The sequence below is a fragment of the Toxorhynchites rutilus genome, chromosome 3 (assembly GCF_029784135.1).
Source record: "Toxorhynchites rutilus septentrionalis strain SRP chromosome 3, ASM2978413v1, whole genome shotgun sequence".
Lineage (NCBI taxonomy): Eukaryota > Metazoa > Arthropoda > Insecta > Diptera > Culicidae > Toxorhynchites > Toxorhynchites rutilus.
This window is the reverse complement of record NC_073746.1, coordinates 154,341,627-154,413,715: the sequence shown is the minus strand read 5'-3', so window position 1 is coordinate 154,413,715 and position 72,089 is coordinate 154,341,627. Positions and strand designations below refer to the sequence as shown.

Below are 72,089 nucleotides of genomic sequence, written 5' to 3'. Positions count from 1 at the left end.
TGCTCCTATCCGTATCGACACGACATAATCCTAGTCTCACGCTCAAAGTTTTTTTTTCCCAATGTAAGTCAAGTAATCACCGACCTGAGAAGACCTTTAATTGACTGGGAGTTGAACAATATCTAAAAACGGCTACATGAAACAAAATTTTTGATGCCAAATGTCTTAAAATTGCATGAAACGTCGAGATCTAGTGACGTCTCGAAGATTTTTTTTTTTCAGAAATCGACACTCTGGGACTTTCGGTTATTTTTCGGCATGCGAAACAAAAAGTATTGTTTTGGGTGCCAATTAAAATAGATATCTCGATTTTTCATTCGGAACTTGCTACGAAATGTTGATTTGCACAAAAATATACCCTGTGCAAAATATTAGCTCATTCGGACTTCAATTACTGTTGTCGCAGACGTTAAAATTTGAGTTCTTCGAAAATCGCAATATTTCATGCAATTTTAAGACATTTGGCATAAACTTTTTTTTTTCGAAAACCCCGACTTACTTTACTCCCTCCTTGGGTGATTTTGGCGATTGGAAATTGTTTAAATTTAATATACAAATGAATGTCACATGGTCCACTCTGTCTGCACATGATATAGATCCACTTCGCCATGGTAAATGGTACATGGTCCGATCTGACTGCATACTTCGAGGGATTTTCGTTGATCAATCATAACAATTTCGATCCATTACTCCTGCTGTATGCGTGATTTTCCAAATCTGATAAATTTGGTATGTAGCTTACATAATGCTTAACCAAACGTAACCAATAATTCGAAATTTCCAATTTTGCGATTGGTCCCCTCTGACTTAACACCGACCAATTGACCAAGAAACCACATAAACTGTTTACAAATCAACGCGTTCGAAAGTAGTAGTGAGCTGCTACGATCGCCGCAACTCAACTGGAAACAACAGGCCAGCATTATTTCCTCTAGAGGACTATCTGAGACTAGGCAAAGTCGGGGGATCACTCATTAGAGTATTGCAGGGAATTCCAGCCAAAGAACAGCCGACGGTAAAGGTGACCAGAGCATTGGAACACGGTCATAAAAAAAAACAAGATGGAAAAGCTAGAGAAGCAGAGAAAAAAGAAAGGCAGAAGAAAGCAACAAAAAGTATAAGAAATAGAATGTGTTGAAGAGAGGGAGAAAAGAAAGAAAAAAAGAAGAAAAACATCGATAGAACCTGAGGAACCTTAACCTGTTCACCACTGAGAAGGTCCTGCGTCAGAAGCTGGAGGCGAAAAAAATCGTAGGTAAAGTTCCGCTGAAAATCCGATTAAAGAAGCAAAAAAGTTTGCTAAAGCTAGAGAGCATAAATGTCTGCTGGGCTGTGATTCGCTTCAGAATCATTCCTCCTATTCCCAAGCAACTGGAGAGACGTTTCAGGTGTCAAACATCTGGCGAAGGACTGGTTGGTAAAATGATAAATCCAAACTGTGCGGAATATGCGAAGCAGAGGGACACATTGCCAGTGAATGTAAAGGACAACCAAGGTACATGCCTTGCTAAAAAGAGGATGGGAACGACCATACAACGGGAGGAGACGGGTCAACTACCCTGTGAACAAACAGACAAAGGTATGCCAACAGTGATGGAAGTAGCCCAAATTAACCGCAACCACAACGACACCGCACAGCAATTATTTCGGCTGTCAACAACAAAACACAAAGTGTGAATTTTCAGTTATCGCTGACCACCATTATAGTGATGGGCCAATTTCCACTCAAGAGGTACCTTAAAGTCACACAAGGGTACGTGATCACATAGAACAATTAAATTTCCATATGCAATTGCTACACTCCCCCAGGTGGACAATGGAACCGTTTCACTACATGCTGGATGTCCCCACCAAGTCCTCACCAGCTGTTATAGAAGGTGAGTTCAATGCTTGGGCAGTAGAGTGGGAAATCAAACCCACCAACACGTGAGAAATTAGTTTACTAGATGCTTTGACCGTTTTGGATGTGATGCTGTGAAACGAGAACAACACTGGTGACCACCAAACCATCCAAGCCGTGTCCGCGCAAGTGGAAGACCTTTTCGTCGAAGCACTACTCGTGGACATCGACGACTTATATGAACGAAAGAAAAACGAAGCGTAGGTACAAGCTACCTCCAGGTGCAGCGAGGTACTTAGCGTGTGCCAGAAGACGCTTTCAACGGGCAAGCAGAGACACCAAAGTAGAGCGGAAAGAAGAAACGTCAATCACTGAGCTAACAGCAGCTGTGAGAACACTCAAAATGGAGGAAGCATTTTCCTCAGATAGAATCCCTCATGTGTCTCTATAAGCGACAGACCTGGCATTCCTTGATATGTCCAGGACAGCAATGCAGAATTGTATGACCAAATGCTACTACCCGGATCGATGAATGATACAAAATCTAATGCTGTTTCCTAAACCATCGAAGACGCCTGTTGATACAGTATCATATAGATCAATACACCTGTTAGACTACATTGGGAAACTTCTGGAGAGAATCGTCAAGTTGATGAAATGTATAGAGGGAGCCCACGGACCCCCAAATGGTAAGTTTGATTTTCGGAAAGGAAGATACCATTTGATACCAGTGGTCAAAAAAGGCATCCAAACAAAAGTGTAGAGGAAACTCTCGAGAAGCTACTATGAGAACAGGGTGCTGGTCTATGAGACAAACACAGATCAGACGCGGATTACAACTACGGCATGAGTTTCACAGGGTTCTATTTCGGGGCCCACCACTTTAGAACGGAATGTACGGCATGGTGTACTAAAGCTGAATCTGCCTAGGCATGGAGATAATTGGTTTCGCGGATGACATTGTTAACCTAGTGACAGAAACGTCAAAATGCGGGCGACCGAGTGAATAGGGTCCAGCAGACGCAGAGATAGCGACGGGCCCTGATACAATACCAAATACTCCTGTGAGCACTGTAATACCCAATAGGAGCTAGGAAAGTAAATCAGAATGGCCAAATAAACGCCGTCTTGTTATGTAACTTATAAGAGTTTGTTTTCCAATACTAGCTAATCGAGAAAGGCGAAAATTGAGCCAATCTTGGGAGGAAATAGAAATAGTCCATGCGGGCAGCTGGACGTAACAGAAGGCTTAGTCTCAGATTGGAAGGTAATTTTCCACTCTGTGAATGTTATCAGACTTGAATATAGGATTAATTGACGCTAGCTCCAGGTCTCAGGAATGATGCCGTCTAGAAGTCCACTGTTCTCTGGGAAATTCTTGATAAAAAAGGTGGAATTCGATTCGGGCCTGGACGTTTCGACGTGACAATTTAACAGAAAGCATTGAGAATATCGTCATGGCTGGAAGTGACTAGCCGCAGATGAATATCGAGACTCGACAATATGTGACGCCCACTGGAATAACTCAAAAAAAATTGTCAAAAAATGACTTTCCGGCACTTGGTCGTTTTTGTCTGAAAAGATTTTTGATGAAATTTTTTTCGAGATAACAGTAGATCTCGACGTTTCATGCGATTTTAAAGACATTTGGCATAATTTTTTTTTCTTTAAAAACCCCGATTTCCTTTACTTTTTGGGTGATTCATCGATTTTCAAAAAACTAAAATTTTGACCGCTGTGCGACACTAGAAGTCGGATTGAGCTGATATTTTGCAGAGGGTATTTTATCGTGCAAATCAACATTTCACAGGGAGTTCGGTATGAAAAATCGATATGACGATTTTCATTGGCACCCTAAACCATTCGTTTTGCTTCGTATTCCGAAAAAGTCCCAAAGTGTCGATTTATTACAAAAAAAATTTCGAGATGACAGTAGATCTCGACGTTTCATGCAATTTGAAGACATTTGGCATCAAAATTATTTTTTCGAAAACCCCGATTTCCTTTACTTCCCTCTTGGGTGATTTTTCGGTTTTAAAAAAAAATTAAAACATTGACCGCTGTGCGACACTAGAAAATTAAATCCGATTAAGCTCATATTTTGCACAGGGTAGTTTTTCGTGGGAATCAACATTTTTGATCAAGTTCGTTTTGAGAATTCGAGATGGCCATTTTCATTCGCACTCTAGAGTACACCTTGTTAACGAATGCCTAATAACAATGAGATTTATATTCTGCAAAGGTGTTGCAGATCAATAGCTTTTTCATAAAACGATGTTTTATGCGTAATCTTTCTGAAAAACACAAAAAAAAATTGTTTGTTCTTAGAATTTAGAAATTCGGAAAACAACATCAAGTTCAACTGTCTCATGTTGATATTCTAGGCATAACTATCCTCTCTAATAAGTGATTACGACTTGTTCCAATAATTCAGGTAGTGAAAAAAAAGCCCCAAAAGCCGCTTGTGGCAATTGACTTTCCAGCTTTTCACCAACTGGACGAGGGTTTTTACGAAAACCGTAACTCAATGACCAGAACATTCAGATAACCAAAAATACCAAAGATGAGAAGAAAATTGCTGACTACTTATAATGTAAAATGTTATACATAGAAGAAAAAAATAATGTAAATAGAAAAAACAATTATTGAGAAAAAAAAATTGAAACATGGACAGAAGAAGTGCTTGGGTAACTTGGACATACGATTGATTTGTATAGCTACGTTTTGAATTTCATATTTATGTTAATGAGAACATCTCCTACATATGATTCTATAATTTTTGAGCCACCCTATAACAATAACGACTTATGATTTTTCGATTTTTACAATATTAAGCACCACAAGTGAATTCAATTTCGAAATCAAACCACGCTAGATTTCAAAATTGAATTCACTTGTGCTTATATTCCGGCATAAAAGTTAGCCTCAAAATGGTAACTGTGTAATATACAACAAAAATCATCTTAAGATAAAAAAAAATGTACACGAATGAATTCGGCTCTGTTACAGCTGAATTACTAAATGAGCCTAATAAAATAAACTGTTGAGATAGAAAAAAATTCTATAATTCTACTTGTGAGCTGAAGTGGACAATTACAGGAGTAAGTCGGACAGTGAAAAATCTGTGTACTATATATCTAAGGAATACCTCCCGTCTATAAGTGGAAATCTAATCGCCAAATGTGGACTACTGAGCAGCTGACTGCAGCCAGAAGTGCAATAGTTGAGGATATGCCCGTTTATATTGTTGAAAAGTACTTCTATGAGGTTTAATTCGATTTCTTCAACATTTAATGGACATTCGAATTAAATTCATATCTTAGTTGAATAAGATTATACCCCTCGTCAGCGGCAAACTTTTACGCTTGGCATATTACAAACCTTCCGTTTCACCCCCATTATATGTCCGTTTTACCCACACAAGAAAAAATTTCTACTTTTCGATCTGTTTTAATTTCAGTAGAAACACTATATTGAACTGCAAAAAACTGCATGTCTGTTTCCTTAAATTTAACATGAGTTTCCAATAATACAATCGAAACTATTTCTAACATGTCGGTCGTAATCGAAATTCAGCTTTTTTGAATTATGTTATGAAAACCATTGCATTGCATTTTCTTAATAGACAGAAAGCAAAAAAAATAAACGAATTTAATTTGTAATTGTACACAATCCAACATAAAAGATGCTTAAGATATGCTTAACTGAAACAACAGAAGAACCAGCAGTAGCCAAATGAAATACCTTCAGAAATATTGGCCGAGACAACGTTTTTTGATAAAACTACCCATAATTTTTTTTTTTGCATCCAAGGATATAAAAATAAATCCACTAATAGGCGCAACGAGAAATAATTCTTCGCGATGACAAAGGTAACAAAAGGACCATTATCAATCATCAGCAGTTATGCCGGGTGGTTTTCTGAATTGATTTGATTCAGCACGCGGAAATAAATTTATGTGTTTCCACAGTCATGTTTAAATAACAATATAATATAGTAATTTCATTTACAAGCATATAATAATGTTTATTATTTTGTTTGGCGAAGTAAGAAAAATTTAATGAAGTAACGAACGATTGAATATCTTCAAAACAAAAAACCTTTTTCCTATCTGGCATCTCTGCTAAATCTAAAGAACGAAAAGGGACACACGAAAACAAACTGACGTCATATCATAGCGCGGGAGACGAAGAATTCTTCCACGTCTCACAATTCACACTCTCTGCAGCTTTTGCGCTCCACAGTTATGCAGCTCTGCAACTCAACAGCTCAGCAGCTCAGCAGCTCAGCTGCTCATCAGCTCAACAGCTCAGCAGCAGTCTTCCGAAAAACACTTACACATGTCCACGCGATGTTTTTGTTTGAATTCGAACATGATTCTCGCTAGTGTTGAGTGTCTATCCTCAACACGAACAATGATACACAAACATAGACATGTGAAAACAAACACGATGTTTATAATTCAAGAACATCATGTACAAACCAAAATGTATATTTTTATTAAGGCTCATATGGCGTCAGCCTAACGGGGCCGGGAGTTCAATATTTTGACAATGTTTGCTTACAACTATGTTAGTAATATGTAACCGATTACTCGCGGTTGGCTCGAGGTTAGTATTACAAGTGTTCTCATAATTGGGATGTTGCATTCTTCAGTGCTCTGTACGTGTGCCCGACATGGGATACTTCCTATTGGGATGCAGCTGACCGTTAATCAGCAACGACCCCCTAGTCTGCACCCCATATCTAGCGTGGTGCGTCTTTTTCGACTCGAGGAATCCAGGATAGAATGATCAATAGCCGGCGCAATCATCAGCTCGTGTAGAGTTGTCATGAGCGGTACAACCTTTGGCTCTTGTTGAATCATCAGTGGACTGCACAACCTTCGGCCCGTGCATCTGTAAAGAGTGTGTGTATGTATTGCCACGACTAAGTAAAAGTTTATAGATCGTTCATGCACATTTTGCAAGTTTGATTAAATAATACTTTCGTTCAAAGAAAACATTCTCTGAATAGAAAGAAGCTTTCTCTTTTTTTGCGTGCATGTTGGCAATTAAAGTCTGGGGAGCCGACTGCATAGCGGGCCGACGTCGTACAAATGCTGACCAAAAAAATAAATACCCAAAAATTAGTTTTAGATGCAACCTTCAGCGGCACACAGCAGAACCAGCAGAGAAATTTCAGTGGCTAAAACACACCATTAATTTCTCGATGTTATCACAAACTGAATGAAGGAAAAAACTAAAAGCTACACTTACACTGCACTACATATGCTATGTGTGCATGCGATTGCATCATCCTTTCTTCTCCTCTTATCCGCTCGTTTTATAGCTCGGGTCGCGATCGTCGCGAACAAGCAGTATTGGCCATTTGTATTCAAAGATCCAGCCAAAATTGTTGCTCCCGTGGTCGAGTGGTTAGCGTCACACCTAACATGTCACTGCTGAATAATTCAATTTTAGTACTTGTTCAAATAGCTAATAATAGCGAATGTTACATGAATTCAATATATAAATTGATGCGTGCACTAAATAATGATATCAAATGTGAAAAACTCTCATATCAATCGATGTTTATTTTGTTCAGAACAGAAAAAGAGGTTTATTTTATTTGCCCAATATTCTTGATGAAGCACCCATTGTCATGAAAGGAAAGCATTTTTTCCATGTCAACATACCAACACACCACGCGTTGAGTGGTGGTGGTGTGGTGTCCGATTCGCTTCTTCTACTCTACGCACTGCCGGTGCTTGGGGTGAAAATGCAAGAGAAACTGTACATCATGTTCGAACATCATGTGAAACATTGGGATTAAACATCGTATGTCCAAACATACCACGAATACAAACATGTCACATTTTCTAACATAGGTACGAAAAAATCATGTTTGTACTCAAACACAAAACTGTGAACAGCAGCGTGGACATGTTTATTCCGGACGCAGTGTTTTTTGTGAAACATGGAAGACTGCTCAGCAGCTCATCAGCTTAATGAAACTTTGTCCTTTTATGGTAAGAATTTCCACATTTCTCATCATCGATTTCTTCCTCTGGGGGTACGTGAAGGATGTTAATAAGCCACAACATTTGGAGGAACTTAAAGAAGAAATAACTCATATTTTCAACAGCATCGAAGTCGTAATGTTAGAGTTGTGCATGAAGAATTTTGTTCACCGTTTAAAACGCGTTATCGAAAAAAAGGGTGGTCACATCGAAAACGTCCTAAAATAAGCTATATTTTCGTTTTTTAAAAATAAAAATCGGTTCACTTTTGTAGAAGTTATTAAAATTTGTTGCGTGAGCGTTTAATCTGAAAGACCCTGTACAAAATGTGTCGCATTTCTCAATTGATTATTTATTTGTGGGAGATTTCACTTCAATTTCAGCAGTGAGGTTCCTTAAATGAAATATTCTGAAGTTAAAACAAACCGAAGGTCACGTTCTGGTAAATCCTCCTGAAATCTTCCAGCCAATTTTGCACCCGCAAATCAAATCTGTGCGCCGCCATAATCAAGAGTGTTCTAAAGACCTTCCCCGACAGATTCATGCATGTGATGATCGTCTCCGCAAGACTACCATTTTCCCCTTCCCTGGGACGACACTCCCGGTAAGTTCCCTCAACCTATTCACCATCCTCCGTCTATCTTCCTTGATGGCTTCTAACGTGTCTGGAGCCGCGCTGCACGTTTGTACATTCCACTGTGCGGTGGCGTACAGAATTTCGGTAACCTTTAATTAGTGATAATTTTTTGGGTCATTTTTAGAGAATCGAAAATTATGAAAAATCTTTCCTACCCCTGTTCCTCTCTCACTCTGTCTCACTGGCCGAACACTGTCATACTCCGCTCACTTATGATCTAAATGATATAGACTTGTATGAAAAATGTTTCGGCGTCTTGCCTCTTCAAATTGTGGGCTGCGGATCGCCTCCCGAAACTGCGCTTTGTCTGGAGGGCGTGAGTAGCCAGGGATCTCGGGGCGTAATCAAGCAGGAGCAGTAAGAGAAACCGCGCGTAGTGCCAGCGTCTCGGGGCAGGAGAAAATGTTACGCTTTCGGTGATTTTTTGCTCGTTTCGGACGATATTGTTGTTGATGTTTTTTTTTGTCGTTCCTCTGGGCCATCTCTTGGTCAGGTTGGTATTTTGGGTACGTACGATAATGATATGGTTAGATGTTCACTCTTTTTCGTTGTTGATGAATATGGAAATAATTTTTTCCGGCGTGGGAAAATTTGGTTTTTACACTGGAGAATCCCGTTCGCCCCGGGTTTTGTGGGAACTTTGGGCCTTAGGATTGGTAGTTAATGTTAAATTACTTTTTACATTTCAGAGCAATCAGATGTGAATTGGTGTCGTTATTTGCATAGCTTGTTTACTGTATAGTTACTAGCTCTACACCATTTTGCTGTTTACTGTAAAACCCGTCAATAAATGAAAATCATATCACGTACAGATCATGTGCTACCAGTTTTACTCGCACTTTCCAAATTACACCCAAATTACCAAATTAGCAGCTATAAACCATTCAGCTTTAGGCAAGAATGTAACATGCACGTGAAATGAATTGGACCAACAGACATTGGTTGCCGAGAAGTGCGCTGAAACGCGAACGTAAACAAAACCGCAGTAAGACAACCAGCTAATCTAACCAGCGAAGTGAAACATTGAACAGCTGGAAGCTACCGGTGGAGCACCGCTTGTATGTAGATCAATGCCGTTTCGAGTGCTGCTCGAAAGAAGCAAAAATTTGTAACATATAATTGTGTGCCGCGCTGCACTGCCCCAAAGGGTAAGATTAATGCAAATTAGAAGCCACTTTGTTTCAAGCAGTCAGGAACGTGCGCCTAACTGCGGGCACGTGAGTCTTTTTTTCACTTGCGGTAGCACGGAACGTGTTACGTGACTTGAAGGAATATGCAAATTAGGATCAGGTATTTTTCAGTATGAGCACTAAAATGATCACAGTGGAAGAAAGTATTGGTTAGTTGGAGTACATACTATGTATAAGAGGGCACTTTTTTCATCGTAGAAAACTGAATTTCTTATTTTTTTTCAGAATTTTTTAGTATTATATTAGGTTGTGCAAAAAATAATCCTTTACCATCTAATTGTCCGACTTGCGTCAAATATACACCGTTTTGTTGTAAAATTTGCTGCCATTCTAAAGGTAGCTTCATAATGCCTCTCTCATAGAAGTCTTGGTCCTGATTGACGATAAATTCTAGCAATAGATTTTTACAATATTCTCTTGATCCAAATGTTCTATCGCTTTTTAAGTTTTGCAATACGAGAAAAGAGTGATAATCGCTTGGTGTCAGGTCCGGACTACAGTAGAACCCCGATTATCCGCGGAGTAGTCGGGCAAGCCCACCGCGGATAACGAAAATCGCGTTTAAAGACTCAAAATAAGGTGCAAACACGAAAACAAAGACGCTCCAGCACGAAAACTATGTTTTATCAATACAGAAAACATTAAACTATCCATCTATAAGGGCGTGTACACCAGTGACCAAATAATGTAAAAGCCATGAACAAAAACAAATAACTTGAGCCTACCATTCACTGATAAATTCCGAAAAGGCCTATAGTTTTACTATGGAACTCGCTGTCGCGAATAATCCGCATCACGGATCTTCCGCTCACGAATAATCGGGGTTCTACTGTATATGATGGTGCATTAAAATATCCCAATCAAGCTCTCGCAGTTGTGTGGCCTTGCGTTGTCTTGATGGAACACAACACCTCTTCTGTTGGCCAATTCTGGACGCGTCTGGTCAATCGCTAGCTTCAAACGGTCCATTTGTTGACAGTAGAGATCTGAATTTCAGCAGTTCTTCATTAGAAAAAATATAAAAAAAAGTCACTAGAGGGTTGTGTCCGAGACACGATCGCATAATTGATGTAGGAGTCGGTTATTCTATCTGGTACATGCTGATTTTGGATATGTTTGAAGAATTATGTCGTTAAACTCTTTGATAAGGATTTGGTGGGTTTTGTTTAGTTGTTGGGTTGGGGCGATTCATGGATTAGGTAAACAAAAAATGTTTCTAGTGGGAAAGCGAAATAGAAAAAATGTTTTTGCGTTGCGTATTATCGTTTGTTATTGTTGATATGATTGATTGTTTGTGAAACATGAAAACCGTTACTGGATTTTCTCTCTAATGGAACAATTATGGAACATCATATTTCATGGAACCTATAGTTAATCCTAACAGAAAATATGAAAAATTGAACATATTTTGTGCGAATCATTTATTATTGTCGGCTGATAAACTTATTTTCATATACAGTTTGAGACTTTTAAAGAAAAAGCACTTTTTCGTTCCCCCGTAATTTCAAAAATATAAATTCGATACAAATTGAAAGAAAGTTCAACGATACCATTGCTACACCCAAAGTAAATTTTTAGCACATGTTATGGCATTCCAATTTATTACATTAAATGAGCTGAAAAATAACAGAAAATGTTCTACTCCCCAATAAATGTATATCTTTTGTATAATGAATATGCTAGAGCCAATATGAGCGAGCGAAACAAGAGACACATTTAAATGAAAACATATGAAAACTTTTTGTATAGTTTGCCAAATACACGGCCCAGACAGAGAAAGATATATTCTCGTTTATGTACTTCTTTATCCTAAGCTTTCAAAACAGCTCATTATTTACACATTTGACCCTCCAGCACACGAAATGGCATCATTTCTGCCAAAGATGAAATGTTTTCTGCCAACACTAGTTTGGGTGTAGTTCAATCCACCAGTGTTTACAACCGAGTGATGATAACAGAAGGATAGTGAGTGCTCGTTGGATAGTGCAACATGGCTTCTTCAAAGGCCGTTCAACTTCAACTAATCTATTGGCTTTTGTGACTTTTATTTTGAATGCAATGGAAAATAGCAAACACGTAAAAGCTCTTCACACTGACTTCAGTAAAGCATTTGACCGCATCGACATTCCATTACTACTCTTCAAATTGCAGAAAATAGGAATGGAACAAAGGCTCTTAAACTGGCTCAATTCTTATCTAACAAGCCGTTGCCAATTTCTCCAGGCACCTTGGTTTTTAAGGTTGTAGTTTCATAAAATTTTTTTTTTGTTTTTCATTTTCACTGTAATGAATTGTTATGGAGTGTCCAAAATGATTTATGCAAAACTCTTGTAAATCTATCAGAAAATGACTGAGAAATAATTGTGAGTACAAGAGAAAGCATGTATCTTAAATTTCGACCAATCAAAAAGTCGTAATTCTACGTCAAAATTTAAAAAAAACTTAAAAATAAATTGTAATAAAAAAATTAAATTGCACGTATTTTACTCTCACAGTATCGGCACCATAAACACCATTCACAATTTCAGTAGCCTGGCTTGCATTTTTGCCTTTATAAAAGTAATATGTTCCGAATTTTCTCTTTGTTGGCCTCCATTGTTAACACCCTATAACTCACAACTGGTAGGAACAAACAAAAAACAGCAAAAGAACTTTTTTTTTTGTGTGAAACGGCACGTTTACAACGAGCCTAAAATTTTAAATTATATGATCGATATTACGCAAACAACTGGTTGTTACCGAGAAAATAATGGATTACTTTTTCCCCAGCCTGATATGAATATGTTTCTATACCAAACCGATAAATTGGTAGTTTTGTTCTTTATTGCAAAACATTGTACCCATTTTTTTTATTTTTTCATTAGTATGACCATTTATGTTTTAAAATGGTCAAAAAAAAATTTTTTTTCTCTTTTTTTTTTTCAAAAAACGACTTTTTTTGAAAATTCATAAATTTCGAACTACTAAGCCGATTCAGCAGATCTACATATCAAACTAAAACTAATTAACTTTTTATTGAAAAAAAATATTACAGTTGCAAAGAACACGGATTATGTTTTCGTAATTATTGATTGTATTTGTTTTTTATTATTTACATGGTTTTAGACGAGAGGGTGCTATTTTTTAAATATTTTTTTTCTTGATGGCTGAGGTTTTTTTACATAATCATCAAAAATCATTTTATTTTTTTTTCAAAAATTCATAACTTTAGAACCACACGATCAATTCAAAACATACCTATAATTGACGAAATTTCTCCAGATCGTAGTGAAATAGATGTAATGAATACTATGAGAAACACCGGGGCAATTTGAAACATCGGATAACTTAAAACGGAAGCCATAACTTCTACTAGGAATGATGGATTGACGTGATATATTTTTTCAGCAGACAATACCTTTCAACCCAACTTATGACAGCCATTACCATGGTATAGGAATATCTTAATGCAATCCGCGCCTTTGTTTACTGTTACTAGTTCGCGAAATCAAAACAAACATTTTTCCGAAAACGAAAACTGTTTTTTTCAAAAATATCGCCAGAGTTGCACAATTTTCGGAAATCGTTTTCGATAGCGATTTCCATTTTTTAAGAATAGAAAAATAAAAAAGGATATATTTTCATATGGGTCATGCGATACAGGAGTGTATGAAGATTTTTTCACTTCAAATCAATGGGATAAATCGATTCAGTATAACTTGAAATTTAGTGTACGTTAGCTTGACTAGTTTCGTATGTTGACTAGAAACTAGTTTCGAGAAAATCGCTTTTGAAGTTTTTAGTGAAGGTTGTACCAGATCAGATACTGCATCACTAAAATGCCTATAACTCAGTAAATAATAGGATTTTCGATATATCTTTCCTAGGGTATATTCTTGTATGTCTAAATTTTAGAAATATGAATTAAAAATCATGCAAACCTTCGGCCCTTTACAGGGTCATCAAAAATTCATCTCTTCATTCCAAAATTAAATCTGAAGTGATGAACAAGCAATTGAATGAAATATTGTCTCAGTCCTACGTCAACAATGCGTTCGCGTCTCGGACTTAAATTTGAGATAGTGCGGCTCCCAAGACGAGTTGGCATGATATTCGTCTAAAATTAGACATACATTTTTGTTAAGGATTTTGTAACTACACACAGAAAACGTGTTATTATACAATGAAGAATTTTTTTTTGAAACAGAAAAGTAAATTTTCGTTCATAATTATCATTCTGAAAATGTGTGTTTTCTCTCGGAAAAGCCATCGTTTCAGCTTCTGAGATGGCAGTTGTATTTTGAAAGTCCGTGGAAAAAGTATGCAAATTATGTAGCCTGCAGGCAATTTGTTCAGTTTTCTTGACACTAGGTTTACGCATCATTTTAACGCATTTCGAATTTCATAAGGAAAATTACATAAATCGGCTGCATTTATATTCCATCTCCACATATTCCACTTTTATACATTGATCGAGGTAAATATACATTGATGTCTGTTTTCTTTTTTTTTTCTTCAAATTGACGCGTGTTCGTAAAGGTAGGTATATAAGAAACGTCCGTAAACCTAGTGTTAATAAGACTGCGAAAAATATATAATTTAAAGCTAACCTTGACATGATACTTTGAATTAACGCGTAATAAATTTTCCTCCTGTGCACTGATTGAACTCTAAAGAGTTACACAACTCATACTAAAATGGATGCATTGCCTAATAGTTCAGATACAAATAATGTCAGGAAACGCATAGAATGTTGTTTTGTTACACTCACTCACTTCAGCATCATGTGGTCAGCTCACTTTATGATGTTTTGATTTATATTACAAAAAGAGATTAGAGATTTAGAGATTAGATTTCGGCTTTTGTTTATGTTTTCCAGATTTCCAAAAGTTTGTGAAAGTCTGCAATTGCAAAGAAGTCTCTAACGAAACACGTTTGAAAATCTTATAACTTAACTTCGAAGAGGTAAAAAATAAACAAAATATATCAATATGATATTGGTATTTTTGGTCATGATATTGGTGCTTCAAAATCAGAAAATCCGGATTTCTCCGTTAATATTGAGTCTCAACTGTTAATATGCTCTCATATTGAGTAATTCCAAATGAAATCGACAAATGACAAAACATGAGTATTTTTGATTCGAATGAAAGTGTGTATTTCGTTTGGGTTAGAGGAAATATGAGTTTTCCACAGCAATTGAGAATTTTTTGACTCAAGCGTAACTTTTAAAAAGAGCGTATCGATTTTAGTAAGAGAAATCTTTGATAATTTATATCTCAAAAAGTATGAGTCGTACCGAAATAGTGTCTTGGAAAGAGTTATAGAGTATTGATGGTTGAGTATGAAAAAAATGTACACTGAGAAAAAAAAATAGTACTCTTTTTTTATTTACAAAATAAAAATTCAATTTGCAATATCCAAAATACATATTTTTAATTTTTTTTTTCATTTTTTCATATAAAATAGAAGTCATGCAGAAAATTTAAAAAATGGGCCCAAGATGGTAACACTATTTTTGAAGAACTTTGTGGAACATCGAATTTTTAGGAATTTTCGAAACTTCGAATTTTTGTATGTTAACAATAATTTTTAGCCACAAATTATGAATCCTAATGCGATTTAAAACAAAAAAGGTTATTATCAATCTCCTTCTAAATGTAGCCATTCTCGAAATATTTAAAAAATATTTCTTTTATATATATAAAAAATATCATTCTTAGCCACAAATTATGAATTCTGATGTGATTTAAAACAAAAAAGGTTATTATCAATCTCCTTCTAAATGCAACCATTCTTGAGATATTTGAAAAAATATATCTAATTTATAATCTTTTTTATAGTATGTTGGAAATTATAAGCGAATTCATAAAATCTCATGAACATGATGGTATAACACGACAAACATATTAAAAGGGATTATTTACTATAAAAAAGACAATAAATTAGAAATATTTTTTTAAATATTTCGAGAATGGCTACATTTAGAAGGAGATTGATAGTAACCTTTTTTGTTTTAAATAACATCAGGATTCATAATTTGTGATTAAAAATGACTGCTAACATACACAAACTCGAAGTTTCGAAAATTCCTAAAAATTTGTTGTTTCACAAAGTTCGTCAAAAATAGTTTTACCATCTTGGGCCCATTTTTCAAATTTTCTACATGATTTCTATTTTATATGAAGAAATTGAAGAAATTATAAAAAATACATATTTTTTGCTATCGCAAATTAAAATTTTATTTTGTAAATAAAAAATTTTTTTCTTCTCAGCGTACTTATATACTTTATAACTCTTTCTAACACACTATTTCGGTACGACTCATATTTTTTCAGATATAAATTATCAAAGATTTCTCTTACTCAAATCGATACGCCCTTTTCAAAAGTTACGCTTGAGTCAAAAAATGAACCATGATGATGTATTTGGAAAAGTTGTTGGAAATTATAAGAAAATTCATAAAATTTCATGAACATGACGGTTTAGCACGACAAACATATTAAAAGGGATTATTTACTATAAAAAAGACAATAAATTAGAAATATTTTTTTAAATATTTCGAGAATGGCTACATTTAGAAGGAGATTGATAATAACCTTTTTTGTATTAAATCACATCAGAATTCATAATTTGTGACTAAAAATGATTGTTAACATACAAAAATTCGAAGTTTCGAAAATTCCTAAAAATTTGATGTTCCACAAAGTTCGTCAAAAATATTTTTACCATCTTGGGCCCATTTTTTAAATTTTCTGCATGACTTCTATTTTGTATGAAAAAATTTAAAAAAAATAATTTTTGTTGAATTTTAATTGTTTAAATAAAAAAAGAGTACTAATTTTTTTCTCAGTGTACATTTTTTTCATATTCAACCATCAATACTCTATAACTCTTTCTAAGACACTATTTCGATACGACTCATAGTTTTTGAGATATAAATTATCAAAGATTTCTCTTACTAAAATCGATACGCCCTTTTGAAAAGTTACGCTTGAGTCAAAAAATTCCCAATTGCTGTGAGAAACCCATATTTCCTCCAATCCAAACGGAATACACACTTTCATTGGAATCAAAAATACAATTTTTTAAAATCTCCATTTTTAGGACGATTTCATTTGGAATTGCTGGATTACGTAATATCGACGAAAATATTGAGCATTTTAAGTCCGCTTAAGGAACACTTCAGTATCATTCTTTTAAATTCTGACACGATTACCCAAAGTTTACTCGTAACTCCTTTTTCGATATTTTTTCGAGCGTTTTTCTCCAGAAACTCTGCAAGGCTATCATTAAAGTCATAAATTTTGACCACATGCCTTCCGTTTGCGAAACGAACTGCGAGTCAAAATAGTGCATCTATCAGAGGGTTTCAGTTTTAATTAAATTTCGATTTCCTAGGAAAAAGGTACCCTCAGACACACAGCTGGAATCCAATCTGCTATAAACGAAGGATTCAACTTTCTCACACTACAACGGAGAAGATTTTCTTCTCGGCTGCGCGCTCGAAAAGTTTCGCAATTTTACCTTGGTTTTGTATTGTTATTTTGGCTCGTTCTGTTTACAGTCAACGAATGCTCTCGCTCGAATGATGGTTTTAGCTGCGGCGCGCTTGTCAGCTAATCACGCAATTAATTCGAAAATCCAAAAAATCGTGCCTTGTTTCCAAACTGTCTGTCAAACCATTGCTCAGAGATTTGGCAGCTTGAACTGTGTTTGGGATCCTCGGGTTCCATCTTTCGATCCACACTTTGACAAGATAATCTATTCCGTTCGCTCTTGATCGACGCAAAGACGGGGAAACGATTTGGAGAAATTACCGCCGAATCACCTCGAATGAATTTGCGCCACGGCAAAAGACACGATATGTTGTTAATTGCAATTAATCGAATTATGCAGACGAAACCTAAAACACGGCGCAGCGAATTCGATGTCTGCAGACTTCAGTTCACGGTGGTGGGAATGCAGCATGGGAACCAAATTGTTGGCATTCTGAAATGATTGTTTAGAAATTTTTGGCGGCCGCAAATCGTGATCAATTTGATTTGGTTTGTTCAGCAATTGTTTGAGGCTGAAATTATATTGACTACATTACCTGAAACAGCATGTTTTCGAAGTAAAGGTTTTCTTCACAAATATTACAGTTGAACATACGCTAAATGGACATTTTGGAATCCCAAAATAAACAAATATGAGATTCTAAATCTCCTTCATTTCACTATGACTCATACCGATGGACTATTTCTTGGGAATCGTAAGACGGCTCCGCACTTTAATACTTTTGAAAGAACAAACAAAACATCTTTTTTTTACAATGCAAACAGATGCTAATAAACAGTCGGAGAAATTCCTGAAATGCATCACTCGCACAAACAGAAAAGGCTATCATATGCCGCGCTTTTTTCCACTCGCACCATATTTGAAGGCAACATATCGCAGGCATTCATTGAGAGGGAAAAGGGGCAGAGCCTCGACGTATAGGTTTACCCTCAGCCTGATGGTGGCCGCCAAGTTGCGGACCCTCCCCGGAAAGGGAACATTTTGATGAAGTGTAAATTAACTGAGCCCACCGCAAACTGCTCCCGTAATTCCAGGAAATGAAACGCACTCGTTGTCTCTTGTTGGCTTGTTTAGCCCGCGTCAACATCGCTTCAATTCATGTTGACAGGGGGAATGTTTTCCGAGGTAACGGCGTGTAATTGCAGCTGCATGTTGAGCATGCAGCAATGGGAGACCGGGCGGTTTGCTTATCAAATTTTTTTAGGTGTTATGAGAGCGTTATGCGGCGGTACGTTGTATTGTTTGTGCAATTCACTTTTATGGTAGCTGTTTTGTTTGCTCCGAGTCCGAACTGGTTCCTGGGAAATTTTCGGAAGCGGGCTCAAATCAACGATGTTTTTTTTGTCAACCAAAGTGTGGAATGTCGAATGTGATATATCGCGGCATGGAAAATTACTACAAGATGCAACGTTGACATGATTCATTGCCGTTTAAACATATCTAAAGCAATGTGTGTTGTCTGGTTAAGGAACGGAATAAATCCCAAGCTTGATTCAGTGATAATCTTTTAAAAGCCTCTATAATAGGGCTTCAAAAAAGTTTATTCGCCTCCAGCCTTCAAAAAGATCAATTTAAGGATAATCGTTGATAGGTCTGGGGAATTGACCTACGATTATTTACTGAGTAAGCGGACCGTTCGGATCGTTTATACACAGTTTCAAAGAATTTTTTTTTGTATTCCAAATATGAATTATTAAAAAAAGGTAATATTTCAACGTTAGGGTGTAATTTAATTGACTTTTATAAGTACAGTGCATTAATCATCATCATCATCATTGCAGATTTTGATTGAATTCTCACCAGGAATATTTTATAACAATATTGCAGTGATTTCAATTTGGTTGATAGAAACAATCAAGTTTATCATAAATTTTTGGAATTTAATTAATAATAACACATTCAAAACCACTATCTTTTAGGTTTTTACTTCCAAAATATTGTTCAATCCTATACTAAATTTTCTAACCTTTCAAACGAAAGCAACAGAATCGTCCTACGTAGCGTACTTTTTAATATAGAGCCAGTTTATGGCAAACAGAGCCCGAAACAAAAACAAGTTCTATAAATCTGTCATTGTTGAATTTCGACCATATGCGTGGAACGATTGTTATTCATCAAATTTGATAATTTAACACTTCCTAGGAGATTCTGGATAAATTTATTTTTTTTTCACGTGAGGAAGGTATTTTCTGCCTTTGAGGGGATGAACCAAAAATTAAATTCTTTTTTGAACAAACATAGAAAAAATTTAAATGTTACGAACGCCTCTTGTCAGCGAGCACACCTCTAGATTATCACCGTGATTGAAATTGATAGATGATGGATCGTTGAATACATTGGACAAGAAATATAGTTTCACAGATTGAATTCACTTTCGTTCCAAAGTTCTCTAAGAATAGAACTCACATGCTCGATACCTAAATTTATGAGTTTATACAGTTTTGTTAAATTTATTATGTAGCCATTCAATCCACTGATACTTGCTTATCCGATATTTGTTGAAGTGAGTCGAGTATGAATAGCTACAACTTGCATTGGATATACACCAAGGTTTTTTGCGCGGTTTTTTTACGCGGATTTTCCCATTAACGCGTTTTTTTCACGCGTAAAAAAAGACCAGTGCAATATCACATCTCCCCCTCAGCTTACATTTTTCTCTCATGTTCCTTCAGAGCATAATTCGGTAATTAGTGCTTGTAACAGAGCCTAGCGCTTGGATTGTAGGTGTTGGGTAACGGGGAGCTCGCCAGGCGGTACAACGGGATAGGGTTTTTACAGGTAGCGATTCGTAAACGTCTTTCCTTCTACTTAGCTCTGGACGGTTCAACAGTGGTACTGCACGTGCATCGGCAGTAGAGTGTACAAATCACAAAGGGAATCTTCTAGCAACAGCACATGACCTCCGAGCTACCAGTAACCAACGAAATTGCAGGAAAAAACTACGGGTTTTCGGATGCGAGCAACACTTAACTTTTTACTTCCGCTATACATAAGGATAGTCCCATTTGATATCTATCATAAGGTGACATGGTTTTTTTCTTACGCAGATTTTTCAATTAACACGGTTTTTTACGAGGTACGTATCCCCGCGTAAAAAAAACCTAGGTGAATTTATTATTCTAACAGGAAGCAGTTAGGTTAAATACATTGTACCAACGTCTCACATTGTAAATTATTACTATTTATTGACGGTAAATTCCTACTTAAAATTAAGAAAATGATTAACCATTTGCTAAACTTAAAATTTTGGATTTAGGGTTTTGCCCAAATTAACGTTACGATAGATTGGATTATTTACTCCGGGCTAAACGATAGTGGTTCTCAGATTTCCGTTAAAATTGGCTTGGCTTGGACTAGAGGATGCTAGATTTTTTAATATTTTTTTCTTGAGAGCTGAGGATTTTTACATAATTCGAATTCAAATTCTGTTCTCGTTATTATTGATTGTATTCGTTTTATTTTGTTTTCATAGTCTCGGGACCAAGGGCGATAATTTTTGTATATTTTTCCCGAAAAGCTGAGGATTTTTCACATAACATATGTTGAAACCAGAGAGGTGTTTCTTTCGTTTTTGAGTTATGATTTTTCAAAGTTAAGCGATGGTCCAAAAAATCATTTTTCAAAAATATGGTTTTGGGGTACGTTAAAATTGTTAAAATATTACATATATTCAACCAACCATATTACAAATTAATAGAACAAACTAATATGTAAATTTTTTGGGAAAACTCTTAAGGATAATGGAAAAATTCGAAAAATTGAATTCCCATATATTCTACAATTACATTATGATAAGCGTCATTAGTTCATTTGGTATTTGCACTAAAGAAATTGATCTTCGTTCGAAAGTGGATTTGGAATTTCAGGTGAAAAAACGCACGCCTATATTTTATATATTTTATTATATTATATTTTCTATATCAAACATATATTCGATGTAACGGAGGAACATGTTATTTGCAACTGATTGAAGAATCTTGAACGAGAATTGTGTCTGAAAATAATTTTATATTATAATTACGAGTTTAGTAGAAGTACTAGAAAATTTATAGCAAAAGGAAATTGTAAAGAGTCAATTAGAAGATCCATCATTGAAGAGTTCTGCGATTAGACCCACGAACGATTCGAATTAAGAATTCAAATTAAGAAGTATAGGAGTTGGGTGTCAAAGAACAATTTATAAAGCGGTTAGAGAGCTTCAATTTTATTGATAGAAACAGTCAAGTTTAATATGAATTTTTAGGATAATATTAAAAATAACACGTTAAAAATTATTAACTTTTTAGTTTTTCACTTCCAAAATGTTATTAAAATCCACTAATTCCACTTCTATATCCTGTACAAAATTTTCTCATCTTTCAAATAAAAGCCGTAACGTACTTTTTTAATGTAGAGCCTGTTTGAGGCAACAGAGTACGAAACAAAAACAAAAGTTCTATACCTCTGTCATTGTTGAAATTCCAACATATACATAGAAGGATTTTTTTCATCAAATATGATCGTGATAGACGATTCTGAGAGAATCAGGATAAATGTATTTTTTTCATGTGAGAAAGGTGTTTTCTGACTTTAAGGGGATGAATCAAAAATCAAATTCTTCTTTTATATTCAAAAAACGAAAAATACATGCATAAAGAACGGATAAAAAAAATATTTTTGACTAGATTATATACAGTGAAAATAAATCAGAGACTGTATATAATCGAGTCCGCGCTGTATTTAAAAGTGGTGACAAATATTGTGCTCCCGTGGCCAAGTGGCCACGTCACACCTAACATACCGGGGGTTCGGGTTCGATTTTCGTTCTGGTCGGGGGAATTTTTCGTCAAAGAAATTTCCTCCGACTTGCATACTGTGGTCACGCGAATTCTAGAGCTTGCCTTGCCAATCAGAATGCATTCAAGGCGTGTTACTTGGCATAGAGATCTCAACCAAGTACTAACATAAATAACGCAAGTAACTACATACTACTACATTGAGACGGCGAAGTTACTCTAGGAACCTTAGTGTCATTCAAGAAAAAGAAGACAAGGATACGAATGTTGGAGAGATAGTACCTTTTAAATACAAAGTACTCAAAAAAATTGTGAAAAAAAACTATAGCGCTTGAGAAATAAGAGTAATAGGAGAGAATTGAATTCAAAGTGGAAAAATGACAAGAAAATGTCGAACAAGAAGTGATTAAACTGTAGAAAAAAAAGACAACAAGCGTTGCACGATGAACAACAACTGTTAACTGTTCTTCTCCAACACATTGCGCAGGTAATCGTTTTTTTGCATCAACAATCTGCAACCGTCAAAGGTAGCATGTTCATTTCATGCAATATTCCACTAAGTGAGTTTCTCTTTCTGTTCTCTTAAAGAGAACAGAAGACTATTTCACAGAAATAATCAATAGTTATGGTTGTGTTCTTCATTTCAGTACAGGATGAACCTGGCAACACGACCAATGGATTCGTTTCATAAATCTAATAATATAATAATAATTATAAAAACAAGAAATTTCGGATAACAAAAACTCGAAAAAAATTATTCTAATTCTGAATGAACTAAAGTGACTTTTTTGCAAATTTGTTATCCAAAAATAGATGACGAGATGAGCTGAGAAACAATAGATGTTTTATCACAATATGATTGTTTTTTTTTTGTTTCCTTTCACCCAGTTAAAGAGTTTAATTATAATTTTTATAATCTCGGAATTAAGATCCAACAATTTGTATAGATTGAAGTGAATCAAATTCCATGAGGATCATGGCACAAACGGTTCGATCGACAACTGAACCTTATAGAAAGGGAGTGTCCTTTGCCGAATAGTTATACCCATTAGGATACCTTTATCGTGCTAAACCGAAGATAAAATGAAGTTGTTATACTAGGTGGAACAATTGTTTTTATGGAGCTCCAATTTTCTATACACATGCGATAGATGCAAAAATGCATGTGATGCTAAGCTTATTGAATAAATTGAAGTCTAGATTGGATAAAACAGAATCTGGATACAAACCTGAATACATACCGAATTTAACTATTTAAAAATATTAAGAAGAAAGAATCATAAAAGATATCGGTTGATGCATTTTTTTTCTGTTTCATTCGGAAACGGTGATGTCAGCTGTCAGAAGACTCGTCAAATATTTTTATACACTCTTGTTTAGGAGCAGTAGTTGTGGGAATCTTTCTTGGATAGATAAGCTCCCTCACATCAATTAGGAATCTTTTAGAGATCGCCCCCAAAGAAAAAGCCATATTTCTGAAAAGAGAAGATTCCTGTTTGACGGAGTTAGGAAGGGCGTATAATAACGATTTCTAATTGATTTTGACATTCGATTTGCTCTCCGAGGGTAGGAACATCTGGACTGGACACTTAAGCAACCCTGTTGTTGTCTTAAGGGGGGACCCCGGTCTGGAAAATCGAAAAAAAAATTTTTTTGTTTTTTGCATTTTTGGGAAGCTTATAGCCTCAGAAATTTCGATATTTGGTTTCGTTGGAAAGTTACAGCCAAAAGTATGAAGTTACCTCAAGGGATATAGTATTGCTGTACGAATTTTAAAACGCGTTTTTCTCGAAACCATGTTATTTCAACTGGTGGTATCGATATCTCAGGATATACTCGACCGATTTGGCTGAAATTTTTTACCGCTTTTTGATATCTAATTTTTTCGATTTTTTAAAAATCACTATTTAGAGATTTTTTATGAAAAATATCTAATTTTGAACAAAAACCGCCGTTTTGCCAATTTTTCGAATTTTTAAAAACCTCTATGTAACGCTTTAGGTATTGTCATAAAGTTTCAAAATATTCATTGGAATTTGTTCTACAACACCCCGTTATTTCATAACCGATACCACCAGCAAGGTACCGATTTTCAGACATCATCTACGCATCCAGCTGTCAACAGCGTCATAATCATTATTCGTGCACTCGAACAATGGAAAATACATCTTCAAATATACCTTAAACAATAACCAAAATACACGAACACTTCATTTTATTCGTAACATCCGAAAAAAATCACGAAAATTCATTATTTTCCGACCTTCCAAGACAGTTACACCGTTAAAATGCCTGGATATTTGCCGCTTTCCAACGAACTTGGAAGTTAATCCTCATCACAAAGAATAACTAGCTTCCTAATCGATGTGAGCTAACTAATAGATCGAAGGAAGGTTCTAACAATCACTGCTGTCTTTTTCTTTAATTAACTTGAAATTATTTTCAACAACCTCGTTTGTGATAATTGCAACCATTTACCCCTTCCCCTATTTTTCCACAACATACTAGTAGTTTATTGATGTTTCTTTATGTTGTAGCTTCATGGTTTAGAATACCATAAGGGTTATATTGCTTAAATGATCATTATGTATTTGAATTAAAGTTATTTGTTTTGTTTTATCTCATCTGTTTATTTTTATTATTAGGCTCATCTAGCAATTCAGCTGTAACAGAGCCAAATTTATCGTATAAATTTGTCTCATGTTGTATATTACACAGTAGCCATTTAGGCGTAAGAGTTTTCCTATTCTATCGATACACAACACATGCCGCATTTTTCGGCGTAAGAATATTTCTATTGTTCGAATGTTCACAGTTGGACACAGCGGGACAGTTGATATGAGGCTTCGATTGTTGTGTTTATAAATAGCACCAATTGTCGATGCAACAGATCGATCGAATGTGGAGTGAGAGGCTGGGATCACCATCACATGATGTGGAGCCGATCTGGCGTGGAGGTAACATCCATACTTCTCACGCTCAAGATCACGAGTTCAATTCTCACTCCCGACACTCTTCCAAAATGGAAGGAAAAGTGACGAACCAGCCAGAAGCGTTGAAAGTCACTATAATACAGAAAAAAAAAAAAAAAAAAAAACCATCACATGATGATTGATGCATGGACGTAGTAGCTAGAATAACACACTGCCATACAAATGAAACACTAATTTCCGCATTACTCGAGAATTAATCAAGCAAATGAAACTACATGTCATGTCGGCATGTCGAGGTTTTAGGGTGCAATAAATGTGTTTATGGTGGTTAGACACTTCACCCCCTCTTTAAGGGGGAGCTGCCATACAAACGAAACACACATTTCTGCTTTACGCGAGAATTAATCAGACACGTAAAACCAAATTTGGCATATGGTGGTTTTAGGGGACATGAAACGTTTCTATGGTGAATCGACACTTTTCCTCCCTCTCTAAAGGGGGGATGCCATACAAATGAAACAAAAATTTCTGGGGCAAGGGGGCAAGGGGGCAAGAAACAGTTCTAAGGTGGTTCAACACTCCTCGCACCTCTCTAAGGGGAGGCTGCCATAGAAATGAAACATACATTTCTGCATAACTCGAAAACTAATCAAGCAAATGGAACCAAATTTTGCATATGGAGATTTTAGGGAGCAATAAATGTTTTTATGGTGGTTTGACACTCCTTTCTCCTCTCTAAAGAGGAGGGGCTGAGGGTGCTGAACAACTCGAGAATTAATCAAACAAATGGAATTGAACTTAGCATATAGAGGTTATAGGGATCGATAAACGTTTACATGGTGGTTCGACACTCCTCCCTCCTCTCTAAGGGGAGGCTACCATACAAATGAAACTCAAATTTCTGCATAACTCGAAAACTAATCAATCAAATGGAGCCAAATTTGGCATGTGAAGGTTTTTGAGTATGAGAAATGTTTCTATGATGGTATGACACCCATCCCTCCTCTGAAATGGAGAGGGGTCCCGTAAAAATAATACACATATTTCGACCAAACATATTCCAACCAAACAAAATGCACTCCTATATCTTCTTCTATCTTTATAAATAAAAATAGATCACCGAATGTGTTGATAAGAGCAAAACTCGAGAAATCAATTTTCCGATTTAGGGCTGTCTTTATTCCATCATATTTTCTGTATCAAAGTGGTTAAAACATCTTGAACGAGGATTGTATACGAAAATAATCTGATATTATAATGACGAGTTTTTTATAGTAAAAGGTAATTTTAAAGAGTAGATTAGAAAATCAATCAATGAACAGTTCTGCGATTGGACCTATGAACTTGCGCTTAGTAAAAAAAACGTGAATGTGATACCGAAAAATAAATTTTGGGCGGGACGAAGTTTGCCGGGTCAACTAGTCTCATATAAAATGATAGTGAAACCAATGGGTTACTCTGAAGAATCAATTGTGATATTAAATATATAGTTATATCATCAGGGCATTAAGCATTTCAAGATATTATTACGAAGTGTCCACAATATGATTCAAAACGGTACATATAAAAGCAGTAACTGTAGTATTTTTGCAGCTTAGGGTTTCGCTTGTTTAGCATGTTATCCATCCTATATATGCACCAACAAAAACTTCACAACTGAACTTTATGACTTCCGGTTATTATTACTTATCAAAGATGAGAGAGTATGCGGTAATTATCCGAGGAAATGTTTCGAAAATCTTGATGACATAAAGTGAAAATTGCTGAAAATACCGAGAATACCGAATTTAAGAAGTACTTCGAGGATTGGAAGGAGCGTTTAAAAAGATCGAAATAAAAACATCAGTATTAAAGCACGGCATTGTCATATGACACAGTATAAATAAATTATACAGCAAATTTATAATTATATTTTTTCCATTTTTGAAATAATAATATGCTTATATTTCTAGTCTAATCAATCGACTGATAAAAATAATCAATATTAATGTGTCACAATCTTCTAACTATCGATTTCAACTTCTCTCTTTTTCAGACTTTTAATTGCATTTTTCTCATTGATTGTATTCTAATAGTCCTAAATATCCGGACTCTTTTCAAGACAAATAAAATTCTTCGAAAAATCCTACCAGCCGAATTGTATCGATAATAATAATCATCAGCTGACGTACGTAAACTGCTCTCTAGACAAGATAATACCTCCAAAAATTGACCCCTTGGAAGATGCATCGGTTAGTTTTGATAAGCGGACCAGTTTGGCTGGAAATTCTCAACCACGGCAAAATTACCTCTAATTGGCAGCGATCACTCTCTCCTTCTTTTCCGTGTTCCTGTCAGAATGTCAGAATGAAATTCTATGAAAAAAGAAAGATTTTGGATCAGTTTTTGTTCTTTCCCCTACTTCTAGTTCGTTACTCAAAACTTCCGAAAACTTTGCCCAAGCACAACGGTGGACCGTTTAATCCGTAGCCGAATTAAAATCGGCAAGTCACGCAACATTTCCGACGACCACAGGAATGAGTGAGGAACGTGGCTTCGATTCCAGTCAGTCTGTCCAGTTGTGGCCACCTGTGATTGATGACGATCACGGCAAACGCGTCTGCTTTCCGAGAAATCAATCTCGCGAATTCGGGCTGAAATTGTTATGGTACTAAAATAAAGCAGAACTCTATCGAATTTCGGCGCGCAGATTTGGAATACAGAGGCGAAAATGATGAATGTGATTGAAATTGCGCTCTGAATCACTGGGAATAAATCAACTCACATCTGATACTTCGAGGGCTGCCGTCATTATAATTCCTGCCTCCGAATTTCCGATCAAGAGACGATAATTGGAAGGTTTATCTGCAACCCGGAGCTCTGTGGGATTCAACTGAAGAACATTCCCATCATTCCCACAAGGATATCAAAAATACAGGAAGTCGCCGTGAATTATTACATCAATTGTAGAAGAAGCCCAGTTTCGCCGGGATCATTGATTTAATTCCCTATAATTACAAGAACAGAGTTAATCCCAGAGACGAAAATCTTTTGCCAAAGCAAACCTAGAGAAGGTTGCGTTTAATGATAGCCTGGCGCACTACCTGTCCCGATCGATTGGGAAACCTCCCAAAATCGGGTGTTGGCACTTCCGCTGTTGACATTGAGAGCTCTCGAATCAGAACGGCATCCGAAGGCAAACAGTGAAAAATTGAAAGATGTAATTAAAATTATAGACACACTATAATGGAGGCAGACGGCAGGAATGACATTTGGCGTTTTGGAGGAGGATGAATCTCGGATAAAACATAATACGCATGTGCGGGGAAACTTTTATCTATATGATGTGTGGCTAACACAGTATTGGCCGGATAAAACAGACCTTCACTTCGTGAAAGCTCCCGGCTCACGAACGTAGGATGATGTAGATTTCAGTATCCAAAAGTTGCGCAAAAATTTTCCATCATTGAGCAAATCTCAGGCATGTTATTCGGTATTAAAATTACAACCAATTTTATAAGACAAATAATACTACATTACGTAATTCTAGGAACATCAATACCATGTAAAGTTTGCTGGATCGGGAATCTCCGATTTCGCAAATGTGGCAATTAATCCAGACGATCCAGTATGAGATTCGCTATTGCAACACAACACGTCAGAGTAATTTTGCTTATTACTCAGTCTAAAAATTCCACTGACAGCATAATTGATGTGTCAACCAGCCTTCGCGCGAAATGTTATCGCAATCCACCAGAAAACTGGGAGCGTGATAAGTGTCGGGAAATCAAACATCTCCCGCAACACACGGTTGTGAGATTCACATGCTCATCCAGCGTTAATCGTAACCCACAGTAACCGATCATTCGTTTCTCTAAATGGATCGAGGTCTACCGTGATGACGTACAGTGTTGAGACTAACGGCGACTTATTTCAATGACGGCAATCGTCACCGATTTGAAGATCTGCTGGATCCAATTTCTTCTCAGGTGAATATAATAATTCGCGTATCTTTGTATCTATCCACTATTCTGAATTCCAACAACAGCTCTGTCAATTTCATATGGTTCAAAACAAGTAAACGAACTCTCACAATCAACGAATTACTACTAGACAACAGCGAACAGAACTGTTTACGATTAGCATTTTTGGCAAGGTTCTCCTTCCCTGGTAGCTGCACAGTAGTTAATTATTACATTCTTATCAGACGTTAGCTCCGTGCTAAATCTGAACCAGGTCATGAATGTTTTTATGTGTGCTCTATCTTGCCGGCAGGAATGCAGTGGATTAGCATTCTTCTTGTGAATGTCATGTGTGATGGAAAACAAGTTCAGGGTTAAAATGTGCCAAAAAACTCGAGGGGTTGTATCCGAGACACGGCCGCTTAGGACGTAGGGCTACATAATCTTTTAACATAGGACTATGTTTTTGATTTCTATATAGAGGGGTAACTCTACGAAAAATGTAACGATTCATTAAGAGTTTTCAAACGCATATTACTCAGAATCGTTATTGCAACATATGTTGTGTTATATACCATTAGACAGATATATAACTATATAACTGCTTAAGACATAAACAGTGTATATAGTAAAAAAAAAATGTTAACAATTTGGCAATCAAAATGTGTATGATTTTCGATTTTACTAGCCACTCGTTTTCCCCAACAACGCAACGAGCATTCTTTTTGCCTGCATTTCGGCGTTAGCTCACAATGTGATTAGATGCGTATTATGAATTGATCTCGATTTGCAGATAATAGGCATTTATCAGTTGTCAGAATCAATGGAGGGATTATCTAGGAATGATCTTGAAGATGATATTGGATGATTTCACTCTAAACTCCCCAAAGATTCGACGAGAGCCTGGCTCAAAAGGTTAAACGTTGATAGAGATTTTATTAGATTGAAGTTCAGGTTGTTGTCCAATCAATTCGTGCTCAATTCACGTTTTATAGTGTAGGTCTTGCTACTTACAATTTATGGAATTGTGGTCCAGGATGTCATTATATCGAGCATGATATTTGGTTATGTAAAAATTCAAACAATGAATTTAACTGTCTGCTGATTTAATAGTTCGAAAAAATGTACTGATTCTTCCATTTCTTCCAGTACTTCCATTTGAAATATCAAAAAAGTAAAAAATACAGATACAGAACAATACTAATATAAATATAATACAAAAAAAATACAAATACAGAACAATGAAAAAAACTCAATTCAAATGCAATTACTACACAGAATCACAGTCTTATGTCAAGATCTCGTCCGTGCCCCTAGGCCCAGACCCATCAACCTTTTTTTTTAATTTGTTGGCTTTTCATTTCGGATATTATTTGCGAATACGTCGAAATTTCATAAATAACCCTTTAGTAAAAAGTTCCGGGACCCTAAAAATATTTAATGGTTTTACAGAATCATTTCGAGAGGCAACAATTCTTTCTTGCCTTTGCGAGAACAATACACTAATTGGTCATATGCCGCAATTTGTTTCTTTGTATCAATGCACGCATTGCACTATTTAGCGAGAGGCATCTTCCGTGCATCGCCATTCAACAAGCATCAAACACGCATCTAACAGATGCACAAGGATGCAGCGATAAAAACGAAACACCGGGAGAATGACCGTTTATGAAAAATCGTTTCTCGACTCTCGGTCAAAACCGTCAATAAAGCTAGCAGTTTGTTGCATCAGAACAGAGCCGATGCGCACGAGACCAAATACGAATGGCACATGTTCACATGTACAGAAAATGAACAAGTTCGGGAACAAAAAGATTCTGAGAATTTTCCTCAGAGGAGATGCAATACTTATAGGCTAGCGAGAGCTTACTTACTACGCAAGAGTGGATTTTACTTCGCAAATATTCTCTTTTCGCTATCCCCCTTCGTTGTTTCTATTCTAGCAGCTGCATAAGTTATCCGTTATTGAAAGTTCTGTTCGGGAAAGCACACAAATGGACAGAAAAAAGTATGGGAAAATGGGAATGCTTCCAATTTTCATCAATTTAAACCATGTACAAACAATGGGGTTGTAATGTATAGCATAGCAAACAAATCTTAGAAAATTTCCGATTCGATTGGTATGCAAATCGTTAAAATCCGTTCGCAGCAAAAATAGTTACTGACGTTACCTTTATTTCATAAAAACGTGACCTGTTTTCTGATTTGGCACCCTTAATATAAGAAGTAGTCATATGTCAAAAAAATGGGAAAAACAAAGATGGTCACCAAAAATTCATTTTAAATCGGATTTTCTTCAAACTTTCAGAGAACAAACTGCAGCATTATGGTTAGGCTTGTTTTTCTTTGCAGCATCGGATCTCCTCTCCATAACCGAATGCCTAGACCTCGCCCTTGACACTACTCAAACTTTTCAATTGGGCGAAGTTCCGACGAGCTCGGTGGGTTGACGTTTTTGACGTAAGACTACGTCTTTCAGTAAGGGGGCCAAATCAGAAAACATGTGACAGTACTATCAGTCGAACTCTCACCGTAATGGCGAAAACAGTGAAGTTACTCCGTTCAGAAGTGTGCGCGTTCAAAGAAGGGTACCCCGCCGCGTCGGAAACGGATATCGTGCGGCACTTAGTGGATGCCGGATACGACCGTTCCGGCATCTTCAACATCTTGGCACTATTGGACAACAATCATCGAAAGAAAGCCCGGTTCCGGACGGCCAACGACCCCGAGCGACAAGAAGCTCCAAAGGAAGAGGAAGAGGAAAATCGTTTGTTCGCAAGGGTGTTTTTGCAAGTAAGCTTATATAATTATCTTCAATAGGAAAGTTATTAAACTCTATTATCTGTCTTAGTTTTTTTATAACCATCCGAAAAAAGTTTTTAATGCATTATTATCGTTTGCCTATACATTTGTACTATACATTTGTGTACTTACCTTCCAGTGTTGACAATAACGAGCTGCATAAGATGCCATCACGGTAATGTAAACCACGAAGGGGAATAACGAGAAAGTAATATTTGCGACTTGAACAACGATTACGATGTGTCTGTCTATAAATAGTAAATCTCCACTGAGACAAATTGTGAGTCGCTTTCCATACTCAAAGCAGCTCGTTCTGCTTGTTTTACGCCATCACAAGGGCTTCGTTTCCCCTCGAACTGTGAACGCGAGCAAACATTTCACTCACTGCTGCCTCTGACAGTATGCAATCAAAGTATTGAACTAAAAGTAGGTGTAATCATAAGGTTTTGCACCATCTTATGTAGGGAATCATCAAGCTGGGCCATCGTCATGCGATTCAAGAAAATGAATGTCGTGCTGGAATACTTTGTGAGATTTGGTTTCGCGTGCCAGTCGCAAAGCTGTCTCCCGCAAGGATGACATCTACGCTAATCGATCATAAGGAAGCAATGCAGCTGCAACAGCACCTCACAGCCTACAATTTGCGACATATGGCCAGCTTGTGTATTATTCTCGGGAGAGCAAGAATGAATCATCGAACAACCATCATCTACTGCGCAGTGGCGATATCGTAACCAATGAGGTTTTACCGAGATGCGATTATTGCTAGTTGAAAAACCATCAGCAACTGCTTCTTTAAAAACAAAGCAAATTATCGGCTATTTCCAGAGCCACCAAAATTTTATACGAAAGTGTTGTTTCTTAAATTTCGAAGCATCATAAAATAGTTTCCGAAACGAAAACATGTGAATCAATCCCAAGGGATCGATAACTTTGAGAACCCTTGACATAGACCAATCTTCTATAACGTCATCCTTCACAAATCCACGACCAGAGATTCGTTCAGGGCGCTGGCCAGAGCTTGTCACCTCTTTGCCCCGAGGTGCATGAGATGGAGACACAAAATTAATCTATTGCTCGGATGTTGCGAAGGACTTGGTTACTCGATCTGGGGAACTGGTGATAACTTCCTACGTCATTCCACACAAAAAGGAAAACTATGCGATACCATATGAATGATGACAAGGTTTATAACGTACTTACAATATTTATTTGTGATTCATGTAAAGTGTATTAAGGGGGTAGTACACTATGGAAACTTGGGAAAATTGAAAAAAATATTTCTGGCTTAAAATGTTCTATGGGATGTCTACTTTACTGTACTTTCGGTTCGTCCGATGCTTTGTTCCAAAGTTACAAGCCAATTAGCCACCTAAGTCTTTGCGTAAGGAGCGAGGATCCAAAATTTAAAACGCGTTTTTCTCGGTAGAAGTTCTACCTCCGGAACGGTCCATCCGATTTTGATGAAATAGTTTTTCCCAAATTCTCCACTAAATTTCCTGTCATCGTACGTAACATTTTTTTGATATTTTGAAAAAATTAATTTTGTTGAATTTTTGAGGCGAAAATTCTATTTTTCACGAAAAATGCTGCCATTTCTTCAAAAATCTATATTTTGAAAAAATCCTACGTACGATGACAGAAAATTAATCCAAGATAATGTAAAAAAAATCATTGGTTTAAATCGGCCCACTAGAAAAACTTGTAGAACTCCCTCCAGTTTTGGTTTCGGCTGCAAGGGTTCGACAAACCGGTTGCGACTATTCAGAGGACAGTCCAATTGACACCAATAATTTTTTTGAAAACTGTGATATCAGATTAATCACAGTAGTTTATTTTCTCGTTCAAAAAAATCGCACATACTTTCACATATTTTTTGGATGTTCATAGTGTACTACCCCCTTTATGTGTGTAGATCTTTGTGGTGTGTTTCCTCCTCGATGAACGGAACGTGGCCTGGATGGAAGAAGGATGGTCTGTTGGTTTGTATTTCTGACACAGCTATAAGAGAGACCGACTTTCTATGCTGGCTTCTTTTATATCCTCGAAATTGATTTACCAGCTTCCTCCATGAGTTATAGTTCTCTAGGGTCCACTGACCACTAATGATTCTCTTCACAGCTTGCCCCAGCCAAGGTATGTTCTGTTCTGCTGTTCTGTTGTGTAAGTGTGATGTAGGGGAGATGGGGGTAAGACGGACATGTTAAGGAAAACCTCAATTGAATCTTTGGAAACTCATGTTTCCAAAAATTTAAAAGCAGTTTCTTACAGTTACAATATACTGGTTTTCGAAATAACTGGCCAAATGTTTTATAAAAATGTGTTTTTCCATGTTTTTTACTTAAAATAAAACAAGCCGAAAAGTAGAACATTTTTATCGGTGCGGGTATAATGGACATGTAGTGGGGGGGGATATGGACAGGTTCATAATATACGAACCGTAGAGTTTTATCGCTCGCGAGAGGAATAATTTTACTCTCTCTCTCAGTGTTTGTGCGTCCAGTAACTGAAATAGGACAAAAAGAGAAAGCAATACAAAAAAGAGTTTAATATTCTTCCCTTCACTTTCTATCATGCATTGGATGTGATTATGGAAGTGACTGACAATGAAAAGTGAAAAACAATCTCTATTCTAATCATCGCAAAATTGAATATACACCTTAAATTTCTCCAAACAAATTAACCTTTTTAGTAAGATCTTTGCGAATTAGCGTACTTTTTTTCGTCAGTGATTGGTGTCAACACCTAACCACTGCTTGGGGAGTGTTGGTTTTTGTTTTTTGTAGATGTTTGAAAAAGTGTTTATTAAAATGACTCTTACTTGGAAGAAATAGATATTGTTACACGTACAATGATAATAAGTAAGACTTGTCGAGAAAAGACATTGCGGGAAATAGCAGCTACTGTCGGAAGAACCCACTAACAGTTCAGCTGAAAAGTTCATGAGGTTGACGTCTAGATGGCGCCTCTTGCAAATATCTACTTGACCATCACAAAGCACAAACTTTCAATGGATACGTGTCAAAATTTTACAGCAATCGGTCGATTGGTTCCTGAGTTACAGCATTGAGATTGAAGCAATTTTTGTTATTGTAAAAAAAATGGAAAAATCCGAATTTCGTGTATTGATAAAGTATTGCTTTGAATTGGGCTTCGAATTCCTTCCGCATCCACCGTATTCTCCAGATCAGTCCCCCAGCGACTATTTTCTGTTCGCAGACCTGAAGAGAATGCTCGCTGGCAAGAAATTTAAGACCGATGATGAAGTGAACTCAGGCCTATTTTGAGGAAAAACCGAAAGAGTACTATAAAAATGGTATCGAAAATTTGTGAGATCGCTATAATCGCTGTATCACCCTCGAAGGCAATTATGTTGAATAATAAAATTGAATTTTGCAAAAAAAAACTATGGATGGGTTATACCTATGATATAACCGCAAGGTTGACGTAGGACTGCCGTTGGCTTAGTAATTAATTGTACTTCTTCAATTAGCAATAATCCCACCTCGGATGTTTCTCATTGGGTACGATATCGCCGCTGCGCAGAGCTGTCTTTTTTGTGTATTGATTTAATTATTGATTAAACTAGTGAATGAATGAAACTATTTACGAATTCAATTGCAAACAAATCCCAATTTAAGTCAATTCATGTATTATGGTAGTAGTCATCCCAGCAATGGTAGTAGTTATCAACATTAGTTATCAACATTTTGCCTAATCATCAAACGGTATGCGTAGAAGCTCAGTGAGCTGTGGACATGAAGAGATAAATGCTGGGACATGAAGAGATAAATGCTCCCCAGCTCACTGCAGTCTTGAAAAATCAAGCCAAAGCGTTGCATTTGTACCCGTTTTTGTAGACCGTGATAGCAAAACGAATTCCGGAGTGTAAAAATGCTTGGGGGTATAAAGTATTGCCGACTTGAATGTATCTGCAATGCCGATTTTCCCAGCTTCTTGGTTTTGGAATCTGTATTGGGAAAACACATTCCGGTTTTTCAAAAATGCAAGCGAGTATAAAAGTACTCGTAGTTTGCATCTATTTTGCAATGCCAATTTCCCCAGGCTTCATGGTTTTGAAATCTGTATTAGAGCCCCCGCAGACTGCAGACTGACTTATCGACCGATAGTTCGGTCGACTTCTTAATCAGTACGAAGAGCAACGAGCAATCTTGTTGCCTACATACGGGCGTTAGCTCACAATGTGAGTCGATGCGTATTAGGAGTTATCCTCCATTTGCCGATAATAGACATTTATCAGATGCCGGAATCATTGGAGGAATGATCTTGGAATTATTTTGGAGATCATATTCGATGGTTTTACTCTATGTGCGCACATTACACCGATTCAGTTGGGTCGGTTTTTGCACCAGTAGGCCGATCCGACCGGCCTATCTTCCGAATGAAATTCCGAATGACATTTCAGAATATTTCGTTCAGTTGTTTAGGAGCTATCAACGCTCAAAATCTCGTTCTCCGGCGTAACGCTTTCGTTTTCGAAACTTTGAACTTACAACCCAGTATAGAAATGATAGACGTAGTCCAACGTCAAAAATAGTTTTACTGTGTTACCTTATAAACTTTTTAGCCGAACTGTGTTCAATTTCAATGACATTTTTTACATGTCATTGATTATGAGATCTTATTTTTAAACACGTGTGAAGGATGTTTATATGCTATCGTGTTATAATTTATCTAATGTTAATAAGATATTTTTTCTACTATCCGGTAGCCGGCCGGATAGGCAAGATACAGGATAGTTACCGGATATCCGTTTCATCTCTAGTGAATATAGTAAAAAATAAACAATTTGACGACCCATTTTTTGTTATTTCGATTTTACTAGCCACTCGTTTTCCACCACAACGCAACGAGCAATCTTGTTGCCTACATACGGGCGTTAGCTCACAATGTGAGTCGATGCGTATTAGGAATTATCCTCCATTTGCCGATAATAGACATTTATCAGATGCCGGAATCATTGGAGGAATGATCTTGGAATTACTTTGGAGATCATATTCGATGGTTTTACTCTATTCTCCTCAAATATTACTACAAACAATCACAGTCCTACGTCTAGTTCCCGTCCGTGCCTCTAGGGATAGACCCATCTACTTTTTTACTTATTAATTCTCTTCAAATACACGAGAGAAGGAATCGACATTCGAAAATTGAGAATAAATATGAAAAAAAAATGAGAAAATCTTCAATTTCGTACACATCTAACTCAGACTTACAACTTACCACTCGACATAAGCCCCTGAATGTATGCAACCAATACCTTCACCCCTTAATGTACACTCCAAGAACTATGCGAAACAAGAACTGACGCCAGCATCAACCTTCTTTTATGGCCGGCAACATCCCAATCCTCACTCAATCAATAAAATGAGGACAAATAAGCGGGGATGATTTGCATCGCAAACAACAGTGAGTAACAGTAATAAACAACAGGTAAGTAACGCAATTGAAACATCATGGTGTAAATGTTTGATTTTCTAGGTTTTATTATTTGGATATTTGTTTTTCAGTAATAATTTAAGTTTTGGACAGAACTTAATGTACAACATAAAATATATTCTTCTTACTTAAATCACTAGAATAAATTATGTACAAATGCTCCCGAAGAGCTGTAACGCTAGGTTGATTTTTGGCTGAGATCAGTTTAAAATACTTTACAGTTTCGCTCTGAGTGTACAACGATTTGGGTTCAACAGTGTTTTGTGTGTGGGAGCTTAACTTAAAAAATGGGCGTTCATAAATAAAAGCAATATCAGTCTTTAATGAAAGGTTTCCTCTATCTCTGCATTCGTTAGGGGGCCTTTGCAATGGAACCGTACACTTCTCTCTAACTGTGTGTACCTTTTTTTTTTTTTGGAGCTCTACACTAAATCCAAGCTATTAATCTTCTTTGGCTGCTTTCGTCGTGTCAATCTTTTCTCCCTTTTTTGTGGGTCATAAATATTGTTTCCCTTTTCCCATCTTCTATTTGCCCTTCCCTCGACGCGCGTCTAACAATGGGTGGATAATATACTCCGCAATTAAAAAAAACGAATACAAAATCAACAAAAATTAGAATCAACTAATTCCCTACTCGCACGCACGCTCTCGCTAAACACTAAATAAGGAACATCACTGAAGGTAAATTTGGCAGAGCGGATCAAATTACCGCTTCATGATCTCTTCAATAGAGAACCCGAGGGTTTTCTTTGGAAGAATGGCCGCGGAGGGAATCGAGTGTAGGCTAATTTCCTCCTCGTCCTCCTCATCGTCAATGTCCTCATCCACAATGATGTCCTTCTCGGGCGTGGAGGGTGTCGATTTCTGCGAGAGATCCAACACCGGCCCGTTAGGGGTGGTCTCGGAAAGGGTGTGGCTTTGCATGTGGGTTTTCAGATTGGCTCGCTGGTTGAAGGTGCGATTGCAAATGTTGCACTTGTGGGGTGCTTCCTCGAGGTGGGTGACTTTGTGAACGGCGAGGGTTCGCGACTGGCAGAACCCCTTGCCGCAGTCGTTACACTTGAAGGGTTTCTCTTTGGAGTGGATGTAACGGTGGTCGCGGAGATGGTCCTGCCGGCGGAAAGCCTTACCACAGATGTCGCAGGAGTATGGCCGTTCGTCGGTGTGGGTGCGCTCATGGATCAGCAGATTGTAGGACTTGGTGAAATGACGATGGCAGTACTTGCAGATGAATTGTTTCTTTGGCCGAGTGCTGCCATGTCCGGGAACCTTCATCGGACCAAGCTGACTGACGGGGCGACCAAGGGCGGGAATGCGAGCGAGGTCCGCCGGGTAGCCCTGGTGTTGCATGTGCTGCCGATAGATGGCGGCATTGCGAATCCATTGCTGCATGAGGACGTGTGATTGCTGGGCAGCAGCGACGGTAGGAAGCTGAGCATAACCCGGCAGGGGATAACCGGTTTGGTGGAGGTGCTGTTGAGCGGCTGCCGCTGCCTGGGTTTGGAGCCACAGGCGATGCTGTTGTTGTTGGGCTTGCTGTTGATGATGTTGCTGCTGCTGTTGTGCCTGTTGCTGTTGCTGATAAAGGAAAGTCTCCATCGTGGTGGGCTGACCATGGGCAGGTGCTTGCTGGGGAAAGAAGGCACTTGGCACCTCCTGATGCTGATGATGCTGGTGGTGATGATGATGCTGGTGGGCAATGTGTTGGTGATGTGGGGGGGACCGGTTCATCTCCATATCGTAGTAATGGCGCGATGTGATCACGGCCGGTGTTGTATTAATACTGTCCTCGGTGGGTGTGTGCGGTGGGGTTAAAATAGGCGAAACTGCCGAACGAGGCTCCTGCTTGATTGCGGCAAGGATTTCCGGAGGAAAATCTATAAAAGCAAAAAAAAGAAAGCAAACAATTAATATCACACTTCTAATTCAAATGCGCAAAACAGTATACGAGCAAAAAAACACATTAAAGGTGTCAAGCACTAAGAAGATAATTACCTGGTGATCTAGCTTTAAGCTCCTCGAGGCTGATATCACTGCACGACGATGATGATGAATTCATAGACATCTTAAGTAATATTCCGAACGAATGTTCCACAGTTCAAAAATTCTCACGCTTGTTCCGACGAAGCAAAGGTTCATACACTGCTATCTCTCACTCCAAGTCAATCACTGATAACCTTTTGGCTTGTTGTTGTTTTTTTAATTGTTGATGAAATACACACTGAACGGGAGCACTGCTCACTGTTCCGCAGCTATAGCATAACTGAAGCTGCTGTTCGATATCCTTTGCACGTTATCCTTTCTCCGACCCGAGAGAGATCTGCATTCACACACAATGCATCTGGTATATACACACACACTCACACATACACGGTCTCACGTAGCTGCAAAACCTTATTCCGGTTAATACTTCGTTGCACCACTTTCGTCTGTGTTCGTCCTTCTGTCTGTATGTTTCGTCTCACGTTCAAACAAACATAAAGATCGTATAATACTCAAAACACGATATCTAAAAAAAGCTGATTCTAGTTCGTTGGCTCTGTTTTGGTATAGCTTTGAAACTAGATGTTAAGACAACAAGTTGTCGGTACAAACTGATTTGCTACTAACGAAACTCCCAGGGAAGTCACTTCTGTGCACAGAGCGAGCGAGAGTGTGGCTATCGTGGAGGCTACCATCTCATTGGAGAGAACGAAAGCGTTTCGTCATGTCCGCTTGGGTTGGCTGAGAGCGAACGAGAGGTCCGAACCAGTGTGGAGGGGGAATGGTTAACGCCCACTGTACCGTAGAGCACACGTACCTTATCCAATGGCAGCTTTTATGCTGTGTACTTCATTGGTGCCGACGGAGTGTGAATCGTTGCATAAATTGTGATGCCCGAAAGAGAGGCAACATCAATGATGCATCCAGTCTCGCTCTCGCCAACACGACACGGCAGTTGGAAACACTTTTTGTATTGTTCTACCCGGTTGTGATGTGTGTGCAGATCCTCTTGGCTTTTATGCTGCTGCTTGTTGCTGCTATGTGCTTCCAGCTCCTGCCGCCGAGAAGCTGCCGAACGGAGCTGCTGTAGCTTGTCTTGTTTCCACCTTCCGCCAGGTTTTTCACCCTTCGACAATGAGAGCCCCTCTCGCTCTTGCGCTCGATGGTGCGATTGAATGCTGTCCCTACATAGATCCTTGTGCACTTCATCTCTTAATTATATCCTTTTTTTGTTGTATTACAAGGCAATTTTGCAGGTCGTCTATTACTTTTCTACCCCGATGCAGCACACCGAGAAAAGAAAGCGAGCTCACTCATCATGGGATTTCTATTCAATCGACAAAGGACAATAGGAAATTTTGCAGCCATCAGCTACCGTTTGATTTCACTTCGGATCGAATCGACCTGCCTTTTTGTCTTCTACAGATAGCATAACTAATGAAAGATCAAATTTTATTGATAAATAATGTAACTTTTGGTGAAGTGTCCAAATCTTAATTGTACGTGCTTCCAGTTGATAGAATTTAACTCACCTCGATGCAGGCGATTTACTTGCTTTACCTAATCCATATGAAACGAATGAATCACAATTACACATCGTATCTTAATTGCAATCCAAAAACAGTTGGAAGACAATGGAGCTGATCACCAACGTCACTTCACGGTGAAAACGAAATGATTTATATGCAAAGTATATAACATATTTCATTTCGTTTTCACCGTGAAGTGGCGTTTGTGATCAGGCCCAATGAAACACCTGATCGTCATTATCAGACGCGCATGTTAAAGGCAGTCATTTTATGGATTCAATCATTGTGATCATCTTGCATTGTGATCGCTTTGTGCAGTCACCATGAATTGTGTTGAAGTTGTGATTTTCAGATTGCATATATCAAGCTGAGGTTATTCGTAGGAAACTAAACGACGATTCTAACCTAGGGTAAAGGTAATTCAATCTGACAACGATTTCGTTTTGATCATATTTTCCATACATCTCGGTGCGAAATGTAGAAAATCAAACTTGAATAATAATTGTAAAAAAAACACTTGTTAGATTTAATAATAGTTACATGATCATAGAAAATAGTAAAATCTTGAATGACATTTTTCTCATATCATTGTGAATGCATAGAATATAGAATTCAACGCATAAACCAGTCATACATTTCCTGGTTTCATTGCGCCTTAAACTGCATCGGACCATGACTGAAAATATCTTTTTTTCAGAATGGAATATTTAGAAAATTAGCGGAGAACCAACTTTTACGGAAAGTCTCGTTGAGCCACTTTTTCACGAAGTAGAAATTGCAGCTGCCAGTCATCGTTTGCTCGGTTAATTGTATACCGAACATGCTCTATTACCTAAACATTGCAAGCAGTGATTTGCATGTTTTGAGAAGTTGTTATTTTAACATCAAACACAAATGTAGACCTTCGATACAATTGGTCATAATATATTATTAAAAAAATGAATACTTCGAGCATAGCTATCTCACCGGTAAACAGCTATTTAATAATACTTTGCGTATGTTGTATGTTGGACCACTATTGTTTCTATTGTACACCTTGACATCGACCACCCGCCATTACGGGGGGTTGCTAGACTATTTTCTCATGACAAATATAGAGCAATCCCACGCCAATTCAACCGACCGCTGTCCCGATTCTCTCCGATTTTTTCTACACTTTAGTGTAATCTGATTGTTTATAAGAGCTTATCCGAAATCATTGACCTTCTTTCAACTAATCGTCACTCGAAACCCAATCTGATTGAAATATAATGTTCGATATAGTTGTTGGAAGGCTAATGCAATTCAGGGAAAAATAATATTTTTGATACAGACATTCCTCTTTATAACGTAACAAAATACTTCAACTCGTTGCGTTATATCGAAGCATATTTTTCAATCACAGGTCAGACTCGATTATATACAGACTGGACGTAAGAATATACTGAGTCACATATCCCGAAACAAAACAATTATGACTACCGTTCCGAATCATATTTCGGACACTTAAGGCATATGATGCAGAAAACATATCTAAACTTTATACACAGGTATTATTTGGTAGATATTTTTAATAAATTAGTTCAATATGCTTTCAAGCTTTCTACCTATGGTACCTATTTGATTGAAAACATAATAAAATCATCGAATAAAATGCTTTTCAAATGAAGCAAATAAGAATCAAACTTCGGACACTAAATCAAATTTCGGACAGATTGAATTCAAATTCCGGACACTTAATTTTGTAATTTTATGGACGAAAATTACATTACACTTGATTATATTTTCTAGTCAACTGCGAAACACTTACCAAGCAATCACTGTAAACTGTTAACGTTGATGAGAACTGATGAAACACGGAAGAAATTTAAATATTTATGAACGGGTAAATTCTACGTGCTCACGCAAAACAAACGTCAAACATAAACGATAATGAGTGGTGCTGTTGATTTTTTTCTTACTATGTGATAATTCAAATGTTATTTTCAAATGAAATAATAGTGAAACCAAGGGATCACTCTAAAGAAGCAATTGTGATATTAAATTTATAGTTATATCATCAGTGCATGAAGCATTTCAAGATATTAAAGGGTGTGTCACAAAAAATTGCATCACGGAAAAAACGCTGTAGAAATTAAATTTTTAGGAATTATATCTTCAGCTTTCGCTTATAATCAGATAAGAGTGTATAGATCACGTTGGCCATGCTTCACTGTCAACTTTTCGTAAATTTGGAAAAATGTCGTCGAACGAAAAAGAGCGTCGTGAATTAATCCTGCGCACTCATTTCGAGAATCCGGAGTTGTCACATCGGGACATCGGTAAGATGCTGGGAATCGTCCAATCCACGGTCAGCAGAGTACTAAAACGATACTTCGAGAACCTAACCATCGACCGGAAGGTGAAGAACGACAAAAATGGATGCTCCGTCAGTGAAAAAGATCACAAGCGCGTAGTTAAGCAGTTTAGACGTGATCCGAGAAGTTCGGTCCGGGATGTCGCCAATAAGCTGAATTTGTCAAGTTCATTCGTCCAGCGGACCAAGCAGCGGGAGGGACATACAAGGTTCAGAAGGCTCCTAACCGCGACGAAAGGCAAAACATGGTGGGGAAGACGCGAGCCCGGAAGCTGTACACCGAAATGCTGACGAAGCCGCATTGCCTGGTAATGGACGACGAAACCTACGTCAAAGCGAAATTTCGTCTGCTGCCGGGCCTGTTGTTCTTCTCCGCAAAGGACAAATTCAGCGTTCCGGAGGAGATTCGCAAGCAGAAACTATCCAAGTTTGCCAAAAAGTACATGGTGTGGCAAGCGATCTGTTCTTGCGGAAAGCGGAGCGCCCCCTTCGTGATGACCGGCACGGTAAACGGACAGGTTTACCTTAAGGAGTGCCTACAGAAGCGCTTACTACCACTATTGAAGCAGCACGAGGGCCCGACCATCTTCTGGCCGGATCTCGCTTCGTGCCACTATTCAAAGGACGTGTTGGAGTGGTACGAAGCCAACGGGGTCACCTTCGTGCCAAAGGAAATGAACCCGCCCAACGGAGCTTCGCCCAATAGAGAAATATTGGGCGATTATGAAGCAGGCCCTCCGGAAGAACCCAAAAGTTGTCACATCGGAGGCGGACTTCAAGAGAAAATGGATTTCTGTTCAAAAAAAACTACAACCTGACGTAGTACAGAACCTTATGGACGGCAGCGTTTTTTCCGTGATGCAATTTGATGTGACACGCCCTTTAGAACAAAGTATCCGAAATATGATTCAGAACGGTATTTAATTGTTGAAAATCGATCATATGCGTTGGAAGATTTTTTTCCAAAAAATATGGTCCTCTATCACATCCTAAAAAAATTCCGGATATATGTGTAAATTCTTCATTCATATTCAATAAACAAAAAATATACAGCCTTCCCATGCCAAATCGATGTAGTGATTCTCTGAATTTCGTCAAAAGTGGTAATTTTGTTCTTTATTGCAAAATACACTCGACAAAAAAATTAGGAAAACAGAGTGCGAAGTCGGAAATTTTAAGTGATTTTTCACATGCTGTAACTTCGTAAAAAATCAACGCAAATCGATGGGATGTGCATCATTTTCAAGCTACAACTTTAAGGTATTAGAATATTTTACGTACATATTTTTATCTTGGTGTGTGTGTGTGTGTGTTTTTTTTTTTTTTTTTTTTTTTTTTTTTTTTTTTTTTTTTTAAAGAGGTGAGGAACGCTCTACCAGCCTTACCTGGGAAGGGTTAACCCAGACGTCGAGTGGGGATCGCACCCACAAAAACCAAGCCCTCTACTCGTTGCCTTATTCCCCCTGGGACCACATCTAGGCGACTACTTCAGGGGGCGGCTGTGCTCATGCACTTCTCGAGTTTTCAACGCAAACTAGCGTTGTCCTTCCCTTTTTCTCAATATTTTTTTCTTTCCATTCGTTATTAATTCCACTGCGCTGATGTCCTCTTCGCAGGCATTTTGAATTTACCCGTCGAGACGTGAACCGATTAGGAATTGCCCTCCAACTTGACGCGCAACCCGTCACAGCCACCCTCGCGGGGTTTCTCACCTGTCGAGACGTGAACCGATTAGGAAGCGCCCTCCAACTTGACGCGCGCCCCGTCACAGTCACCCTCGCAGGATTTCTCTTCCCAACGGAGCGCCGATTAGGCAGTGCCCTCCAACCTGACGCGCACTCCGTCACAGCTACTCTCGTGGGGTATTCACCATTTTGATCGTGGCTTCATCCTTGATGCTCGTTCCTTCGAAATGTTCGCGGTGTTCCTCCATCCAGGCCACGATCAGGCGTTGTCAGGTAGGCCTTTTGCTGTTCTCCGCGGCAGTATCCGTTTACCTGTCGAGACGTGCACCGATTAGGAAGCGCCCTCCAACTTGACGCGCGCCCCGTCACAGTCACCCTCGCAGGATTTCTCTTCCCAGCGGAGAGCCGATTAGGTGGTGCCCTCCAACACAACGCGCACCCCGTCACAGCTACTCTCGTGAGGTACCATCTCTTGCAACAGCCGTCGCCGTTGTTCACCTTTCACCGTCGGACGTTGTCAGCACTTTGGTCAGCCCTCCACCTTCGCTGCAGCTCCGACATGATTTGTGTGATTGCACTGCTCACGGCATTCCAGATCATCTCGTCGCGACACATCTCCTCCACAATATTCTCGACATGAAGTGCAGGCAGCCCCTCGCGCCTTTCGATGAACCTGGGACAGACAAAAACGGCGTGCTCCGGTGTTTCCTCCATATCTCCACAGTCCGGACAGAGGGGTGAAACTGCGTGCCCGAACCGGTGTAGATATTGCCTGAAACAGCCATGCCCAGACAGAAACTGCGTCAAGTAAAAGTTAACTTCACCGTGTTTCCTGTTCAACCAGGTCGAAAGTACCGGTATCAGCCTGTACGTCCATCTACCATTTTCTGCCGTATCCCATTCATACTGCCATTTGTCCAACGACTCCGCTCTCATCAATTTCCGGATACCTCTGCTTTCCCGTCGCTTGTAGCACTCGCTATCTTCCGCCAGAGTGATGCAGATGGGAATCATTCCGGCGATTACACACACAGCTTCTGTCGAAATGGTCCTATAAGCACTTACGACTCGCATGGCCATGAGTCGGAATGTGCTGTTCAGCTTCCTCCGATTTCGGTGGGTTTCCAGAGCCGCCAACCAGGCAGGGCCACCATACCTCAGTATCGACGAAGATACACTTGCCAAGAGACGCCTCTTGCTGCTGCTTGGGCCAAAGCTATTTGGCATGATCCTCGCCACCACGTTGATGGCCTTTGACGCCTTCCCACATGCATAGTCGACGTGCTGGTTGAAGTTCAGCCGGTCGTCGATCATGACTCCGAGGTACTTCACCGCCCGCTTCGAAACGATGGTATGTCCTCCGACCGATACCTCTGCCCGCAGCACTGCCTTACAATTGCTCACTAACAGCACCTCGGTTTTGTGATGTGCCATCTGGAGCTTTACGCTGTCCATCCAACTACCGATCATGTCTACAGCCTCAGTCTCCAACATTTCCACCTCCTGAAGCGTCTCGCCGATTACCGTTGTTACGATGTCGTCCGCGAAGCCCACGATCTCCACACCTCTGGGTAGCTTCAGCCTTAGAACACCGTCGTACATCGTGTTCCAAAGCGTAGGACCTAGGATGGAGCCTTGTGGAACTCCCGCCGAGATATTCTTCACTATCTGTCCCCTGTCTGTGTTGTATACCAGGATCCGATTCTGGAAATAACTCCTCAGTATCCTGTACAGGTAGCTAGGGACCTTCAATCTGTGTAGCGCCTCGGCGATGGCCTCCCAGCTGGCACTATTGAAGGCGTTCTTCACGTCAATCAAAATCACCGCGCAGTAACGGTCGCCTCTTCGTTTTTGTTTAAGCGAGACCTGAGCTTTCTCGATAACTGTCCGAATAGCGTCCACTGTCGACTTTCCTTTCCGGAACCCGAACTGCATTTTCGACAATCCGTGGTCATCCTCCGTGCATTTCACCAGTCTGTTGAGAATAACCCTTTCCAAGAGCTTTCCCAAAGTATCCAACAAACAAATAGGCCTATACGACGCTGGATCTCCAGGTGGCTTTCCTGGTTTCGGGAGCAGCACCAACTTTTGTATCTTCCATTCCGCAGGGAAGAGACCGTCATCCAGGCATTTCTGCAGCACCACCCTGAACATGTCGGGGAAAGCAAGGATCGCCGATTTCAGGGCCACATTGGGGATTCCGTCGGGGCCGGGTGCTTTTTTCAACTTTAGACCTTTTGCCACCGCGATGAGTTCTTCGTTGGTGACTTGTGCGTTCTCTGCTTCGTCCTCACCGTACAGTGTGGGTGGCCACGTCGGTGGGTCGTGCTGCGGAAAGAGTCCATTCACAATGACCTCGAGTTTTTCCGGACATAATTCCATGGGAGTCGTTGAACTACGGAATTTCGCCATCACGATTCGATATGCTTCACCCCAAGGATTTGCGTCGACGTCACGACACAGCTCCCTATAGCAGTTCGATTTGCTCCTACGTATCTCTCGTTTCAAGGCGGCTCTGGTCGCTCGGAAAGACGCGCGGTGCTCCTCTCTCTCTACATCGGTTCGTGCCCTCTGGACTCTTCTTCTGGCTCGTAGACAGTTAGCGCGGAGGATGCTGAGTGTCTCGTTCCACCAGTAGGCTGGACGTCGTTCATTCGTCGGGTTCAGTCTTCTCGGCATCGCTGTATCGCATGCCCTCACCAATGTTCCTGTTAGCCCGTCGGCGCTCAGATTAAGAGTTCTGCTGTCTATGCGTAGTGCTTCGACGAAAAGCTCCTTGTCAAAAACCTTTGTCCTCCACTTCCGCTCAAAGGTTTTTGTATTCCGTACCGCTGCGGGATTCCGTTGGCCGACACTATACAGGATTGCCTGGTGGTCGCTGTGTGTGTATCCCTCCGACACTCTCCACTTCGTATTAGCCGCCAGTGATGGACTGCAGAAAGTTACATCGATGATGGATTCGCGGCCGTCCCTTCGAAAGGTGCTGCTAGTGCCTTCGTTCAGAAGTGTGACGTCTAGTTTTGCGAAGGCTTCTAGTAGGCTGTACCCCCTGGCGTTGGTGCATCTGCTTCCCCACTCCTCAGCCCAGGCGTTGAAGTCTCCTCCGATGATGACTGGTTTGCGGCCGCTGACCTTATCCGTGAGTACGTCCAACATCTCGTGAAACTGCTCCGCTGACCATCTTGGGGGTGCATAGCAACTACACATGAAGATTCCGTTGATTTTGACGATCACGAAACCTTCCTGTGAGCTTTCCACCACTTCTTGGATGGGGTACCTTCCCATCACTAGTATTGCAGCCATCCCTGCTTTATCCACCACCCATTTTCCGTTATCGCGAGGAACTCGGTACGGTTCTGCGATCATTGCAACGTCGCATTTAGTTTCAGTTGTTGACTGCCACAACAATTGCTGTGCTATGTCGCAATGATTGAGGTTGAGCTGGGTAACCTCCATTACTGCGAACCCGCAATCGCCTTTTTGTACGCCGGACATTTGAAGCTACCTGTGACGTGGTCGTTTCCGTCCTCCTCCTTGCACAACATGCACCTCGGTTGCTTGGTGCAGTCTCTAGCAACGTGACCTTCCGTCCCGCACTTCCTGCACAATTTCGATCTGTCAGGACCACCGCAGTTTTTCGCCTGGTGACCGAAGCCCATGCATTGAAAGCATCTCTCCATTTGCTTGGCCATACGAGGGGGAGCTTTCATCGGGCACACGGACCACCCCACTTTTATTTTACCCTTCTCCACCAGTTTATTCGCAGCTTGTTTCGAGAGCCGTATCGAGGCCGTTTGTGTCCCACCGTATGCCTTTCTCAGTCGGATTGTCATTGGCACATCGCCAAGGTCACATTGTGACTGTAACTCAGTTCTCAATTCCTCAACAGTCGTGATCTCGTCCAGATACCGGCACTCGATGGTTGATTCCTGAGAGAGAGCTCTCACCTTCGCCTCCTCCCCTAGTGACTTCTCAATGAGTTGTTTGAAAGCGGAGCTCTTAACCGCTGGATCTTTTTTAAGCTCGAAGAGCATCTCGCCTTTCTGCGTGCGCCTAGTTTTCACGACGTTCTCGCCCAGTGTCTGCAACTCCGGATCGTCTCTCACTTTCCGAAGGATAGCTGCATACGATACTCCTGCTGACACTTCAACGATCAAAGCATCGCCCTTGATTCGCTCCACTCGAGGTCCGAGTTTCTTCTTTTCCTGCTCAACTTTTTTCTTCTTCTCCTTCTGTTTTTTGCGTTTTTCTGCCTGGTTATCGACAGTACGCCATTCACTGCTTTCACCTCCTTTCGCGTTACTCAGATCGTTCTTGGCCTTTTTCAGCTCTTCTTCTTCTCCTGGGGTGTCCCTCCTTCTCTTGTCCGATCGTGTGTTCAGAGGACCCTTCGGCGTCTCAAGTATCTCGACGGGTTTCTCATTCGCCTCGAGCAGAGCCTTTTCAGCACCCTCTGCTCTCATCTGCAGCTCCTTATGCTCGCGTTCAGCAACCATGACGACCGATCTGATGCTCGTCACCAGATGTTTTATTTTTAAGTGGACATTGTTTTTGTCCTTTACGAACTCGTAAAGTTCGTTGACCTTTTTCCTAACGTCCGTGATGCTGAGCCTCCCAAGTTGCCCTTCTTGGGATGCGCTTGAGGTCAGCGTAAACAACTGGCTCTGTACGGAGCCAAGATCTCCTTGGAATGCTTGGGCAGCAAACACTTCTTGTGGTTTTGTGTTGCTTGTACTCGTTGTGGCTACTCGAGTGACAGGTGACCTCAGCATTCGTCCGCTTCTCGCGAACACATTCTCCTCTCCATCGTTTGTTGGTGTGTTATTGCAACTATTCATATTTTTCTGGGTCCCAACTTCGGGCCGCTATCTCCGCTCGTTGTACATAGTCGCTACCAGTGATCCCATGGTTATCTATGCAAGCAGTGAGGCCATGCAGGGGTTGACACGGTCCTTCATGGGGACCGTGTTCAGAGCCAGATCAGCGCAAGTCAGGAATGTGACATCTGACGCCTAGTACCTAGTGCCTGGGCCTAGACGAGCATCGAACGTACCCGAAGACTTGCCAAGTTATTACCGGGACGGGGGCAACCGCACTATTAGCCCAAACGCCATTTCAGGACGGTGTCACCCTTCCTTACTCAGGGAACAGGATAGTACGACTGTCAGCCTTTAGCGTCGTGTTGAAATCGTTTCCGTATCGTGTCCGTTTTCTATGTCGTAACCAGTATGTCGTAATCAGGATCTTACTGGCGTCAATCCTGATGTGCTTGGCACTCCTTTCGTGGCTCCTGTACACGGTATTTCCCCCGTGCAATCTCCAATAGGCTTTACCGCGCCCTTACTCGCGTTGTCACCCGATTAGTCGCCTCATACGACAGGGACAGGGACCAAGACCCGAAGTGCTATTCTAGGCCGGCAACTCCACGGCCATGTGTGTGTGTGTGTGTGTGTGTGTATGTGTGTGTGTGTGTAGGTATAGTGTCCAACAATATCGGGAAGAAATGAAAAATAGTTTTTCCTTTGTTTTTTTTTCAAGAATATTCCGGACTAACACTTTTTTTACTAACCAACTCAACAGCAAATCCGATTAACCTTATCAACCAGCTTCCATTTGGTTTCAAGAACCTTCCTGTAGGACCTTCCCACACAGAGATATTTCAGTTTGAATGAAAAATTACCTCTTCGTCTTTGTTGAGAATAATTCAATAAACAACCATCGCACCGCAGTTTTGAAAACTCCAATAAATTCTGCATAAGGATAATTTGTTTGTAAATTTTTTGCATCAATTTCAACAAAGTGCCAGAAACAGGATTTTTATAGTACTTTACAAAATCCATTGTAATTCTGCAAATATCGCAGTAAGTTCTAATGTCTGCAGGCAAATTTTTAGCCTAGTGTATTCCCTAAACATCCGTGAACGTTTCATATTGATAGGTTCAGCCGTTTTTCCTAGCCGATTTTTTAAAGTCTGGAGTAAATTAGAGGAACATTTAATCGCAAATCGTATCAGAAGTATGAAATCATACGCGACTCTCAGAATGAACGATTCGTAACTTTCGTCTTTATGAGTTCGAACTAATTTTTTTGTCGAGTTTTTTAGAACAGTATTTTTATTTTTTTCCTTGAGTAACCATTTCCATTCTAGGGTAGTCCGAAAAATTTATTTTTTCCACTTTTTCCGAAAAATCACTTTTATTAAAAATTAGTTTTGTATTAATTGATTGTAGTGGTTTTTACTGCTTCCAAAGCCATGAAGGACCAGAGGGCGCCATTTTTATTTATATTTTTTCTTGAAAGCTAAGGATTTTTTACATAACATTACTCGATATCAGAGATTTTCGTCAAAAGTGGTAATTTTGTTCTTTATTGCAAAATATTAGAACCGGATTTTTAATTTTTTCGTGAGAGTGACCATTTCCATTTTAGGGTGGTCCAAAAAAATATTTTTTTCCACTTTTTCCCAAAAATGAACGAAAATCGCAAAAATCCCAAAAACCCAACAAAGAAAAGTGTGACAGTGTTTAGTAACATGAGTGAAGCCGTGATCTCCAGGATTTGCAAGGATTACAAATGCAGTACTGGTATAAACAACCCCAAGTGTATCCGTAATAAACTACGTCGGTTAACATCAACAGTAATAGAGAAAATACGTTTACTGGAATACACCCACCCGTTGGATGATACAATGCGAATTTGTGAATCTTGTTTGGCAGTGATTTGGCACAATAGGTGAGTTCCAAAGAAAAAATGACGTATAGACGTATAGATGATAAATATAACCAAAATATTGAAGATTCACAAGCTCCATCACATGGTCTGGAGCTCGATAATACAGAAGGTACGTAAATGAGTAGAGCACCTGAGGTAGTGCTGACAATAGTCAGAAAATGCTTCAGTTTTGGCATGCGTCAATTTTGGCAGAGTATAAATGGAGTAATGCCAAAACTGATACCATACCAACAGCGAAAATACCTCAACCGCAAGTAAATCCATCCGAAATGACCCGAATCTGTCAATTGCACGGCGTTCTCAAGAATTGGGCATCTCCCTAACCTCTTTGTGGCGTATTTTGCGAAAAGATCTTGGGCTACATCCTAACAAGATCAAATTATTGGTCAGATGCAAACACCATTGTGCAATTCCAAATGAAATCGAACTAAAAATGCAGATTTAAAAACTTATATTTTTGATTCGAACGAAAGTTCGTATTAAGGGGGTCTCCGTAGCCACATTGGTTGCGCGTTCGCTTAGTAAGCGATCGATCGTGAGTTCAAAACTCAGGACCCTCATTGACCATCTTTGTGTTGTTACAGAATAGCTACGTCCACGCAACAATCATCAGCGATGGAGATCGATCCACGGTCGAAATAAGATCGATTCATCCATACAACTGCTCTGCTCTGCAAGACACATCGGGCTGCTGTTCTATAAATAACCCAACAATGATCATTCAACTGTCTCCGCTGTCCGGTGGTCCAACTGGATAATGGAAGAACAGATAGAATACTCTTACGCCTAAATGGCTACTGTGTGAATGTACCATATGTAATGGTACAGAAGGAATACTGGCGAATGGCAACTGTGTAATGTGCTAATTATATATATATGATAACCATGTGACATGTACACGATTAAAATTCGGCTCTGTTACAACTTAAATGTTAGTGAGCCTTAAATAAATAAATGGGATAAAAAAAAAAAGTTCGTATTCCGTTTGGGTTGGAGGAAATATAAGTTTTCCACAGCAATTGGGAATTTTTTGACTCAAGTGTAACTTTTGAAAATGGGGTATCGATTTTAGTAAGAGAAATCTTTGATAGTTTTTATCTCAAAAACTATGAGTCCTACCGAAATAGTGTCTTAGAAAGAGTTATAGAGTATTGATGTCCAAAAGCGAAAAATTTACAAAAACAATTTTACTTGCAATATCCAAAATATATTTTTTTATTATTTTTTTTTTCATTTCAATGGGTACAAGAATTTTTTTTTCAAATATCTCGAGAATGGCTGCACTTAAGGGGAAATTGATAAAGATTTTTTATTTTAAAATCACATCAGAATTCATGATTTGTGGCTAAAAATGATTGTTAACATACAAAAATTTGAAGTTTCGAAAATTCATAAAAATTTGATGTTCCACATAGTTCGTCATAAGTTGTTTTACCATCTTGTATACATATTTATAAATTTCCTTCTAAATGCAGCTATGAGCACCGATGGGCTAACTCGTCGAGCGATGACATTTTTGTTGAAACAAGTTTGGGTAGCGGATATACGAAAGCCAAAAAGTTGAACAAAGGAACAGTATGGGAGAGAAATAAAAAAGAAAACATAAACAAAGTAAGGCACATTGGAATCAGTGATTTTTCGATTATTAAATATATATTATTCAATCAATTTGAGTGAAAAGAAGGTAGTATGAATTTATAGTGGGTGTTAAAGGTAAAAAAAAGATTAAAAGATTGCAGGAGTAAATTTGCAGAAAATTGGAGTAAAGCTAGACAAGTTAGCAGAAGCGTGAAATAAAGGGAACAAATCAGATAAAATAGGTGTGAGCACGAGAACTGTTTTGTAAGCATACACAAATAAGAATTGTCGAAATTTATCTAAATGAAATATTTTTGCTTAGTTTGAGCTGATCATAAAAAGGACTGCTGCGAAATTAGATTTTGTATCCGCAACAGCAGCCATTCTCGAGATATTCGAAAAAAAAACAATTCTTCGGAATATTTTAATGATGAACTGTATTCTATCAATCAAATCATTTCATTTGATACCAATATTGAGGGGATTACAAAAAATACATACTTGACCATTTTGGGGCGACGACCTTTTCGAATTTATGTTGTTCATAATGTAGTGTATTCTCCAAGTCAAGACATTCAGCCATTTTTTAGCGGCGGCCAAATTGAATTTTCAAGATCATGGAATACGCAGTTTTATAATGGCAGTAGAATTAAAGGTATGTTAGAAATTTCAGATCAATCAGTATTCAGGAACGGGGTCAAATTTCAATTAATGTGGGACAACCCTTCAAACACTCAAACACACATACAAATAGGGCAAGCTGAATGAAACCATTAAAAAGTAATTGTTCATTTGGGCCATCTTGGATTTGGAATTTTCATGATCTGCTATGTTCTACTAATCGTGCACTTTCATTTGATACCCATATTGATGAGGCTTTGAAAAAAATACCTATGGCGCCATTTTGTGGTGGCAGTCATTTTGGATTTGTATTTTCATAAATAACTGTGTTCTACTTGTCAATCCCTTTCCATTGATATTCATATTGATGGGGTTCTGAGAAAATATCTAATCCGCCATTTTGTAGTGGCCGCCATATTGGATTTGCATTTTTCATAAACAACTGTGTTCTACTTGTCAATCCCTTTCATTTGATATCCAAATTGATGGGGTTCTGAGAAAATATATAATCCACCATTTTGTAGTGGCAGCCATTTTGGATTTGCATTTTTCATAAATAACTGTGTCCTATTAGTTTTATAACATACAACATGAAAGCATGAAAATTGGTATGTAGAGGTTTTTGGGACCGGGGAAGGTTTTCGTGATAGTGTGAGACCCCTCCCCCCTCTCTAAGGGGGGAGCTGCCATACAAATTAAACACAAATTTCTTCATTACTCGGGAATTAATCAAGAAAATGAAACCAAATTAGGCATATTGAGGTTTTAGGGTGCAACAAATATTTCTATGGTGGCTAGACTCTCCACCCCCCTCTCTAAGGGGGGGCTGCCATACCAATGAAACACAAATTTCTGTATTACTCGAGAATTATCCAAGCAAATGGAACCGAATTATGCATAAAGAGGTTTCAGGACGCAATAAATGTTTCTATGGTGGTTAGACTCAGCCCCCCCCCTTTTTTAAGGGGGGGCTGCCATACAAATGAAACACAAATTTCAGCATTACTCGAGAATTATTCAAGCAAATGAAACCAAATTAGGTATATTGAGGTTTTAGGCTGCAATAAATGTTTCTATGGTAGTTAGACTCTCCACCCCCCTCTTCAAAGGGAGGCTGCCATAAAATTAAACACAAATATCTGCATTACTCAAGAATTATTCAAGCAAATGAAACCAAATGAGGCATATTGAGGCTTTAGGGTGCAATAAATGTTTCTATGGTGGTTAGACTCTTCACCCTTCTCTCTAAGGGGTGGCTGCCATACAAATGAAACACAAATTTATGCATTACTCGAGAATTAATTAAGCAAATGAATCTAAATTAGGCATATTGAGGTTTTAGGGTACAATAAATGTTTCTATGGTGGTTAGACTCTTCTCCCCCCTCGCTAGGCCACAACCTTAAAGGTTTGCCATACAAATGAAACACAAATTTCTGCATAAGTCGAAAACTAATCAAGCAAATGGAGCCAGATTTGGCATGTGAAGGTTTTACGTGGCACGAAACGTTTCTATGGTGAATACACTCCTCCCCCCTTCTCTAAGAGGGGCTGCCAGACAAATGAAACACAAACTTCTGCATAACTCGAGGTTTTTGTGTATGAGAAATGTTTTTATAATGATATGATACCCCTCCCTCTTCTGGAATGAAGAGGGGGTCCCATAAAAATATTACACATTGTTCAACCAAAAATATTCCAACCAAACATGACAATTGAAAATTTTCGGAAAACTTTGAAGGAAAAAAAAATTCGGAAAATTAAATTCCCATTTGTTCTACAATTACATAGTGACAAGTGCTGTTATGGACATTTGATGTTTGCGCTAGCGAAATTGATCTTTTTTCTAAACTGGAAATAGAATTCAATGTGATGAAACGCACTCCTATATATTCTTCTATCTATACCAAAAAAAGGATCGCCGGATGTGTTGATAAGAGCAGAACTCGAGGAAGGAATTGTCCGATTTAGGGCTGTCTTTATTCTATCATATTTTCTGTATAAAACATTTATTCCATGTCGTAACAGCCTCACAATCCGATCGGCCTGGGTTCAATCCCAGCTGGCGTCGTTGGGATTTTCTGAGGCGAAAAATCTCTGGTTACGTCTTCCTTCGGAGCGGAAGTAAAAGAAGTTGGCCCGGCTCATGAGTTGTTGAGTCTGATAGGTAGGAACAGGTGGAGTCGCCTCCCTGATGTCGGTGATTGGCACTAAAGTGGCGGAAATAGGCCGACGAAAAATAAGCGAAGATAAAAAAAAAAAAAAAAAAAAAAAAAAAAATTTATTCCATGTAACGGAGAAACGTGTTATTTGCAAGTGGTTGAAAAATCTTGAACGAGAATTGTGTCTGAAAATAATCTGGTAGAATAATTGTAAAAAGTTTTGTTGGAAATACTAGAAATTTTATAGTAGAAGGTAAATTTAACGGGGTCGAGTAGAAGATCAATCAATGAACAGTTCTGCGATTGGACCCATGAACTTGCTCATAGTAAGAAAACGTGAATGCTTGAAGGTATTGATAACAAAACACAAATTTTGAGCGGGATGAAGTTTGCCGGGTCAGATAGTCAAAAATAAAATACTCCGGATAATCGAGTCTAAAATTCCGGATAATCGAATCCCAGATAATCGAGTCTCCGGATAATCGAGTCCGACCTGTACTAGAGCTCAGAGACAATATCAAACGCGCTATTCGCAACATTCCGATCGAAATGTGTGGCCGAGTATTGGAAAATTGGATCCAACGGATAGATCGCTGCAAACGAGCCCAAGGTGGAAACAGTTAAACTATAACCAGAATAAAGTTGAACTCAATATGGTTTATTTAGAAAAATGTTGACAAATCCTTAATGAAAGACCCGTTACATGGATGCGTTATCGAAAAGCAGCCATTTCATACCAAACCGATATAGTAGTTCTCGAATTTTCGTAAATTGGTAGCTTTCTTCCTTATCGTTTAATATTAGACCCACATTTTTTTTTCATTTTTTCATTAGGGTGCCCATTTATATTTTAGGGTGGTCCGAAATTTTTTTTTTTTTTACCCAAAATTGACTTATTCCAAAAAATCATAACTTTTGATTCATTAGAACGAATCAGATGATCAATGTATTAACCTTTTAGCTGGTTAATTAGCTCTCGGAAAAAATATTGCACTTGCAAAAATGTTGGGTTTTGCTTTTGTAATTATTCATTGAGAAAATCAGAGAGGCGTTTTTTTCGTTTTTGAGTTATGATTTTTCAAAGTCAACATGTTTTTAGTATTCGTTCAATATTAATACACGGAATTCGAATTAAGGCTGTCGTAATGTTCCCCCGACCAAAACAGGAATCGAACCCGAACCCGAATAAGTGTGACGCAATTCACAACGTCGAATATTAAAATTACTCCACAATTGAAGTGTCCTAATATGAAAGACCTCAGCACCAGGGTTGCCATAATAAAATCTGTGTTTTTGGTCTCAAAAAATGTTTTTATCTGAGCTTTTCTCAGAAAATCTGTATTGAAATCTGTATTACCCTTTGCGGCCGTTTGTCTGCTCTCAGCCACCACAGCAAACAAATATACTAATATTATAGGTTATAGAACAATGTATCAGTTGGTACATTATTCTATAAATGTTACTATGAATAATAGATAACGGTACTCAGTATAAACGAAAGTTGTCATCCGTGCTTGAAGAAAGGATTAACGGAAAATTCCATGTATTGCGGAACTGTGTGGATGTAAAGAACATTGTTTTGTATGTTCAATCAGAAAGTTAAAGGCGAAAGGCGCATAACTAATTACTTTTGTGATGCATGCGAAAGTTAATACACGGAGAAGAATTATGGCAAATATTTTTTGAACATAAACATAAAATTATTTAATAAATACTTATCAGTAGTTTACAAAAAATAAAGGGATCTTGTTCATCTTTCATAATCTTACAAAGTTATACATCACTGCTGTTTAAAGTAAAAATAATTGCGACCAGTACGACACACTTGTCGAAATTTAGTACTTCATCAAAGGGGTAAATTTATATGTTTAATTTTGAAGCATAATCATAGCTTTAGTATCATTGATTAGCATAGTAATTATAAAGCTGGTGATGTTGGCGTAAAAAATCGCATTCACTGTTATTTAGTTAGAAAAAGACAAATAGTGTTATTTATTTATTGTAAAGCCAGCCGATGACGCAGACTTTTACATCTTTTCGCCTTGAATTGAACATGAGAAAGCCGTATGACACGCTACATATGTATGCCAAAATGACTCTCAATCACACTGATTCAGATGCTATATGAATACAATTGGTGAGTTGGTAAAAATATTATTGAGATCAAGCCATAACTAATATTGGATCGTTATTTTGAAAAATCTGTAAATCTGTATGAAACCCCAAAAAATCTGTAATCTGTATCTACAGATTCTTGGTTTCAAAACGTCTGAAAAATCTGTATACATACAGATTATCCTGTAGATATGGTAACCCTGCTCAGCACATTTACTGACCTTATAACAGGGCACTGTCCAAGCAAATACAAATATTATCTTCGAAAGATAGGTATGTTTGGTAACTCATCAATCATGTCAAATTAAAAAATGAGTGAAATTTTTGAATTAGTACCATGTTTTCTACTCGTTTTCGTCGAAACAAAAAAAAAGTTTTATTCGAAAGGAATCCACAATTTGCCTGAGAGATAGGCAAAATATGCAGAATCAAAACCTCGAATAAAACTAATATGAGATTCATCTGAAAATTATGTGGATTTTCGAAAAATCCAGACCATTTTACCTTGCACACCTGGTAAATACATTAACATTGCGAAGAATTTCATTTATCATTACGTTAGAAACAATACGTGGTGACTTGAAATCACTTTTAAAAATATTCATCGTTCCATTATTGTAGCCTGGTGGAAATTGTAGATTCCGTTTCTGTGTTAGGCAAAAATGCTAGACAGGTTTTTTTTATATCATTCGCAATTGTGTGACATTTCAGAAAGAATAGGTTGTACGATTCATCAAAACGAAATCTCTTTACGCCTAATAGGTGAACGATTTCCTCTTTGGTTGGACAACTTTGTTACGTTCATGTCTTTCTGGCAATAGTGTTAATGTTTGTACACTATCGATCCCGAACGTGTAAATATGGCTCGGTTCCACTAAAACAATTTCCCTGTTCCCGTACGACACAACGTTTACCGAATGGTAAACAAAGTAATCATAAAATGAGACCCAGACCCAGAACGGTAACATTTACTGCGGCAGCCTCGGAGAACAAACCTAGTTATCCTGTCGAATGGAAGAGAACCCCAGGCGAATGGCATATAGGCACACGCAAAGACATACTCACAGAAGTACGGCACGTCAGTCCTAGGACGGAAAAAGGGGCCAATTTGTCAGGAACCCAAAACTAAATATACGCCAAAGTTTTGTCAACTTAATTAGTCCCCTTCAAATAAAATTATTTTTTCTTCTGTTTGCATCTCTAAGCACACATACTTGTTGGTCCCTAATGCAGGGAACACAACCCAGCCGATTGTATTTGTTCTCTGTTTTCGAGAGTAATTAATTAATAAAGTCATAAAAAGTGCTGAAAGAACTTCGACAAGCAGCACATAACCATAGCAGACACGACACTTTAGGTTTGGGAGAAATGGAAATTCAGAACGGCAGCCCGGCAGGCAGACCGCCTCAATCGAAGTTTATCGATGGGACACGACGACAGACCCAGTTTTGCTGCAGAAGAATGGAATTGTTTAATTTTTTTTTTCTGAACACACTAAATCGATTTATTGTTCCCGTCCAATAGTGTACGGGTGTACGAGAATACCCAACCGAATGGCTTCCGAAAGTGTGACTTGCTGATTGAAAGTTTTTATATTGATTTTTTTTCTAAGGATGTTGTTGTTGTAAATCAGTGGAACTCAAAATATGTTTGTTACACAGTCTGGTTTCGGTATGACTTGCAATGTAACCGAGGCCCAACGCACATTGGTACTAACAAATCGCTTCATTGTATGTGCCAATCGATAGCATTCACACGCTGCCACCCTCTGGGTCACACATTGCCACATGGAGGAAATGAATGGAGATCTTCTTACACGACAGTAAACTCAAGTGTAATTTTCCTCATCGGAAAAATCTGATCATCAGAATGTTCTTCCATAATAGATAAGCGATATGAAAGAAGCTTTTTCTGTTTCATAATTCTATCTTTAGCAGAACTTTAACAGATCTTTATGTGGAACCTATTGCTCAACGTTCAATATCTGCCAGCGACTTTGTTTTTTTATTGTAACAATTCCTAAATGTTACCAATATCCTTTGAATTGAGTTTCCATATTCACGTTTTGGTGATTCATGACACTCATGTACAAATGCAAGTTACTCGTGGTATCGATCATGAATACAAAATAGCACACATAAAATATAAGACAATTGCTGTTTTTACCCTATTCACTTATTTGTCGTTCGGTATGAAAAACAATATTTTATAGTTTGAACTACATTTCATTCATCACATTATATAATCTCTAAGGTCACTTGTTCTGGTATATTCCAATGTATGGATTCCATCCCTGAAGAATCCAGAATCAGATGCAATTTCAAACAAATGAGTGTCCGTCTTACCCGACTTGATTAGTTTTTTTTTTCACCAATATTTCTGGAGTAAAAATGGGAAAACTTCACCACTGATTCGATGAACAGGAAGAAAAGTGATGGTAAAACTTTCACGCAATTAAAATCCAGACGACTGTTGACTTGTATTAGCTCTTTGTTTGTTCAATGGAGAGCGTTTCCGACGTTTCGCTATTTTGGAGGTAATCTGTGAACACAATTCGTATTGTTAAAATGATTTTTTGTCCAATTCATAGACCCTATCTAACAAAATAAAACTAGAGGTGGGTTATATCTGTGATATGACCGCAAGAAAGGTGTAGGACTACCATTGCTTGGTAATCATTTGTTTGAAATTGCATCTGAATCAATTTACAACGAATGATTGGATATTTTGAGAATTTGCTGAACGTTCATCTTGTAAATGTGTGAGCGAATGAGTATAAGTGTTGAATTATAATTAATACAGGGAAACGATTCTTTTGAACTGACTGGTGGTCTTGAAAAGGATCGATGGATGGCTTTGTAGAAGTAACTGAAGATGGTGATACATAATTGAAGGGTGTGTCACATCAAATTTCATCACGGAAAAAACGCTGTAGAAATTTAATTTTTAGGAATTATATCTTCAGCTTTCGCTTATAATCAGATAAGAGTGTATAGATCACGTTGGCCATGCTTCACTGTCAATTTTTCGTAAATTTGGAAAAATGTCGTCGAACGAAAAAGAGCGTCGTGAATTAATCCTGTGCACTCATTTCGAGAATCCGGAGTTGTCACATCGGGACATTGGTAAGATGCTGGGAATCGTCCAATCCACGGTCAGCAGAGTACTAAAACGATACTTCGAGAACCTAACCATCGACCGGAAGGTGAAGAACGGCAAAAATGGATGCTCCGTCAGTGAAAAAGATCACAAGCGCGTAGTTAAGCAGTTTAGACGTGATCCGAGAAGTTCGGTCCGGGATGTCGCCAATAAGCTGAATTTGTCAAGTTCATTCGTCCAGCGGACCAAGCAGCGGGAGGGCCTGCGTACATACAAGGTTCAGAAGGCTCCTAACCGCGACGAAAGGCAAAACATGGTGGGGAAGACGCGAGCCCGGAAGCTGTACACCGAAATGCTGACGAAGCCGCATTGCCTGGTAATGGACGACGAAACCTACGTCAAAGCGGACTTTCGTCAGCTGCCGGGCCTGTTGTTCTTCTCCGCAGAGGACAAATTCAGCGTTCCGGAGGAGATTCGCAAGCAGAAACTATCCAAGTTTGCCAAAAAGTACATGGTGTGGCAAGCGATCTGCTCTTGCGGAAAGCGGAGCGCCCCCTTCGTGATGATCGGCACGGTAAACGGGCAGGTTTACCTTAAGGAGTGCCTACAGAAGCGCTTACTACCACTATTGAAGCAGCACGAGGGCCCGACCATCTCCTGGCCGGATCTCGCTTCGTGCCACTATTCAAAGGACGTGTTGGAGTGGTACGAAGCCAACGGGGTCACCTTCGTGCCAAAGGAAATGAACCCGCCCAACGCGCCGGAGCTTCACTTAATAGAGAAATATTGGGCGATTATGAAGCAGGCCCTCCGGAAGAACCAAAAAGTTGTCAAATCGGAGGCGGACTTCAAGAGAAAATGGATTTCTGTTCAAAAAAAACTACAACCTGACGTTGTACAGAACCTTATGGACGGGGTAAAGAGGAAGGTGCGAGCATACGGGCTTGGGCTCGAAGTATGAATAAAAAGAAAATGCCAAAAGTTGTTTAATAGTTTTTATTTTACTGTCTAAAATTTTCAAAAGGATCGGTCTACTGGGCGAATTTCTACAGCGTTTCCGTGATGCAATTCGATGTGACACACCCTTTAGTTACGTCAAAACCGAGAATTAAAATAATTGCTTCCGAGACAATCGTTACACTCATTTTATCCAATGATTTTTGGCCTAAAGGTATGTCATATCTACATTTTCTAATAGAAAACTATCAGCGGATACAATTCAGCTTTCCCCTAGATCCTAGGTACCTAGCTATGAGGATCGTTGTAAATTGATTGAGTAAAATCTATCTCACCACAAATTGATAGTCTTGGTTACTTTTTATAACCAAATTTGTCTTTGAGACAGAAATTTTGCAAAATGAATGTGTCCGGCATCTTGGAAAATATAAGATTTAGTCGGGAAAGACGGACACTAACTGAAATTTCAAGTTTTGTGTACTCGATAAGTTTTGGAGGTCTCCAAATAGGCCTTAAAATGATCGAAAAAAAAGGTTTGACTCACATCACCTAGAAGGGCTTGCAATTTTTCCCATTTTTTCATGTCTAAAATAGCTTATTTTAGCTTAGCTATAAAACGTGAATGTTTGAAGGTTTACCGGGTCAACTAGTGAATGAATAAATATACATTTAACATTGTCAAATTTATTTTTGAATTAAAAAATTGATACAGTTTTTTTTCTTTTTTCTTTTTTTATCATTTTATCTTTCGACTGAAGTGATTATCATACCACTTAGTTGAACCGGAAAAGAATTATTAACACTCTAAATTTTGCAGCTCCAACGCTCTCGTTTTCGAAACTTTTAACTCAACCCAGTACAGAAATGAAAGGTGTAGTCCTACGTTAAAAAATATTTTTGCTTGATTTTCAAACCCCGTATACTGCCATTCTACGAATAGTTATCTAACGCTACTTTTTGACAATTTTCAGTTTTCTCCATAAAACAATGGTTTTTATGCCTAATCTTCCGGAAAAACGCAAAAAAAAAGTTATTGTTCGTTCACAACATTTAAGAAACAAGGATTTCATGTCACGCTTTCAACAGGGCTCATGCACTCATTTCTGGTTTGAAACAGCAATCTAATTCTCAAACAAATAAATAAAAAGTTTAACAGAAAACATGTACACTTTGTAAGCGAATGCCTCATAACACTGAGCATTATGTTCTGCTAATGTACTGCATATCACTTCCTTCTTCATGAAACGATGTTTTATGCACAATCTTTCGAAAAAATCCAAAACACTTTTCATTAGACAATAGTTTACTGCTATAAAAACCCGGTGTGCTGTTAGACTGAAATGCTTAAAACTTTAATTGCGTTTTTCTCAGTTGCTGATTTTGGAAGGTGGGGCAACTATGCGTAGAACAGCAGTATATTCCTCCTAAATTCTCATATCTTCTAGATTATCTCAAAAAGATACAGCGCGGACTCGATTATATACAGTCTCCGATTTCTTTCGACTGTAAATAATCGAATCCTGTATATAATCGAGTCAAAAAAAACATATACATATACAATTATATACAAAGTTGTCCAACGTAGAATTCTGTTGATTCCATTTGAAAGAAGAGAAAATTTTATACAGGATACAGTTGTGAAACTTTCAAATTAGTGGATTTAAGTAATATTTTAGAAGTGAAAAACTTCAAAGTTAGTGGTTTTAACTAGTAAAATAAAACAAAATTTTTTATTGGTTCATGAGATAGAGAAATGCATACAGATTGTATTCATATGAATTCGACTTGTATCGGTTCAGTAGAACTTGAGGTATCGTGTACGCTAGTTTGACAAAACTAGTTTCGAGAAAAACGCATTTGAAGTTCATTGTTATTTATTTATTTATTTATTGCAATTCAAATCACTGTAGCGAAAGGAATTCTCCTTTTCATTTACTACATTTAGTTTTAATTCATTGAGATCATTAATCCGTCTTCACTTCTTTATAATAATTAATCTTAATCTAGAGTTTTAATTAATTTTGTTGATTCCTCCCGTTGAACCATTTAACGCATTCCCGATGAAATCCACCCACACTATTAATGCTCTTAATTCCGTTAGGTAATTGATCCCAAAACCCAATGCCCCTGACGACTAATGTATTGGCATAATACGACGAATTATACCGTGGTATTACATAGTTCCTACTACGATTACTACGAAAAGCATTAAGTTTTTTTAAATAAGTATGTAGGAGAACGAAAATGAATGATTTTAAACAAGGTTAAACATGTTCGCAACTTTATAAATTCATGAAAAGGACAGCCTAGTACAACATGATGCTTGTGGGAAACTCTGGAAAATCTTCCTAAATTAAAAACATATCTGACACAACAGTTCAGGACAATTCTTAATCTGTCAATCGCTCGAGCAGATGCATTCAAAAGAAATACATCTCCATTTATAAAATGAGGAAGAAGCAATGATTTAAAGAGCCGTAATTTTATAGGAGTTGGAAGCATGCTAGATGAATATTTCACCGCACTGACTATTAATATGAATATCCCATTCCAGGTTATTTTGAATGATAAACCCTTGACTACTCGCCGTATCAACGTAATCTAATTTTTCGGTACCCAAGAATAAGGATGGTAACTCACTGTTCTGAACGTTTCTGGTAAAATAGATAGCTTTTGTCTTGGATGCATTCACCGGCAACAAATTTTGAATAGACCATCGATAAATTCTGCACAAATAAAAATTTATGAAATCTGACATAACAGACGCTGGTAAGCCTTCTACAGCTAAGTAGAGTTGCACATCATCGGCGAACATATGAATTTTACAGTGCCTAAGAACGGCCGGTAAATCGTTAATGAAACATGAAAACAACAAGGGGCCCAAAATTGAACCCTGTGGGACACCAGACATAATTGGAATGTGTTTAGAATATTTTCCATTTGCAAAAACAGATTGCGTTCTATTTGATAGATATGAGCGAATCAAGTAAACAGCTGAACGGGTAAAAGAAAACTGAGAAGATATTTTTTTTAAAGTTTGGTATGCGACACTTTATCGAAGGCCTTAGAAAAATCGATTAATATTAAAATAGCCAGACCTTTCCTATCAATTACCGAGTGAATATCATCGTGCACTTTCAAAAAAGCAGAAATTGTGCTATGTCCACGACGAAACCCTGATTGGAGCTGGTGCATGGAATTATAATTTTCTATATAGTCTTGAATCTGTATTTTTAACAATCGTTCAAAGGCTTTTGACAGGGCGCACAGAATGCTTATCGGTCTCAAATTAGTCAAACTAACACTTTTTCCCCTTTTCTGAATAGGAATTATTTTAGAAAATTTCCAAGCTAGTGGAAATTTACAAGAAGAAACAATGACATTAAATATGTATCTTAATACAGGACAAACCGAAGGAAATAATAGCTTAATAAATTTCAACGGTATTTCACCAAAACCCACTGTATCAGATTTGATTGTATTCATTGCTATAATAATATCGTTATCAGATATTTCTGAAAATTTAAAAGCATTTTCTGGAGGAATCCATAGTTCATAGTAAAATTGGAGCTAAAATATTCATTAATTTCGTCGTTATTATGTTGTTGTTGATTTTGACATACATTGATATTTTTCAGTTTCTTCCACAAGTCCTTGCTAGAATGTGTCGAAGAATGTGTAAAGAATTTTTGCTATGTTAACTAAGTGGGTAACTCTGTTTCGAAGGCGCTTAAATTGGTTTCCGTTATAAACAGATCTATCTGAGATCCACAAGCGATACTTTCCAGAATAGCATGCCCGATTTCATTGGTAAACCAAGGATTCCTTTTAGCTTGTGTTTCTCTTATTGGAACAAAAGATTTGAACAGGTTCAGTAGATTCTCATTGCGAAAATTCGCAGCCAGATCAGCATCAGTAATGCTATAAAGATATGCCCAATTAATCCTCTCAAAAGCATTCATAAGATGCACCAGATTCAAATTACGATAATCGCGGAAAGTATGGATAGAATTCACGTGAGATCGACTTATGTTTATAGATGAAAATAAAACATCATGTCTTGAAAATCCTGGTGCAGAGACCTGATTTAAATTTATAACAAAATCTGGATTATTCGTTAAAATCAGGTCAATTAACGAACTACCACCTGACAAAAAGTGAGTGTTCATGGAATTTACGCATTTCAAGCCATAAAAATCAAGACAGCTTTTCAATCTTTCTGTTCTACATCAGTTTTATTGAGGTTAGTGTTAAAGTCCCCCAAAAGTAACACATTTTGGAAACTAATGGATATATTACGCAGTTTTTCAAAAAGAATTTCAGAACAATCTGTTCTAGGAAGGTTGTAACAAACTCCCAGAAGAAACTTGTCAGAATTATGCATCATTTCTAAAAACATGAATTCGGTGCGCGACATGCTACCAACTCAGACGAATATCTCAGAAGCGGAAAGTACCTTACACTTCAAAAAACTTCTGTAGTACACACAAATGCCCCCACCATGGCTGTAGTTGCGATCATTTCTGACAATGTTGTAGCCATCAATCGCAATAAGAGAATCGGGAATGTCAGTAGTTAGCCAAGTTTCACTCAAACACATCATATCTATCTTACTGTCATGGAAACACATTTTGAATTCATCAAACTTGCTTAATTGGCGCGCACAAAAACTTTGAATATTAACATGACAAATATCTTCAGAAGCGATCATTGCACTCCGACAAATCCTCCAGCATACGTACCATAACAGCTTCATCATCAATCGTAGCTTTGATGAAAACACACCCGTCTTTGGTAAAAACCGTGTGTAATTTTCCCGAACGTCCCAGGCTGATAGCTTTGCCTTTAATCCTCCTCGCTTCTTCCGTTAAGTTTTCATTAGGATAAATTCGTCTATTAACATTGAATCCGAGGTGAATCAGTGAAAGATTTCTCACGTGCCAGCTTGAATGCAAATTGCAGTGCAATTGGCGGAGTAGCACCAAAGGAAATATCTCTTCTAGCCAAACGTTTGGCATACATCAATTGCATACACTGTTCATAATACCCAATAGCGATCGCAACTTTCCGTGCAATTTAATTCAAGTCTTCGTTCGTAGTGTACCAACTAACAGCAGATTATGACACTTCTCCATTGTTCGAACCCAATTATAATTCAATTACAACAATCAATCCTAGTGTTTGTGTCTTTAAACAAGTCCTGCATTCGCATTAGAAGATCCGATAGGCTTTCAACTTTGTCATCAGTCTTGTCCAGCTCCTCACGCGATCGTTTAATTGTATTCCTGTCGCTGCTCATTCCCAAGGTGTTGTTTGTTTTACCTTTTACCATCGCAAAAGCGTTTGTTTTGCTTTTGTGAGTAGCGGATGAACACGTACTGATCGTAACCAATTGATATGATGGATGAATCGTGTGAGTTACCAATGCGACAATGGCTTACGATGGCAACAATATGTTGGATATGCCAAACAAAATTTGTTTCTTCAAATTGCGAGTTGTAGTTAATCCAGAGCGTATAACTTCATAAGTTGTGTATCCAGAGATGATTGAAGAAGAACGTGTCAGTAGATCCGCGTCGAGTCAAAAAAATAGCAGAAACATCACAAGAACCACCGCAATAGCTTTGTTATTCACTATTCTCGCTTCATCCCTTCAGGAATATGGGAAACATCCATTATGGCTCTTGTGGGTCATTATGGCCGTACCAGCTTAGATACCGCATCATTAAAATGGCGATAGCTCGACAAAAAATAGGATTTTCAAAAAGTCCTTTTTAGAGTTTTTTTATTGAATGCCTAAGCTTCGGAAATATGACGAAAAAAATTTTTTTTTTAATTTCTAGATTAGAATACTGCCTTAAGGGGGGACTCCTGTCTGGAAGGTCAAAAAATAATGAACTTTCGTCATGTTTCTTCGTATGTTAGGAATGAAGAGAAGTGTTCGGGTATTTTGGTTATTGTTTAGGGTATATTTGAAGATGTATTTTCCATTTTTTGAGTGCGAGTACGAATAATGATTATTATGCTGTTGACAGCTGGATGCGTAGATGCTGTTGCTTGGGTATCGGTTCTGAAGTAACGGGGTGTCGCAGAATGAATTCCATAACATAAAGCTTTACATAGTGGTTTTTGAAAATTCGAAAAATTTCCAAAATGGCGGCCATTTCCGTTCAAAATGAGTTATTTTTCATAAAAAATCACTGTCTAGAAGTTCATAAAAAATCGAAAAAATGTGATATCAAAAAACGGCTATGTAATGCATTAGATAATCAAACATACTGAAAAAAAAATTCCAAATGCGATCATGCAAAAAAAATGCGATTTTTCGACTTTTCAGGCCGAGGTCCCCCCTAAAATGAATAATATAAAAAAGTTTACCAAAATCTATTTACAGACTATGGTAAAGATATTCTAGCAGTAGTTTAATTCAAATCAAGTGGAGCTAAGATATCTTCAGACCATCAAAAGTCGCGCTTTTGTGGATGCACCATGCTCAGACCATATCCGGTGATAAAAGCCAATTTCCCGGAGGCGGCACGGCGCGTTTTAACTGTTCCCACCCACCGTTTTGTCACACACTAGCCGCCCTTTGTTGTGAACGGTATAAATCGTCACTTCTTTATCGCGATAAACAACTCACTCACCCGATAGCGGCTAATAGATTCCACAGAAGAAACACGACGCCGACAAAGGCTCACAAAAAGTGAAAAACAACGTTTACTCTCGTTTCCATCAGCAACACCCCTTGCGCGATTGCTTTTTTTTGGTCGTTATTATTACTGCAGAGCGGCGGACATGTGGTGTGATTTCATCGTAACGATAATTACAGAATTCGGTAGGAGATAGCTTTGATAGACATGCTGGCTGTCTATCGCGTCCCGTTCGGTGGGTAAGAGGTGGGTGTTACCCCTCGCAGCGCGACAGTCGGAAAGTCAAATATTTGAAAATTGCCGCGCGTTCTCCCATACGAGCTGTCTCCCGACCGGAGAAGGGGTTCCGATGTTATCGGAAGTTTTCTCATTTTCCGTAGCCTTTGCCTCATGATGTTTACAGTGAGCGAGGGCTTTTACAGCGAACTTCAAAGGACGCTCTTGTTTGTCATGAAGTAATTGCTCCGCTATCAGGTATAATTTATCATGAAATATAATTGACCGAAAGTGCTTTCCCGGGAAGCAACAATCCCCCGTAGTGACTGTTTTCGTCAGAATTCCGGTGGTGAACGGTGCACTACTACCGACCAGGCGGCATACTGACTCAGGGTCACCATTGTTCCGAGTGACCGAATGAGTGCAACTTACAAGATTTCGGTAGAAATCGACGGGTTCCGATTGTACGATTATTTGATATGATGTTTTCCCCCTTCTTTTCCTGTCAGGGTATTGCGCGGCCGCCCGGTTTGAAGTGGCAGGCCTGACGAGTTAGTCATGTAACACCGGTTGTATCATCGAGCGTTGATTGAAGTAAGTAGCAGCAGTTATCGTGATAAGGCATCGTGTCGCATCGGTACCACTTCAAAGTCAGCTTCCAGGAATTACTGTTCTCGTGAACCGGTATAATTAGAGCAAAGATAAGATGGGTTGTATCGCTTGCTGATAGGATGTGAAAAGATCCGCCCATTGGAGTGCTACTAATATTCCCAAAGCAATGACCATTACGAAGCCGAAGACGAAACGAGGAGGGAAATATTGCAACAAAAGTTCCTCCCGTTGGCAGCTTCTTGTGATCGTCAAATAGTCAATTCTCACGTAACTTTTGAAAAGGTCCTATGTAACAAATGTAAACAAATCGAGTTAATGGATGCACGCTATTAGTTTTCAATCATTGAATGTATTATAAAAACAATCGTTCACGTATCTATCTTCTTCATCTTTTTATCGCCGATACAAAAAATATCCAATGTACAGATTCGGATTTTAATCGTCCGGTTGTTACTTCGGACGCTTCTTTCCTCCGACGCCCGAAACGTCCGAAGTAACAAAGCAGTCAGAACAATACGAAGTCGTACTTCGGTCGTTTCGAGTTTTTGTTTCTTACAGGTGTTGTTACCGATTTCAGTGCAATTCGACGAGTGATAACAATAATAATCTGCCTTTAGAATGAAATGCTGTTATTTGCAACGTAATATGTCCAATGTGCAAATGCGGGTAGTCAAAACGTCCAATGTAACATTTTTCGCTCCTAGTCTTCAACTTTAATCTCAAATCACGGAACAATAGTTACGATTGGTTTTTCAGAGTTATTCTTGACTGCTAGTGGTGAAAGTAGCGATAAAGATCGAAAGCTTTTAAGACAATTCGCGGAATAATGTTTGGGTCTTCAGCTTCGTTTTTCTCGAGTTGACGAAAATGTTACATTGGACCTTTTCAAAAGTTACGCGAGAATTATACTTCTGCTCCAGTCAGCGAGCTGTTGACAACAATTCTTCGGGCTGAGAGAAGAGAACTCATTCCAAAACGGTTGCACATCCACTCACTAAGTGAGCATTCGAGGACCCACCATTGACATTATACTAAATGGCATTTCTCTTAGATTCGTGCGATTTTCTTTCAAGCACGATACCTCAATTATTGAAACTTCGAACTGTTGAAAACTGGAGGCATTCATATTTTACCACACATTTGTTTTTTCCCCAGGGGTATGTAGTGCCAAACACACAAGAAACATAATCTGATTTACGTGGGTATACCCTTTCGATCTTCTAAATCAGCAGCCATTTGAATTCATTTATTGCATTTTAACTCATTGTGGTCGTTTGTCTGCTCTCAGCCACCATACCTTTTTTAACCCTTCTGGTCGTTTGTCTGCTCTCAGCCACCACAGCAAGAAACCATGCTAATCTTATATTTTACTTAACCAAGTATCAGTTCATGCTTTTCATAAACAAAGCTTGATGTTCAATGAACCTGTTCACGAATCAATACGGCGCTCCTTTGAGTAATAGATAACGGTACTCAGTATCAAACAAAGTAGTCACCCACACAAGACAACGCACAGTGCGATGAATGCACAGGAATGTGGGACAAAAATCATAACAGCAGAATTTAGTCATTGTAACACTTTGGTGTGATGGAAAAGATTTTTCATAAGTATAACAACTAATGTTTGCATAAATGTCTCATGTTAATTGAATAATCGCATAATTGTCTCAAGCGACTGTTCATCTAATGTGAGAAGTTTTGCTCATTTCGGATACACTGGAATCATTATTTGAGTATTTACTTATTCAAATTATGTTGAAGTAGCTGTTTTTAAAGAGCAGAATAATTGTTTGCATAAGTGTCTTATGTCATCTGAATAATCTAATGTGAAAAAATCTTTGTTAAAAGTGAAAAGTGCTTTTCTTTTCGGATACACATTGCTGGCATTAATTACACATTTGTTGCATCAATGGCAAAAGTATATCATATTCAAGGGATAATAAAAATAAAAGTATGTATTGATTATACTTCATATGATTTATTCTTGGAGACTGTTTCGAAAGATTTCACGCGAAGACGAATTATAGAATATAATTTTCATATAAAAACGTAACATAAAAAACATTATTAAGTTATATGTATTAATATAGTTCATATAGTTCACCAAAAAAAAAATAAAATTTTCATGACCTTGCATGTATCACTGCTTTTTCCAGGAAAAATTATTCCGACCAGTACGACACCCATGCCCAAATTTTATACGACCGCAAAGGGTTAACATAACCAAACAACATACTCGATATTATGACATCCTGGACCACAATTACACAAATTGTTAGTAGTGATAAAAACATGAATTGAGCACAAATTGATTGAACAACATACAATATAATATAAAATTAATGCCTATTATTGGTAAATGGAGAATAATTCATTTTACGCATCAACTCACATTATGAGTTAACGCCCGAATTTAGGCAAAAAGATTGCTCGTTGCGTCGGGGAGGAAGCGAGTGGATAGTGCAATCGAAAGAAAACATACAAAATTAAATCGTCAAATTGTTAACTTTTTTTACTGTATTCACTGTTCATGTTTCAAGCAAAAACAATTCTGGATAAATTTCCTGTCTAATAATATATAACACAACATATGTCGCAATAAACATTTTGAGTAATATGCGTTTGAAGACTCTTAATAAATCGTTACATTTTTCGTAGAATAGACGTAGAATGACATAGGACTGTGCCGTTTTTGAC

At 38.3% G+C, this 72,089-nt stretch overlaps 1 protein-coding gene and 1 non-coding gene across 2 annotated transcripts; one reads left to right on the top strand and one right to left on the bottom strand.

The window, feature by feature from the left end:
• The first annotated feature begins 32,366 nt into the window (after positions 1-32,366).
• LOC129780723 (U4 spliceosomal RNA) lies at positions 32,367-32,510 on the top strand. The gene has a single exon (XR_008744011.1). It is a non-coding gene; the product is annotated as a U4 spliceosomal RNA (small nuclear RNA).
• Positions 32,511-37,142: 4,632 nt separating this feature from the next.
• On the bottom strand, positions 37,143-39,700 carry LOC129776419 (protein odd-skipped). The gene is made up of 2 exons (XM_055782051.1): positions 39,115-39,700; positions 37,143-38,996 (listed from the first exon to the last, which is right to left on the bottom strand). The coding sequence occupies exons 1-2, from the start codon at positions 39,182-39,184 to the stop codon at positions 37,825-37,827; spliced, it is 1,242 nt and encodes a 413-aa protein (XP_055638026.1). The 5' UTR covers positions 39,185-39,700; the 3' UTR covers positions 37,143-37,824.
• Positions 39,701-72,089: the final 32,389 nt, after the last annotated feature.

What these genes read in the sequence shown, in the direction of transcription:
- LOC129776419 (XM_055782051.1), bottom strand. Translation starts at nt 39,184, where the DNA reads ATGTCTATGAATTCATCATCATCGTCGTGCAGTGATATCAGCCTCGAG. An exon ending in GCTTAAAGCTAGATCACCAG is followed by an intron (nt 38,997 to 39,114) that starts GTAATTATCTTC and finishes TTGCTTTTATAG; the next exon opens with ATTTTCCTCCGGAAATCCTT.